At 36.7% G+C, this 72,089-nt stretch overlaps 1 pseudogene; it reads left to right on the top strand.

Annotated features, from left to right (window-relative positions):
• Positions 1 to 59,889: 59,889 nt before the first annotated feature.
• On the top strand, positions 59,890 to 60,473 carry LOC118001135 (annotated as a pseudogene).
• Positions 60,474 to 72,089: the final 11,616 nt, after the last annotated feature.

Here is a 72,089-nt window from a genome sequence, read left to right as displayed (position 1 = left end):
ATGCTGGTACTTCTCCACTGGACTCTCAGACTTCCACAAAGCTACTCTTGTCCATTGTCAAAATCAGTATTCTTTGAGGGTAGGAGTGTAAAGAACTTTTTCTGACATCTTACTGACATCATCCAGGATAACATTATTGTTATTGTTATTGTTATTGGCCTGAAAATGGAGACAACTCAAATGTCCACAAAAATAGAATGGATAAAGAAGATACTATACATCAATGAGAAAAAAACAAACTGTTCCACATGCAAAAACATGAATGACTCCCATAAAAGATACAATGACCAGAAGAAGCCTATCATAAAAGAGTATATACTGTGACGTTAGAAGTTTTAATAGTGACTGGGATGGGGTTTGAGGAAGGCTTCCAGGGAACTGACCATATTTTATTTCCTTATCTGGGTATTTACATAGGATGTTCATTTTGTAAAACCTCTTCAAGATATAAACTTAATATTCATAACTTTCATATATGTATATTTTATTTCAATTAAACATTTACCTCCAAAAAATATTTTTTTCATATTAATTTTCTAAAATTAGCAACAAGAAAATATAACAAAAGGATTAGATACCATTGTGATGATTTAATTAAGTGTGAACATTTGCTTATTCTCTAGCTCAGTGCTTCCCAACTGGGGCCAATCCAGAGGACATTTGACAATGTCTAGAGACATTTCTTTTTTTTTAAGATTTTATTTTTAAGTAATCTCTAAACCCAACGTGGGGCTCAAACACCCTGAGATCAAGAGTCACATGCTCCACTAACTGAGGCAGCCAGGCACCCCTAGAGACATTCCTGATTGCCATGACTGTGGGTGTGCTACTTGCATCTAGTGGGTAAAAGCCAGGAATCCCACAGAATATCCTACAATACACAGGACAGTCCCCACCACAAAGAATTATCTAGCCCAAGATAACATTTGTGCCAAAAGTGTGCTCAAACTCTTCCAAAGCTATAAATTCCACAAAGAGAGTAATCGTATCTCTTTGGTTTATATCTCTAAACCTAGAACTCATCAGTATTCCTGCCACCCAATGGGCTCTCAGTAAAAATTGTTGAATTAATAAATGAATCTCTCTCCCTCTCCTTCTTCTCTTTCTTGCACATGTGTGTAGAAATACATGCATCTTTTGTCTTGCATCTTAGAGTTCTCTGGCTCTACTGTGCCTAGGTATGCCTGCTTGCTTTGGAAGACCTTGCCTAAGAAAAGCAAATCAGATCCCAGGAGGCAGCCCAGGGGAAATGAAGCATGGGGCCAACTATTTACACCCATATGCAGTGTAGGATTAAGCAAAGTGGTAAGAGGTGACAGGATCACACACTTCAGAACAGTCACTAAGAAAAAAAAATTAAATAGGAATTTCAGGTTAAATCCTGAGGTGACATTTAAAAATACGATTTTTCTTGGAGAGTTCTCTATCTTTTATATCCTTCTGGAATTTAGAAGAATCGGTTATAGCTCCAGTATGTTGGTGGCTGCCTAAAGGATCTAGGATCATAGCCGTTTCTCTCCAACTAATGGTCAGTTTCTTACATTTTGAGAAAAGTTGGCTAAAAATGAAACTTGTCTGGTTTTAATTTTAAAACTTTTCCTGAGGTTCCAAATAGAGGTTCTGACCTCTACCATCTCCATTCAAATCTAAATAGATAACATTTAGAAAACATGAACAGTTAGCAAAGAAGCTTAATAAATGCCTCTCAAGTTATTTGTGTGAATTTGGCCAAGTCAGTTAACTCCTCCAGACTTGAGTTGTCTCATCTGTAAATTATGTGAATTATGCTAAACAACCTCAAGTTCCTTTCACGTAAAATTTGATGATTCAATGATTTAAAAGGCAGAAATTATAAGCTCTAATGAGGTGATATTTTGAGCTTTGCCAAGTCACAGGGTTTTTCTAGGTAGTTCCCCTATTACAGCAGAGTGCAACAGTTTTGCTTGATACCACCCACAGGTGTGTAATTAAGCCTGATCTTTCTCCAGCATAGTTCATTTTCCACTGATGGTTCTACAATTAAAACAACTCCCTCCCCAGAGAAGTATACATCAGTGTTATACTTTTCATCTTTAATTACACTGTTTGAAGATGAGTAAATGCGCCCGAGATCCCAACTGGGAGGGAACAGATTCATTAGGTGGTTGTAATATGCCATCCAGTCTGCATTTCAGGTTTCTGTCTTCACATAAGGAAGATGGCCTTCGACAAATATGCTAAAATATTTCAATGATTAAGACCATCTGAAACTGCCTACCTTTGCACTGGTAATTGATGAATACTAAACACCTGGACCTTTCAAAGAGCTAAGTACAGTGTCAAAGCCAAAGGTAATTTACTACTTCAGTGCTTTTTAGTAGAAGGGCCAAAATAGCCTGTTAACACTTTAGAATAAAAAGGAGAGTTTCCAAATTTTCATATTATCACACCCTTTTACAATCTCTATCACAGCTCTCTCTTTTTTTCTTTCTCATAGCACTAATACAATCTGACTTCATCTATTCATTTGTTTGTTTACATTTTTTATTATTTGGCTCTCTTCATTGGAATTTCAGCTCTGCGTGTTTGGGGCCACACAAGGCGGGGTTGGGGATCTGGTTCATTTAAAACCATATGACCACTTGGAACACAATGTCTGGCCCCTGGCACTCATTAAACATTTGTTGACTGAATGAATAAGTACTAGTTCTGAATATTTCCTTTAAACATACTGGTTGGTGGAGATTTGGAGGTTTGAAGTAACTGACATTGAGCTTGTGTGACAGACTTGGTATTTCTTTGGCATTATAATTCTCTTAAATAGTTAGCAGGAGTTTGGTCTTTTGATTCCCAACTAATTCAATAACTTAGTATTCAAAACCCATGGATCTGTTTAGGTCATATTTTTCCAATCTAGAACCCAGCCTGGGAATTTTATTCTTCAGCAACAGGTCTAGATGCTCAGCCCATCCTCTCTTATTCTAATGACTCCATCTTGGCTTCTGCCTGGGAGGAATTTGTCACCACGGTTTTAATTGCCCTGTGCCCTAACCTACCTCACATATATTATGGGAGAAACTGGTCTCTTTTCAGGCAGGGAGGCGTAACAGAGAAGTTCCCTGAAAAGGCCTGGAGAGTCAGATTTTCCCTAAGCCTCACTCTTACTTCCTACTGCTTTATACCTTCTTGCTTGAACACACCATCTTTACTTCATATATCTTTAATTTGGGAATTTGGTTTAGGAGTTTCCAAACCTGTAAAACCAGACTTTTAAACCATCTCGTACTCTGGGCTGCAGGTAAAAGGCTTCTCTTAGCAAGTTATATTTTCTTCCTTCTATCTTCAGACAAGACAGTTTCTACACAAGCTTGTCTCTTTTGGGTAGAACATCACTGTGGCTTCAAAATATAGTCCATAAAGATCCAGTATCCTGCCACTCTGCTATCAAGCCCCTAATTAATGCTTCAGCTTCAGTAAGCACATGGTCTGAGCACCAAGATACCAAAGGTGGCACTTTAATCATCTGCTTTGCTATTGTATAACATAGCTTTCCATTTCCAACAGCTGAGATAATATTTAAAAGTGCAATTTTTAAAAAAAGTATTAGGGAAGTGTCTTCATTCTCCTCCACCAACTTTAAAACAGCCCATTCCACATTATAGGATCATTCATTTGTACCCCCAAATTCTAGAACTCATTTTTGTATCATGGGTTTTCTGTTGTTAGTAAGAGAAAATATGACTTAAGCACACAAACAAAATGTATTTTAATGGCTCACATAACTAAAAAGTCCAGGTTGACTAGCTTGAAGACACAGATGAATTTAGGTGTATCAAAATGCTGGCCAACAGTTCCAGAGCTACATCTGAGATCAAATCTAGTGGAAAAGAACCCACATATGTTTGGCCACTTGATTAAAAAGACTAGCTTTAGGATTAGCTTTAACCCAAGCCAACTGGTTTGATATATCCATTTCTGAATCAACAACTTAGGCAGGGAAATAGCCAGACTTATTGTCCTATGTCCACCATTATTTGAAAAGCAGAGTCAACTCCATCTGAAGCCAGTTAAGTAGAGATTATGAGAGGCAGTTGTTTCCCCAAGGAAAAGTGGAGCATACTTACCAGAATAGCAGAAGAACAACTAAGTCCTGGAAAGCCAAAATCACAAATATCCCTGACAGCAGTGGTTCACAATCAGGGGCTATTTTGCTCCTCAAGAGACACTTGTCAAAATCTAAAGACATTTTTGATTGTTTTAACTTGGGGCAGGGGAGTTGGGGAAGGATCAGGGAGAGTTAGTGCTACTGGAATTCAGTGGTTAAAGGCCAGGGATGCTACTAAACAACCTACAATCACAAGCCAACAACCTACAAAAAAGAATTACACAGCTCAAAATGTCAGTAGTGCCAAGGTTGATAGACCCTGACCTATAGTAACAGAGATGAAATATTTCCACTTGGTTGCACCTAAAGAAATGGAAATATAGGATGGAGCAGGCACAGAATATAAACATACTTAGAAGACATACTACACAGTCCATTTAAAGGATTAAATGGGAAAAGAAAAAGATTTCCCAAACACCAGACAAATAATATTTAAGACCTATATGCATACATTGTTCAGCCATATCTAAACTACATTTCCAAGAAAATGGCTATTACATATTGGTTTTTCAAGCCACCAAATATGTAACTTCATTATGCTAAGAATAACTCTTAAATATAATGAATGACCATCTAACTCTTAAATCGATGGTCCTGTATTTTGTTTTTATTCTCATTGACTTCTCTGTAGCATTTGAAATTTTTGACTACTTACTCATGTCTGGCATGAAATTCTTTTTTCTCTTTTTTAATGTGGCCATGTACTTCCCATTATGTCCTATCTGCCCTCTTAGATAACTCTTTGACTTTTATGATCCCTAATAGTATCTCTAGGTTGGAGACTCACAAATATGTATCACCAGCCCTTATTTCTCTCCCCAGGTCTGGTACCTTATTTCCAGTGGTCTATTACAGACACCTTCCTGAGTATCTCCCTGTCATCTCAGATTAAACATCGATAACAAGCTTTCATTTCCTAAGACCATCTTTCATTTTTGACTTGCACATTTCCTCTTAAAATTTTGAATCACCGAGGCTTTATTCGCAAGACCTCAAGACACCATGGTCTCTGATGTTGCAAATATTGCCCTTCCTTCAAGCCTAAGCTAAAACCACATTCTTCTCTTCCAATCAGGGCATCCCCAACCTAATCTATTTCCTTCTCTTTTTCTACTTGGATAATATGTATGGGCTATACAATTTATTTGATAATCATGCACTTCCTTTTGACATCTCTTCTATTATTTTCAATAACTATTTGAATCTGAGCTCACTCAATTTTTCACATCTGGACTCATCTATTTCAACTGTATGAGAGGCAGCCATTCACAAATATTAAAAGCATGGTTTCTAGAGCCAGATGACCAGATTTAGTACTGCTTCCTATATTAACTGCACGACCTCGGATTGGAGTTTTTCATATTTAAAGTGGTAAAAGAACAGTCCCGATGTCATAAAGATTGAATAAGCTATGCATATAAAGCACTTAGGACATTCCACTCATTTATTTTATAATAGAAAGTATGTGTTACTTTTAAGATGTTCTGGAAAGGGAGTTTTCTTTTACCTCAGATAATTAATATCATATAGTTTCCAGTACATCCTTGGGGGCTCAGTTCCAAAAGTGAAAGTACATAGGTTAACAGTCTGCAATGAAAAAAAGCAAGTAAGCAGGAGGCAGTGAATATGCAGCCACAGAATCCCTACAAATAACATCATAAGACCCTATGTTTTGTACACAATTTGTTTGCTCTTTGTCCTACTTGCCATTGTCCACTGATAAGGAAGGCATTGGAAAACCAACTTTTGATCTAGAAAAAAAAGGTCAGGGGCCTCCAATCCCAGAGCATTAGATTTTGAAATCTTGCCCCTGATTGAATCATGCCTGGAAATGCAAGTATTACTTTACAGAGTTTAGGTTTTTAAAGCTGTCTCTGAGCTGCCAAAAGCAATGCACACAGGGAAATAAGTAGTAATACATTAAAAGGTAAAATAGCTTCCTTTTTTATTAATTTTACTGCTTAAAAAAGTCTACTGTGTGCTCTTGTAATGTCCTTCAACATATTCATTTGTGGTGGAAAGATATAAGGCTAGATCAAAACTACATATGTACCACGTTTAGCATCATTCAAATTTCCACAGAACTTTGCTCACAATTTTAGTTACTTGCCACCAAGTCCACAATAATGATTCAAATATCCCTTCCTCTCTTCTCCATATTTTGAACGTCAGGGTTGGCTCAAAGGGTAAGCTTAAGGAAGAAAGCTGTATGCATCTTCATTTTGTTTTTGAGTACTATAGATGTTGTGATTTCAAGACCTCTCAACATTTGGATGATGATACAGAATTTCCAAACCAATAGGGCAATGAAGCCCATCCAAATTTTTCCCTTTTTTCTTTCCCAGTATGTCTTGCAAAAGCCATGTTCTCTAAAACACCAGTCCAGAAAACACAAAAAGTCAAAAACCCTTCCTAGGACATATTCATGCCTCCAAAACTTACCTTGGAAATATCAGCCAACTTGATACAAAAAGACCTCAGACAATTTGATCTTAAGCCCTTACTCTAAGTTATCAAGAAAGAAAGGTTTAAAGCTTTGATTTCAAGAATGTTTTGTTTTTTACTGGATTGAGGGGTTTTGTTTTCCAGGCAAGAGAGACTCTGTCTATATGCTTCCCAAGCAAACATTCTATGGCTTTTTAAATTTCCATCAGGAACAGGGATTTTCAAAAACTTTCCACTCCAAAAAAGGGAAAGATATGACCTGCTCACATCATTATTAGTGTGATTTCCCAGGGGTAGAGGAATCCCACCACCAGTGTCACCTGCCAGGAAGGAGGTAGGTCTATCAGAATACCTGAGGAGTTGGAGCATGACTGAAAAGATTCAAATGATTCCTGAATAGTCCCCAGTTGTCATGTAGGGGCAGGTGAGGATGGGCCTTCTGTTCCAGTTAATAATCCCTGATGTCTGTTGATTCATTTTCCCTTCTTCAACAAGTTAATGACTACTAGAGAGTTTCAGCTCCAACAGAATTTGTATACACAAGTAGAGTGCTGAGAAAAATGAAGTATACCTTTCCTCATACTAAATGAATTTATTTTCAAGTAAATAGGTAACAACCAATAGATAGTTGGATTTATTCTTATTATTATAAAGTTGTGGCCTGATAAAAATTTGTGGTGACTGGAATGCCAGAAGACTGGACAACATAAAACAACTACATTTTAAGACAGCAGTAGAAATAACCACTCACCTTTTCATCCAAGGTGAAAAACAGTTTATTCAAGGGAATAAAAATGAATGCTGATTTTGTTCATTTTTATCACCAGTGTAATATACATGGTAGAGGGAAGTCACTTTTTTCATAAGGGCTAATAAACTTTTTGTAGTTATTTATCAGGCTATTATAATGAAATCCTGTTATATATTTCAAATTCCATAACTTCTTTATTTCTTAATTCCAGAAGGTCAGCAACATAGTGGAGCTGAGAGATTTCCTCTGCTACTAAATTCCCAGAGTTGAGGTCTCAAACTAGATCATTTTCCCTTTATCTTATGCAAAGTATAAATTACTAATCAATCGGGAAAAAAACCTAATCGACAGTTGTGCAATCTTTTTACATTAATTTCTCTGGCTATATAATGGGTTCAATAGTCTTAATAAGATTTCTCTTAATACTACATTTTTCCTAGAAATTTACATCAGAAGCAAATCCCCACTCAATATTTACAATAATAGATGAAAGAGTCAGAATGAGGGATTATCTAGATCTTCCCATGCTCCCCTTAATCAAAATGTAATTAGTAATAAGCTCTATGTCTGATAAAACATATGCAGTCTGTTTCAGTGAATAAACACAGTGAGGGCAGGGGTTTCTCATAGACGAGGTGGTTTATATGAAAACAATATACACTACAGGTAAGAACATAATAGCTTATATCTATTAAATTCCTATTGTCTGACAGATGTTTCACACTGTACTTTGTTCATTAATTCAAAACCCCAGAACAGCCTGTAAATGGTTATTAGTGTTTCCATTTTTTATTAATGTTATTTTAATTCTAAAAAGTGTGTTAACTAGCCCCACTTCACATAGCTGGTAAGTGTTGGAGCTACTGTTTGAACTCACTATTTCATGGACACATTTGTGAACTAGGATTTTATTTAGAATTTTATTTCCAAAACTAAGTATTTATTGATTTAAGTAAGAGCTTATACCTTGGTTATAAATTTCCTGTACATTTAAATTTCTATGTTTTCTTTTGTTTTGCTTTTCCCTCTCTCAAATTTTTCTTTTCATGAGATTTCCACTTTGTAGGAAGAAGCCAGAACCAGAAAGTACTTTTTTGTGTTTACAATTCTGAAAGCCCACAAATCTTAATTAAATAAAAATAAATAATTTTCTTCAAGAGTAACATAGAAAAGCAAATTAATAATTTGCTTACTTTTCTGCTTCACATAAATGTTGATTGGATCTGAGTTTTTAACAATATACAAACAACTGTGTGGAGGTTGGCACATCTGCTTTGATTTGGAATGTTTATTACATGACGTTTTTACTTGTTAAATTATATCAAGGACTACTGCTAATAAAATAGTAACTTTTATCATCTGTATATCAAATAGATAACTACAAAATCCACCTATGACATGATTAAGTATTAATTAATTATGGACAGTATTTTTCTGTTTGTTAATGGAGGATGGTAATAACAGAGAAGATAAAAAATAGGAAGTTTCAGTTCAAATTATGTTCACATTGATAGCATGAGACACTAAAGGCACTTTAGTCTCCTTTCAATTTAACTTGAATAAGTCATACATGCAGCATAGTTATCTTCTAAAAGGAAACTGCCTAACTTATAAGAATTTCTTATTTTACATAGCACTGAAACTTAACTTTAAAAATAATACAGGACTTGATTGGAGCTAGAAGATGGCAGCTAAGTAGGAGGACCCTAGGCTCGTCTCAACTGACAAATACAACCAGATAACTATCCTAAATATCCCAGAAATTGACAGGAAGGCTGGCAGAACAAACTCCACAACTAAAGGTAGAGAAGAGGTCACATCAAAGAAGGTAGGAAGTGTGGAGATGTGGCTTGGGAGAGAAATGAATTGTGGCTGCTGTGGTAGGAAGGGAGCCACCATCATGGAGAAGGGCAAGAGACAGACTGGCACATAGGAGGGCACACAGAGAAAATGAATCCCTGTGGCAGGTGGCTTGGAAAGCAAAAGAGGCTGACTTTGTGAGTTCTGGCAACCAGTGGTGCTTAAAAGCTGGAGTTTTAAAGATCAGTGGGCTTGGTTGGGATAGAGCCCAGAGGCACTGGGGCTGCTTTTGAAGAAAAGGCAAGTCGTGTAGCCCACAGACATACAGCCTAGAAACAGCGATCTGAAGAGTACCTGGGGCACACAATGGGAAGACTATTTGCTCTTCTCAGAGCATGTCTCAAAGAGGCAGTGTTCATGGAGAGACCCCTCTAGGAATAAAGGAACTACCAGGCACCATTTCCCTTACCCAGCCTTCAGCACAAGCACAGAGTCACCTGCGGGAACAAGGGCAGTGCCAATACTCACTACCTAACTTGCTTACACCAAGCCCTACTGGCCCCTCACTACAGAAGAACTGCTTTTCTGAGTCACACTTGCCTTAGTCCCATTAGCACAGTCCCCTCTCCCAGAAGACCAGCCCAAACCCCTGCCAACACCAAGATTCCCAACCCATGAGTTTTGTGGAGCCTTGGTTCCAGCAGCAATAGAGACAGGTCTCATTTCATGATCAGACCAGAGCATACCTAGTAAAATATGCCACATTCAGGCCAGGGACCAAACACTGTCCACACCAGGCAAAGAGGCCTCTGCAAAAGACTGGCCTGAGGATTGAAGCAGCCAGAACACAACAGCAGAGCATAGGCCTCACACACTGGACACACTCCCAGAAGCTCCAGGTCTAGGGAACAGGGGACACTACATTCAGGGCACTATAGCACCTCTTCTTCATAAAGCCATTACCCTCAAGAACAGGAGTTGTAGCTGACTTTCCTAACACAGAGAAACAGGCACAGAGACTTAGACAAAATGAGAAGACAGAGAAATTTGTCCCAAATGAAGAACATGACAAGGTCACAGCCAGAGATCTAAGCAAAACAGTTATAAGTAACATGTCTGACAGAATTTAAAGTAATGATGATAAAGATATTCACTGGACTTGAGAAAAGAGTAGAAGGCATCAGTGAGATCATTAACACAGAAATAAGGAATAATGTAAGAGAGATAAAGGGCTCGATAAATGAAATCAGAAACATGCTTGATGTAATGAACAGCAGGCTGGAAGAAGCAGAGTAACAAATTAATGACCTAGAAGACAGAGTAATAAAAAGTAATCAAGCTGAACAAAAGAGAGGGAAAAAAAAAGAATAATGTAAAACAACAATAGACTTAAGGAACTCAGTGATTCCATCAAACATATAACATTCATATTATAGGAGTCCCAGAAGAAGAAATGGGAAAAAAGGGGGTGGAACATTTATTTGAAGATATAATAGCAGAAAACTTTCCTAATCAGGGAAAAGAAACAGATATCCAGATCCAGGAGACAAAGAGAAGCCCCAACAAAATCAACAAAAGCAGATCTGCACCAAGACAGATTGCAATTAGAGTGACAAAATATAGTGATAAATAAAAAATATATTAAAAGCAGCAAGACAAAAAAAAACCATTACAGGGCGCCTGGGTGGCTCAGATGGTTGAGCATCTGCCTTCGGCTCAGGACATGATCCCAGGGTCCTGGGATCGAGTCCCGCATTGGGCTCCCTGCTAGGCGGGGAGCCTGCTTCTCCCTCTGCCTCTCTCTCTCTCTTTGACTCTAATGAATAAATAAATAAAACATTTTAAAATAAAAAAAATAAAAAATAAAAATAAACCATCACATACAAGAGAAACCAAATAAAATTATCAGTGGTTTCTTCAGCAGAAACTTTCCATGCCAGAAGGAATTGGCATGATATATTCAAAATGCTGAATGGGAAAAACCTGCAGCCAAGAATACTGTATACAGCAAGGCTGTCATTCAGAATAGGAGAGATAAAGAATTTCCCAGACAAAAACTAGAGGAGTTCATGACCACCACACCAGCCCTTAAGAATATTAAAAGGGACTCCGTGAGTGGAAAGGAAAGATGAAAAGTGACAGTATGAAGGTAGGAAGCACAAAAGCAGTAAAAATGAATATTTCTGTAAACGGTCAAGGAATTCACAAAATAAAAGGATATAAAATATGACACCATATGCCTTAAACATGGGGAGGACAGGAGTAAAGAATGGGTTCAAAATTAAACAACTATCAACTTAAAACAGATACTACATGCAGATGTTATACACAAATCTAATGTCAATCATAAATCAAAAACCATTAATAAATATGCAAAGAATAAAGAGAAAGAAAGCCAAATATATCACTAACGAAAACTAGGAAAGCATAAAAGAGAGAAAGACAAGAAAGAACCAGAGAAAATCTTCAGAAACAACCACAAAACAAGTAATAAAATGACAATAAATACATATATATATCAATAATTAGTTTGAACGTAAATGGACTAAGTGTTCCAATCAAAAGACATAGGGTGACAGACAGGATATTTAAAAAAAAAAAAAACCCTTATCTATATGTTGCCTACAAGAGACTCATTTTAGACCTAAAAACGCCTGCATATTGGAAGTGAGGGAATGGAGAACCATTTATCATGCAAATGGATGTCAAAAGAAAGCCAGAGTATTAATACTTATATTGGATGAAATAGACTTTAAAACAAAGACTGTAATAAGAAGCAAAGAAAGACACTATATAATAATGAAGGGGACAATCCAACAAGAAGATATAACAATTATAAATATTTACACACCACACATGGGACTACCCAAATATATGAAACAGTTAATAACAAACATAAAGGAACTAACTGATAATGATATAATCATAGCAGGGGACTTAACTCCCCCACTGACATCAATGGACAGAACATCTAAAAGAAAATCAACAAGAGAGCAATGACTTTGAATGATACAATGGACCAAATGGATTTACAAGTACATTCCATCCTAAAACAGCAAAATACACATTCTTTTCAAGTGTACATGGAACATTCTCCAGAACAGATCACATATTAGCTCACAAAACAAGCCTCAACAAATTAAGAAAGACTGAAGTCATACCATGCATTTTTTTCTGACCACAACATTATGAAACTTGAAGTTAACTACAAGAAATATTGTGGAAATACTACAATACATGGAGGTTAAGTAACATACTACTGAACAATGAATGGGTCAACCAGAAAATAAAAGAAGAAATTAAAAACTACATGGAAACACATGAAAATGAAAACACAATGGTTCAAAACCCTTGGGATGGTACCTAAAGGAGCTAGAAAATGAACAAACAAAACCCAGAACCAGATAAAGGAAGGAAATAATAAAGATTAGAGCAGAAATAAATGATATCGAAACAAACAAACAAACAAACAAAAACCCACAACAACAACAAACACACACACACACACACACACACATTAGAACAGATCAATGAAACCAGGAGCTGGTTCTTTGAAAAAAATCAATAAAATCGAAAAGCCTCTAGCCAGACTTATCAAGAAAAAAAGAGAAAGGACTCAAATAAATAAAACCACAAATGAGAGAGGAGAAAAACAACAAACACCAAAGAAATACAAGCAATTATAAGAGAATATTATGAAAAACTGTACCAACAACTCGGACAACATAGAAGTGGATAAATTCCTAGAAACATACAACCCACCAAAACTGGAACAAGAAGAAATAGAAACTTTGAACAGACGGCTTACCAGCAAAGAAATGGAATCAATAATCAAAAACTCCCAATAAACAAAAGCACAGGACCACATGGCTTCACAGGTGAATTGTACCAAACATTTAAACAGGAGTTAATACCTACTCTTCTCAAACTATTCCAAAAAAAGAAAAGGAAAGAAAAGGAAGGAAAATTTCCAAACTCATTCTATGAGGCCAGCATTACCCTGATATCAGGAGGAGACAAAGACACCACAAAAGAGAACTACAGGCTTGTATCTCTGGTGAACATAGATGCAAAAACCCTCAACAAAATAGTAGCAAACCAAATTCAACAATACATTAAAAAATCATATACCACAATCAAGTAGGATTTACTCCTGTGTTGCAAGGGTGATTCAATATTCGTGAATCAATCAACATGGTACATCACATCAGTAAGAGAAAGGATAAGAACCATATGGTCATTTCAGTAAGTGCTGAAAAAGCATTTGACAAAGTACAACATCGATTCATGATAAAAAACCATCAACAAAGTAGGTGTAGAGGGAACATACCTCAAGATAATAAAGGCCTTATATGAAAAACCCACAGGTAACATCATCCTTAACAAAGAAAAACTGAGAGCTTTCCCCCTAAGTTAAGTTCAAGAACAAGGCAAGGATGTCCATTCTCACCACTTATTCAACGTAAGCCTAGAAGGCCTAGCCACAACAATCAGACAACAAAAAGAAATAAAAGGCATCAAAATCAGTAAGAAAGAAGTAAATTTTCACTATCTGCAGATGACATGATACTATACACAGAAGACCCAAAAGACTCCACCGAAAAACTGCTAGAACTGATAAACAAATTCAGTAAAGTCACAGGATACAAAGTCAATCCACAAAAATCTCTTGCATTTCTATATACCAATAATGAAGCAGCAGAAAAAGAAATTAAGAAAACAATCCCATTTACAACTGCACCAAAAATAATAAGATACCTAGGAATAAACCTAACCAAAGAGGTGAAAGACCTGTACTCTGACAACTATAAAACACTGATGAAAGCAAATGAAGATGACACAAAGAAATGGAAAGATATTCCATGCTCACAGAGTAGAAGAATAAATATTGTTAAAATGTCTATACTAGCCAAAGCTATCTATACATTTAATGCAATTCTTATCAAAATACCAATAGCATTTTTCACAGAAGTAGGACAAAAAATCCTAAAATTTGTATGGAACCACAAAAGACCCTGAATAGCAAAAGCAATCTTGAAAAAGAAAAGCAAAACTGAAGATATCATAATTCTGGACTTCATGGTATATACAAAGCTGTAGTGATCAAAACAGTATGGTACTGGCACAAAAATAGACACATAGAGGGCGCCTGGGTGGCTCAGTTGGTTAAGCGACTGCCTTCGGCTCAGGTCATGATCCTGGAGTCCCAGAATCGAGTCCTGCATTGGGCTCCCTGCTCAGCAGGGAGTCTGTTTCTCCCTCTGACCCTCCCCACTCTCATGTGCTCTCTCTCTCTCATTCTCTCTCAAATAAATAAATAAAATCTTTAAAAAAAAATAGACACATAGATCAATGGAACAGGATAGAAAACCCAGAAATAAACCCACAATTACAGGTCAACTAATCTTCACAAAGCAGCAAAGAATATCCAATGGGAAGGAGCCAGTCTCTTCGACAAATGGTGTTGGGAAAACTGGACAGCAATATGCAAAAGCATGAAACTGGACCACTTTCTTACACCATACACAAAAATAAATTCAAAATGGATTAAGCACCTAAATGTGAGAGAGGAAACTGTCAAAATCCTAGAAGAGAACACAGGCAGTATCTTTTTTGACATCAGTCATAGCAACTTTTTGCTAGATAGGTCTCCTGAGGCAAAGAAAACAAAAGCAAAAATAAACTACTGGGACTACATCAAAATAAAAAGCTTCTGCACAGGGAAGGAAACAATCAACAAAACTAAAAGGTAACCTATGGAATGGTAGAAGATATTTGCAAATCCAATAAACGGTTAGTATCCAAAATCTATAAAGAACTTATAAAACTCAACATCCAAAAAACTAATAATCCAATTTTTAAAAATGGGCAGAAGATATAAACAGACATTTCCCCAAAGAAGACATACAATTGGCCAACAGACGCATGAAAAGATGCTCAACTTCACTTATCATCAGGGAAATGCAAATTAAAACTACAATGAGATACCACCTCACACCTGTCAGAATGGCTAAAATCATGACACAAGAAACAACAGGTGTTGGTGAGGATGTGGGGGAAGAGGAACCCTCTTACACTTTTGGTGGGAATGCAAACTGGTACAGCCACTCTGGAAAACAGTATGGAGGTTCCTCAAAAAGTTAAAAATAGAATTACCCTATGACCCAGCAATTTTACTACTGGGTATTTACCCAAAGAATACAAAAACACAATTCAAAGGGATACATGCACCTCAATGTTTATAGCAGTATTATCTGCAATAGCCAAGATATGGAAGCAGCCATAGTGTCCATCAATTGATGAAATGGTAAAGAAGACACACACACAAACACATATATATGTATGTGTGTATATATATATATAATGGAATATTACTCAACCATAAAAAAGAATGAAATCTTTCCATTTGCAATGACATGGATGGAGCTAGAGAATACAATGCTAAGTGAAATAAGTCAGAGAAAGATAAATATCATATGATTTCACTCATATGTGGAATTTAAGAAACAAAATAGATGAGCAAAGGGGAAAAAGAGAAAGACAAATCAAGGAACATACTCTTAACTATAGAGAGCATACTGATGGTTACCAGGGGGAGGTTGGTGGGGGGTATGGGTTAACTAGGTGATGGGGATTAACGAGTGCACTTGTCATGATGAGCAGCAAGTGATAGATGGAATTATTGAATCACTATATTGTAAACTGAAACTCACATAACACTGTATGTTAACTAACTGGAATTAAAATAAAAACTTTAAAAATAATAATAATATTATAGGACTTACCAACAAAATGCTTTTTACTATTTCACTTTCCTATAAAGAAGTGTATAAATATTGATGTAAGATAAATTTTAAAGGAATTCTATGTCAGACCACGTCTAACCTACCTTTTGTAAGTACCTTTTTCACAGCATGAAAAACATATAATAGCAATGGTGATAATACCAACAGTAATTACCCATTTAGTTTATACTGCCTAGTCTTGTACCAACAATCCCATAGATAATTACTATTACAATATACAATGTATAGATGAGGAAAAGTAAGGTTTTGAGACAGTAACTAACTTGCCTATGATCACACTACAACAAGTGACAAAGCCAGGATTCAACCCAAATTTGTTTGACTCTAACTTTTATGTTATATCATCTCCAAAGAAATACTGGCTTCTTCTCTGCCTCAAGGAAGATCACATTCTCTACAGAGCCCTGGCCTCCACACATAGAAGTCTTAAGTTCATTTACCAACACAAAATTTATTTGTAAACAAAGAGATGAACTTGATTCAACTTAAAGTGTTTGATCCCTAATTCAATAAATGCTAATTAGAGCGTCTACAACTTGCCTAGGCCATCGGCTACCTGCCCAGAGTGACACAATGGAAAAGGATATGAGCCTGTCATTAAGGGCGTTAAAATCTAATCACAGTGTATGTCACCATCGCTACTAAAACGACAATGAAGCAGCATCTCTGTGTTTCTGAATCTCTCCTCCCCTCTCTTCTGGACAGCTCGTGTGCCTTGAATATGCTCTCCATGACTATACGACTTACATTTAACACTTCCATCTTCTCTCTTTTTTGGCAATTTTCACATTGTTTGGGATTATTTCTGTGTTGTTGTTGCTGTTGTTGTTGTTTCTCTCACCACCACTACCATTTTTATCTGTGGCTGTTGGTATCGATAGCCACCACATAGAATCACCAACAGCACTCTTAGATTTACTGAGCCATGCATGGTCTCCCTTCTTGCTTCCACCTATTGTGTGTCCTCAGCCTCTCACTGAAGAGAGATATTAGCCACCTATCTCACTCCCTGGTAACATAAGCCAGAAAAGCAGGGTAGTTAATGCTCTCCGGAATAGAGTAGAACCAATGAGAGCAAGAGATAGAAAGACTCAACTGATAAATTCCTCATCCTTCCTTCCACCAAGACTGTCCTGAGCTGATTGGTTCTATATGACCCCTATAGAGACACAGTATTATGCTATGTTCCTCCTGAAGGTCAGCAATGCACCCCTTTCCGCCCAGCCTCATTTCTTCTGCCCCCTCATTCTTTCTGCCTTGGTATTTCATCTCTCTCCACAATACTCATTAGCAGTTTCTTTCGCCTTAGATGCTTTGTTTTCTAGGAAAGCTGGGCTAAAATAGTTACATATTTCCCAAAAGTTCTGTGCAGTCAGTCTTCTCTAGATCAGTATCCTCTTCTCAAAAAACGTAATTGTCTTCAATATCTCTTTCTTTGGAGTCTCTTCAGGGATTCCCAATCCAAAGATGAATTTTGGTGTGAAAATTTTACTAACAATTCATTTAAGCACAAACACTTCTACTGTTCATCACATTTAGATTTATCCCTTTGTATAAGCCTTTATTGCTTCAGGATTTCTCTTTAAAATTTTGAATATATTTTTTTAAAGATTTTTTATTTATTTATTTGACAGAGAGGGAGACAGCGAGAGAGGGAACACAAGCAGGGGGAGTGGGAGAGGGAGAAGCAGGCTTCCCGCTGAGCAGGGAGCCCGATGTGGGACTCGATCCCAGGACCCTGGGATCATGACCTGAGCCGAAGGCAGACGCTTAACGACTGAGCCACCCAGGTGCCCCTAAAATTTTGAATATCCTTAAACATTAGAGTATTCAACATGGTTCATGTAAATTAAATTATCTGAATGATTGATTATAGGTGATCGAATCAATGCATTGCAGCCTTGGCCTTTGCTGGACAGTATGTATGCCCGGGTAACATAAGAAACTTGGAAAGCCGAGGTGTCAGGAAAGACGAAAGGGGTTCAGGAAGATGAGATGTGTGAATGGCAGAGGTAAAAACATGTGCTTCAAATTTTACCACAGGACAAAACCTGTATTTACAAAACGGTAGGTAGGTTTCATTTCCTTATTCTCACTAACTAGTTCATTTGAGAGACTTCTGTTAGCTATTTTTAAAACAAGTTCATTACAAAACAAATTGAGATTCACAAAAACGAATTGCTCTGTTGTATCTTCATTGCCATATGGAATACTTCACTGGCCAAGACCTTCTTGTTCTTCACCAGCTGAAATGAAGTACAAAACAGGACTAGAGAGCATTTCTAGAGCAAGGAGAGGGAGAACCTTCTGGAAGAGACATTGGTACTGTGAACAGTCATTAAATACTCTGTCTATAAATTATAAATCATCATGTAAATAGAACCAAATTTTAAGTTCCATAAATAACAGGGTTACGAATAGGGGGCATGGTAGAAATCTGAGAACATGTAGATGGTGATTCACTTGGCTGTTGAATCTCACAAAGCACCCAGGTGGGCATAAAATTTTAAAAAGATAAATCAAAAAGTGCATCCAATTCAAGATTTCATAGCCACTCACTATAAGCATTTAGTTAATCTTCACTGATTTATAACTCCTGTATTCTCCCCAAACTAGTTGTGGTATCCGCATACACGCTAAGAGAAAGCCTTGGTTTTAGCAAGCAATTTTTCTTTAAAAAAGCTGTGGAGTTTCTTTTTCGAAAGAGAATTCTTGAGCCTTTTTCTTTTTGTGTCACTTCTTTATTTCCTCATTCACCTCATTTTAGCTAGTCTATATGCTATCATGCAGACTACTCTTTTTTCTTGGCAAAAGAAGGCTATTTAACCTCTTGGTCATGGAACAGCTTTCAGGTGATCCAATACTGACTCTCCTCCAACATTTCTTCATGACCTTTCCCTAGAAACTGGCCTTCATTAGGTTTAAGGTGTACTTACAGACATAACCTGTTTTGACACTTTGACTGACTTGGCAGCTCATGTGCCTGGTTCATAGCCTTTCTGCCTTCTGGAATTTCCAGAAAGAATTTTGCTGAGTGTCTTGATTAGATAGAAAGTTTCATTGAGCAGATGGAGAATACATCTGTTTCAGACATAATCATAATACTTTATGTTTGATTTCCTTCTAACTTTTCAAAACACTTTCACATCTATCCTCTCATTTAGTGTCTAGTTTGATGTGGGAAAATGAAGGGAGGGCAGAGTAGAAAGAATGAAAGAAGAGAAGCTCAAAGGACCCAGGAGAGGTTTGCTTTACTAGAGTATATGGGAAAAAGAATTTAGAGACCACAAGGGAACATAAGTAGGCCTGCCATGTGAGGAAACTTACTAGATGACAGGAAATACTTCAATTTGTAGATGGAGGACAATGAGGAACAACTTAGCTATATTGGAAAGTGTAATTATTCTTATTTTATATGGTATGTTTCCACAGAAAAGCTCAAAGCCTTTGTTCTATGGTACACAGACTAACACGGGGGTTTGGAGCACCGTCTCTGGTCCCAAACAAACTGGGTTTGAGTGCTAACCTTGCCACTTACAAGTTGTTTGACCTAGCATACATATTAAGTGCTTAAGACATATTAAGTGCTCAAAAAATGGTAACAATTGTTACATAATAAATACAAATGTTTAGCATTGTCTTTTCCAAAAGAACCAGGAAAAAGAATGACTAGATTATAGCCATAACCAAAAAAAATCTCATCATGAAGAGCTTCTCTTTACTGAGTTTCATCAGTTCTCTCTACATCTTCAGCAACTCTCCTTCCTCTTTATGGAAATGAAAATTAAAAAGTGACAAAGTAGCTAAATTAATTAGGTGATTATAACATGTCTATTTATGACCAACTCTGGATGCATGGATATACTAACTCTACAACTAACTCTACCACTGAAGAGCAAGAAGCAGTGATCTATAGACATAGTTGACTCTTCTCATATCAAAAATTGGTGATGAATCCAGAAAGGATTATTTATGTACAGATTAAAAACTTCATCCTATAGGGACTTTCTGCTCTTTCCCCACTCCATCTCACCTCCTCCAAAATATACCCATCCTTTTCATTAGACAAGTTGATGCTTAATTAGCACTGTATTTCCTAAGAACTGTTCTCTCATGTGCTTGAACAGCTTGCCGAGTTCATCAATACCCAGCAGCAGCTACATGGCTCTACAGGCTCCTGCTCAGGCTGTCTCTTGGAAGTTCCCTTTAGCAAATAGGTGGAGTACCACAGGTTTGTATTATACGTATTAGTCATGGTCAAATCATGGTCACTCTTAAAAAAATTGAGCCTTTCTTCATTTAAAAAGACTGCTACTTGGAGGATGGGTGCCTGGGTGGCTCAGTCGTTAAGCGTCTGCCTTCGGCTCAGGTCATGATCCCAGGGCCCTGGGATTGAGTCCCACATCGGGTTCCCTCCTTGGCGGGAAGCCTGCTCTCCCTCTCCCACTCCCGCTGCTTGTGTTCCTGCTCTCGCTATCTCTGTCTTTGTCAAATAAATAAATAAAATCTTTAAAAAAAAAAAAAGACTGCTACTTGGAGGAGATAAACCAATGGAGGGTTCTAGAGGGGAGGGGGGTGGGGAGATGGGTTAGCCTGGTGATGGGTATTAAAGAGGGCACGTACTGAATGGAGCACTGGGTGTTATACGCAAACAATGAGTCATGGAACACTACATCAAAAACTAATGATGTAATGTATGGTGATTAACATAACGTAATTTTAAAAAATCAAATAATTGAGGGGTACGTGGCTGGCTCAGTAGGTGGGGCATGTGACTCTTGATCTCAGAGTTGTGAGTTCGAGCCCCATGTTGGTTGTAGAGATTACTTAAAAAGAAAATTGGAAAAAAAATAAAATTTAAATAAATAAAAATCTGCTACTTGGGAGTCAGAGTGCAGAGAAGAGAATACTATGCCTCTGTGCTTTCTAGACTGGGGTTCTTCTGCAGAATTCAAAGCCTTTTTTTTTTCTCCTTAACTAACTTAGTTACAAATAGAAACAGTCCTGTATTTATCTCATTAAAAGAATCCAGCCTCCAAAGAAACTTTGTTTCCTCATCCTACAAAGACGGGCATGGTGCTTGAGTCTGATTTATAATTAACAGTGCCCAAAGACTACATTGGTCCTCTATTTCCAGATAAAGATTACAAAATACTGTGTAAATGAGGCTTAATGCATACATTTCTCTATGTGAAACAGTACAACCATAAGAAGTGAAGTGCCAGAAGTAGGGTTAGGATTAGCTTTTCAGTTACTAATTTCAAATATGAATAATTCTATTCCGGGGATGAGAAGGTTGGATTTAAGTAAGCTTAGGACCAAATTTTTTAATTGCTTTTGAAACAAAATCTTCCTTATAAATTAACATTTGTAATTTTAGCAGGCACAATGTCAAAAGCTAGACTATAATTTGGTCTGTAATACCAAAAGCTTGGCCTGTACTTTTAAAAACTTCTTATTTATTCTGTATTTCCAGTGATCATTGAAAATGTTAATTCTTTCTAAAATAATAAATAAATAAATACTAATTATTGTCAGATGCCCAAGAAATAGTAGTATGCCCAAGAAACTATTAATTTCTGGATTAAATGGAATGGAAGCAAGAAGTTGTGATTTAAAATGTCAGTGTTAAAGGCCAAACCCAGGATCCACCTGCCTTAAGGAAAATTCCTGTTAAACACAGATGGGACCACCCTAGAGAAGGGCTTGCACTGCCTGTTCCACTGTATCAGTATACGGCTTTTACCAACAAAACTCTTCTTTTTTTTTTTTTTTAAGATTTATTTATTTATTTGAGAGAGAGAGAGAGAGTGGGGGCGGGGAGTCTTAAGCAGACTTCTTGCTGAGCACAGAGCCTGATGCAGGTCTCAATCTCATGATCCTAAGATCACAACCTGAGCCAAAACCAAGAGTGGGACTCTTAACAGACTGTGCCACCCAGGCGTCCCTCAACAAAACCCTTCTAACCATAGATTCCCCTCAACCTCTTCAGCTTGCCTAGTTTTCCAAGCATGGCTTTCTTTCAGACAAAACAACCATCATTTCTCTATGCTATCTTCTGGGAGCTGCCTTTTCTCTCCTACCTCCCCTGACTCTCCCCTCACCTATCTCTGCCCCTACCCCCAATGCTTGCTGGCTGGCTCCATGCAGGTGCTCTCAAACTTGCCCATATTCAAGTTCCTGGGTATCACTGGCTGACTATTCTTACCTTCCTTTCCCTGTCTTGATTCTATGAATACTCACAAGCACTCACTTGGATCATCCTGCTTAGCATCAGTTCTTTTTACCTCACCATCCCAAATCTACATTCACATCACTTGCTTAGCACTAAGGTCTCACCTGTCCTGGTCCAGGTCTGACCCCTTCCTTATTGGCAGTCAGCCTAATACTCCTCAAATTTTCATGTGTATACAAATCCTCAGGATCTTTTTAAAAAGCATATTCTGCCCCAGTATATCTGAGATGGAACCTGAGGCTCTGCATTTCTAACAAGCACTCAGGTGATGCTGATGTTAGTACGGGAACCATACTTTGAGTAGCAAGGATTTAGCATTCAAGGCAACGTTGGCAGGTAGGCCAGATTGCCTCTAATTTTGTCCACTGCTTGAGCCACATACCTCTGGATTTACATGAATCCTTCTCCTTATAAAACAAGTATAACATTGAGCCTTGATGGATTTTCCTTCAGTAATTTCAGTTTTCAAAAAGCACACTCAAAATAGCTCACTGTATGCACAAGCACCCTTCAGTCCCTTAACTTGCTCCAAGACTTGTGGAATCTATCACTGCTGTAGGGGGAAAAGCTTTTGAAATGGAATTGAACATGGGGTTCTGCCTGGCATATCAATGAATCCAGTAAGGGTTTTTTCTTTCTCTTTTGTTAGTCACTGAATTTTTTTGAGAGGTAAAAACAGCCTAGAAATAAAATCAAGTTTCCAGGTGCTCTTGCCTCAGCCATTTGCCTCTCGTGCACACCTTAAAGTTCTGTGTCTGAGCCTCAGTTTCTCCAAACATAAAATAAGAGTATTTTCCATTCAACTCTCTTAGAGTAGGATTTTATAGTCTCTAGAGAAACCTGCTATGGAAAGATGCTATAAAAAATGTAGAGTATTCTTTGATTGTAGATCACATCTGCACTAAGACCAGAGACATTTTTTTTAACAGAAGGACTGAGTGTTCTCCATTCTCCACATTTTTTCCTTCTAATGAGGTATGGAACTATGTAGACCATAATGACTACAGTTTAAAGTTTAGGTTCAGTTACTATGTAATCTCATAAATCTCTCTTAGCTATAAGTAACAGCTAACCTCTACTTCCTCTGATATTTTATTTACCCTGTAAATCAGCTCTGTTCTTTCACTTCACACAAAGGAAGCTGGGAACCCCAGCTCTCCCAGGAATATAGATGCAAACAAGCCACTTGTGTATGCCCCTGATACAGGAACCGCCCTACTCCCCTGCAGGGCATGGGGTCCCATCAATCACTAAGGACAGTTATGCCAGTGGGGTCCTGGAAGGTGAGGAAAATACTGAGCTAAAAACTGCAGCTGCCTGAATTTCAGCAGCACAACAAGCCAGAACAGAGAATGGAATTACAGAAGTGAAAACATTAGTGAAAAACAGTTGTTTGGCATCAAAGTGCGTCTTACTCTCTTTTGCTTTGATTTCAGTTAACTTCGGTCACACTGTGCATGTGTAGACACAATGTGAGGAATCATGTATTTTCCCCTTCTGTGCAGCTTTGCTCCTTCACTGAAGACTAGCTGGAGTGAGTTGCTGTGGCTTCCTCCTTCTCTGGAGCAAGATACCCAGCAGCTAGGACCAACGACTTGTTTGATAAAGCAAGTGAGGTTTGATGCCCCTTCATTTGTCTTTCTTTACCCTCTGCCCTGCTCCAAGCATAAGATATGGAAAGATATGACATATATAGAATTCTAAGAAGAAAGACTTGATATTAACCTATTTGTTAGGAACACACAGACAACTTTGCTTTTAGTCTATTGATGGAAGACAAAATTTCCCCTAATCAGTTTAAAGGAGCATCTTTTGGGCACCAGTATAATGAAATCCAGTACCCTTTAATTTCTTACAGGTCATTTAGTGTTCAATTTCACAGACTTCAAAGGAAGTTTAATCACACAACAAAGAGAAAGGCTTACAATAAAATGATTTACACAACTCCTCCCTGCTACAACTATGGGGAGGTGAACAGAGAAAATAAAAAGCAGGGAAACAAATTAAAGAGGAAAATTAAAGGTGAAGATGATTAGTACTGGCGGTCAAAGGTGATTATGAGGTCAAAGACAAGACAGAATAAGTCTCAAGATCTATGGGATCTGGAGTTGGGTTTTGAATTAGAACCAGAATGAACTTGGAAGTTAGATAAAGGAGCTCAAAATTAAATTTATCAACAGAAAAAGGAAAAAAGTGATTGTTTTTCTTAGAACACTTTCTTCAGATGCTCTAAGTTTTAAGCAAACTTTGCCTATAGTATTAAGGTACCCAGGATATTTATTGTGTTCATGTGTGTGCACATGATGGTTTCAGAGAGATAAAACTCTGATTTTCCCAGAAGTTTAAATCACTGACTTGTGCTATTCCTACATGGATAATTTCCAAACTGAGCATTTTCAAAAGACCAAAACAAATATGACTGTACTCTGCAAAAAGCATCTCATATCACTTGCAGACTACTTATCACCTACCAAGATAAGAAAATTCCACTCTGCCTGTCCATATCACACTGAACCTTGATTCACTAGCTAACTCACAGATGCTAGCTTCTCTCTGCTTCTATGTTCTATACTACATAGTGCACTAGAACAAACTGAGTATACTTTCAAATCTACCATGATGTATCTTTTCAACTGCCTACAAATTGAAGAAAACCCAGCTTTGCGTTATTGAACTGAGATTTGAATCATTGTACCAGACCCTTCTTTTAAAAGTCACAATTCATGTCCCTTTTATAATCCCAACTTCCCTTGTGTACAGGCCAGTTTAAAGAGGGTTTTATGCTTTTCCCACTTTTCCTGTGTTTAAATGAAGTATTTCTGGGGCGCCTGGGTGGCTCAGTTCACTAAGCAGCTGCCTTTGGCTCAGGTCATGATCTCAGAGTTCTGGGATTGAACCCCATGTTGGGCTCTCTGCTCAGTGGGGAGCCTGCTTCTCCCTCTGCCCCTTCCCCTGCTAGTGTGCTCTCTCCCTCTCAAATAAATAAATAAAATCTTTTTAAAATTAAAAAAAATAAATGAAGTATTTCTTTTGTAGTCTTTGCATAATTTTGAAACTTTGGGAACACTTAATCCTCTTTCGTTATGGGAAAGGGGGTAAAAATGCTAGTAAAAATACAGATACGGAACATCTTTTCTGATATCAGTATTCATTCATCCATATATTCATTAATTCAACACACCTTTTTTCTTTGCTGAGTATCTGTAGACACTTGACACTGAGGAGTATACAAAAGTACGGTATGCATTGCAATATAGATATATTAAGTGTCACCATTGGAAGAAGCTGGGGGAGGAGTATATGGGATTCTGTACTATTTTTTGCAACTTCCTGTGAGCCTATAATTATTTCAAAATATATACAGTTAACCCTTGAACAATGTGGGAGTTAGAGGCACCAACCGTGACACAGTTGAAAATTCACTTATAACTTTTGACTCCCCAAAAACATAACTACTTTAACCTACTCTTGACCAGAAGCCTTACTGATAACATAAAGAGTAGATAAACACATATATTGTATATGTATCATACACTGTATTATTATAATAAAGTAAGCTAGGGAAAAGAAAATTTATTAAGAAAATTATAAGGAAGAGAAAATATATTTAGAGTACGGTATTCATTTTTTTAAAAAATCCACATAGAAGTGAACACATGCAGTTCAAACCCGTTTCTCAAGGGTCAGTTATAGTTTTAAAAAATAGCATGACCATTGAATCACTATATTGTACACCCAAAACTAATATTACACTGTATGTTAACTAACTGGAATTTAAATAAAAACTTTAAAATTGTCTTTAAAATAATTTTTTAAAAGAGTATTTAGAGTGCCCCAAATAACAAAAAATAGGGTTACCAACTGCCTAAGACTCTATCCATTTTAGCGCTGAAATTCCCACATCCTGGAAAACCCCTCAAACCCTAACAAACCAGGACAACTGATCACTCTATAAAATAAAGTAAGCATTGTCTCTGTCTCCAGTGATCTCATTATCTAATGAGAACATTATAAGTTAGTAGGGTGAAAAAAAAAAAAACACTAGTCAGGCAAAGGAATGCAAGGCACATGTGTGAGTATGGCCTAATCTTTCACCCACAGTAGACAGTGTTAATAGGTCACAGCCTTCTTTCCTAAGCTTGGACATAGCCTCAGAATCCTTCTCACAGTGCTTTTCCAGAAAGCAACTATTAATGAACTGGAGTTGGCAACAGAATTGAAACCCATTTGTTATCCTTGCAGTATTCCCTCATGCCAAATAATTTTTCAGGCATTTTCACCAACAGACAAGCTTAAAAAGAAAGCTCCAATTTCCAGACAATGCTCTACCCTTGCCTGGAAAAAATAAACATATTAAAAGTTGCTATTCGTGGTTTTGCATTTCTTCTTCAAACTCCTCTCAGTATCGTGCAAGGCAACCCAAAACTAGTATAGTCATTTATTGTCAATCTTGAAATCACAACACTTTTTGGAGATAACATTTAAACTCCAAGGTATTTCTATATGATACATAAATACAGCAGTACTTTTTTTTTTCAATGAAAGGGGTGTTGGAATTTAATGGCACGTGGTTCATGAAACAAATTTACAAAATAAGTACCCCCTCCCCAGCATCTGTGTACTTTTAAGACTAAAACTACATACAGACTCATATAGACATTGTTTCTGTACCTCCTCTCCCTTCTCCTCATCTTTCAGGCAAATGAGTGGGCAAATAACATCTACTCCAACTTATTAAATACACTTGCACTTAATAATAAAAGTGAAAGCTTTCATTCTGATATATGTAGTGCTCCAGACTGGAATCCACCTCTGTAATATCTGCCAACATTTAACACAGGACGGCACTAAAAAGGCTTTAGAGTCATACTGGGTTGAGTTCAAGGCCTGTCCCTGTCTAGTTAAGTGATACTACTCTTTCTAGTACTTGGTTTCATCACCTAAAAAATCATTAGCATCATCTCTAATTCATTGGGTTACTGTGCAATTCAGTGAGACAATGTGCATAAAGTACAACATATAGTAAATAATAGCATTCATTTATTTTATTATATTATTGTTACTGCAGTTAATTTCTTTTTTGTTGTTTTTCGGTAACAATTAAAATCAAAATTACTTACATTACTAGGCCATAAAAAATTATTTTGGGGGGCGCCTGGGTGGCTCAGTCAGTTAAGTGGCTGCCTTCGGCTCAGGTCATGATGCCAGGGTCCTGGGATTAAGCCCCACATCGGGCTCCCTGCTCGGCAGAAAGCCAGCTTCTCCCTCTCCCTCTGTCTGCTGCTCTGCCTACTTATGCTCTCTCTCTGTCTCTGTTAAATAAGTAAATAAAAATCTTTAAAAAAAATTATTTTGGAATTTTAATTTATTTTTATTTATATTATAATTTCATTATACAATACATCTAGGACTAGTGCTTATATGCCACACAAATATAAATCATTATATATATATTTTAAGATTTTATATATTTATTTGAGAGAGAGATAGAGTGTGGAAGCAGAAGGAGGGACAGGGACAAGTAGACTCTATGCTGTGATCATGACCTGAGCTGAAATCAAGAGTTGGACACTTAACCGACTGAGCTATCCAGGCACCCCTAAATCATTATATTTTAATAAATATTTCTAAATGTCCGTTCAACAGTCAGACCATGTATATAGCACTGAAACACTTTTGAGAGGATGTATACCAGTTCCCATAATTGGACCAACTTAGAAATAAGTTCAAATTTTAATAAAAGGTAATATTCTATTCTAAACTACCAAAGATTGAACTGTCTAATATCTTAGCAACACTTAAGTGGTCGGGTGATAGCATTTACTTTATACTTTTAAATCTTTCTGTTAAATAAGCAACAATTATTTCTTAAAAAAAAAAAAATGAAACACTAAAGAATTGGAATCTTTCCCTCTTCATTCTTTACCTTTGTCCAGGACACAGAAGATTTTCCACAATTGCTGTTGCCAACTAGCTGAAAAGCAAATATCATTGTATGAAAACTGTATCACTTACATATATTTGGTAAATGATATAATTTCTAAGTTACTCAATTCATTAAATCACCAAATATTCAGTAGTGTGATGGCAGTACATATTACAAACAGTGCACTATTTGAACCTAGCTTCCTTTGATCTTATAGAGTATTTGAATTTCATGACTAATATACATATATTTTTAAACTGAGTTTATATTCCCATATGCTGTTTGGCCTATTTAAGAATCTTTAAATGTGAACTATAGAGAGGGTCTAAGAATAAGGGTCAGTCATAAGCCTTTATTATTAATTTAAATGTGATCTCAAGTAGCACATACACAAAGGCTACAAGGATAATGTACAAACATACAGACAAACTTTGTCAGTCTGATCGTGTAGGCATTAAAGTTTCCTTCTGACTTGCCCTCCAGTTGAAAAGATCAAAGTGAAGCCTGGAATTATCATTGCATTGGTTTCAGTCATCCCAGTTTCACAGCGCCCAGTCATTCTGTGTGTGCTATATTGAGTGCAGCTGCTGTTGCGGCTCTTGGTATGTTAGACTCGCTAATAAGTTATTTTCCAGTCTTTTGGCAAGAATGGAGCTATAAGAGAAATGGCTTATCTTGATGTCTTCCAGCTGGAAGTAAATATGTTCTCCCACTGAAAAACCTGGAGGTTTCCAAATTTTGCCTAGCTGAGCACTGGATTAGGACTTGCTAAGGAACCCAATGGTTATATGTGATTAAGTAAATAGAGGAATATAGTGACCCAAGCCCCAGGAAGATGCTAAGAACTCTAATTTCAATCCCAGGTTTCCTTGCTAACATGTTTTACAACCTTCAAAACTCCACTTAACCTTTGGCTGTGCTTCCATAGCTATAACCCTAATTACTTAATATTTATTGAATACTCATAAAGAACTAGTTCCTTTAAGAGAACATAAAGGAAAAAAAAAAAAACCTAGCTCTGTTACTCCAGTGTTTATTTTATAAGGACCGCATTAGCATTATTTCACAACCTAGCACTTTGAAAATGCATTCTGCACTAGCTTAGATAATGATCACTCAATATTTAGAGAATATGACAGTCTCCCTACTTAAGATGGTTGAATTCTGATTTTTTTGACTTTATGAAGGTATAAAAGCGACACGCATTCAGCAGAAACCATACTTAGAATTTTGAATTTTGATCTTTTTCCAGGCTAGCAATACGCAGTATTATACTCTCTTGTGATGCTGGGCAGTGGCAGAAAGATGCAGCTCCCAGTCAGCCACATGATCACAAGGGTGAACAACCAATACCCAACTCTTCTGTATCCATACAACTATTTTGTTTTTTCACTTTCAGTACAGTATTCAATAAATTACATTTATTATTTAATACTTTATTGATATTCAATACTTTGTTGATATTCAGTACTTTATTGAAAGTATCCAATACTTTATTATGTTCAATACTTTATTATAAAATAGGCTTTGTGTTAGATGATTTTGTCTAACTGTAGGCTAAATGTTCTGAGCATGTTTAAGGCAGGCTGGACTAAGGTAGTTTAAGTGTATTAAAAGCATTTTTGACGTAAAATATTTTCAACTTACAATCGGTTTATCAGGATGTAACCCCATCGTAAGTCAATGAAGATCGGTATTCCATAGCAATTTTCAACAAGATGAAAGACAGCAGGTGGGATTAGCTTACATTTTTGACCCAGTGCACAGTTCCAAGCCCTTGGTTCAGAACAAAGGAAGGCTTTCATTCTGATAATAGAATCAAGGCTATGAAGATGGACCAAGGAAATAGCCAAAATATGGGGGCAGTAGTGAGGTTTTATTTCTTTGGCTTTGACTTAGTTGGGATTTGAAGTTCTTTTGGTTGCTTTGTTAAAGACAAGTTTTTGCTAAAGCCAAACCTGATCGTCTAGAGAAGGCTCCCTTGTGTTAGAATGCACACCCCGTTTCCCTTGACCCATGTCACCAACACACTTTGTCCTAATCTAAGAAACTATTTGCATAGATAGCACAAGAGTTACTAAGAGCTATCTGGAATTGCCACTGTGAATGGTCACTAATGATCATTTGCTATATTCAACATGATACCATGGTGCTGCAGCTTATTCAGGGATGTGTATGACTTTGGTTTTCCCTGAAGTGAGGAACTGCTTTCGACAGCAAATCATACAGGCCAGGTTCTTGAAAATAGTTATGCTAGAGTGGGTTTTTTCCTTCCTATTTTGCTTGGAATCCTGTTTTAAAATGAAGTGCCAAGATTATTTATCTTAGCCTCAAAAACCTTGGAAAATTTCACATTTGAAGGAGATGACAGAAGTTGGAAATCACTTAACCACCCAGGAGAATCATTTTTAACCTATTTTTTAATTCAACATGTAAGTACTATATACAAGAAGATATTTTTTCTCTCATTTTCTGTGCATGCTTTAAATTTTTAAAAGAAATCTACCATGTAAAAATGGAAGAGATAAAGGTAGGAAACAGTTAAAATATCTAAAGCCATCTACCTACTTTTGCTTTCAAAATTATCAATTTAGTCCCTACTACTTTAAGACTATTTGTGTAAGAGCTAACCTGAAGTTTACTGCAGTGTTATATGTGAAAAAATAATAGTAATAATAGACTGCAAAGTCAGTAAATACATCCAGTGTCATTAGAGAATAAGAAATTCTACACAGATACTCTCTTAAGAGCCTAAACTTTTACTGAACATTATTTCACATTTTCCTGATGACTCTGTGTTAGCACTGTCAAAATAATTAATTATTGTGCTATGCTTTAATATAGTTGTAACCTCATGACTATTAGATGTGCAGGCCATTTGCCCCTACACTAAATGGCCCCAGACTGCTTCATAATGGGAGATTCTATAGCATCAGACTTCTCTACCTTTCACCATGCTGTCATTTTACAATATTTGGATTCTCACAGCCCTACCTCAAAACCACCTTTGCTTGGTAGAGATGGGGAAATAAGCAAATTCCTTATAAGTTTGGACTACCATCTGGCTCGATTTCCATTGGAAGAAGGCTTACCAGACAGTATGTTACATTATGAAATGATGGGACAAAAGAACAGAAAAAATAATTAGACAAATTGTTTTCTGCTGACAATGTATACCAGCTGTTATTTCCTATCTGATCTTTGTACAAATTGTTTTCTCTACAGATTTAATACTATGATCTTGTGTTTACCAGACCTCTTCTGCTTCATTCTACTTCTACAGTTTACCAATAAGATTTTAAATCCTAACCCTATACCCTCAAAGTTCTGCCCAGTATCCAATGGACATGTGGTAGTGGTATGGATTGGGTTTTCTATTCCAGTCCTACAGGTCTTAGACGAAATTGTAACAGTTGCACTGGGTTCAAGCCTAGTTCATTTTGAACACCAGTTATAACTACTAGCTATAGCTGCTAATGTTAAAACTGATCCTTTGCAAACATCATTAGAGAAAATCATATGATTTATCTATAAGACCCTGCCATGGCAGATAATTCAATTCTTAGTCTCTCTTTTAGTCAAATGAGCCAAGACAGGCTACCCCTGATGAACATTACCACCACCTCAGTACACAGTATAACAGAGCCAAGGAAATTCCAAACTGCTATTCATCACTCATGTGAGAGAAATACTTTATGACCTTTAAAGTGGGCTCTTTGACATGTAAATTAATTAATACCTTAATAATAGTAATAATGTATCCTATTATTACATCTCTCTGACAATGTTCAACACATTTACTCATGGTGAACTTTACTCCTAGCTCAATGAGATCTAAAGGAAGTTACCTAAAAACACAGAAGGGCAAATTTTATCACTTATTTCTTTGAGAGTCTAGAGAATTTGTTTAGGAATACAAGTCCTATGGCCTAAAGTACTCAAACTGTCACTAATACACATAGTAAGTTCAGAGACTGGCAGAGACTGCATAGACCTCTCAGTTTCCCCCTGGGGGGATCAAATCTGTTTGCCCTACAACTGTGCAGAGATATATTTTAATAGCAGCACTATTCTTTAAAATTTGTGTCTGTTTCATGACTAATTTTACAAAATTATGTATGACCATTAAATCAATACACTCGTTTGCAGCATGTGGTATTCGCTTCACTTTCAAAAGTTAAAGTTCTTTAAAACTGTATTATTTTTCTCTTACAGAATAACCAGTCAGTTAGAATTGTTAGAATCACTCTCAAACAATTATATTTTATAATGTGTTTTCACAGTGAGCAAAGGCAGAAGTGGAGAAATGAGCCAAAACTCTCTATCCATATAAAACATAAAGAAACCTAATTGAAGAGGTCATATATCCAGAAGCCAAGGTTGCTTCTGAGGGCTTAGATCAGAGCCCTTCCTTTGGTCAACTATAGAGTAGTCTCTGTCTTCACCTGGGGTCAGTGTGTGCGAGGGGTCAAACCTGAAACTGAAAAGTAGAATAATTATCCACTCAGTACCCGACTTCACATGGTGAAATGTCCCACTAAATGATGCCTGGGTAAACTGAAACCATATCCAGGTGCCCGAGGTGCTGCTCTGCTCGATACCTTCTTATCCACCTGCCTCTCTCCGAAGCCCTGGGCTGACAATGGAATGGACTAGCTCGGCTCCATCTCTTCACTTACCTGTCAGTTACTCTGTCTCTAAAGAATGGAAAATGTTGCTTTCAACTCTAACACCCACTCCCTGCTTCCCTGTCCTTTTTCTCCCGATGTAATTTGAGCTGAAATACAAATAGAGTTGCTCACTCTTTTTTTGCCCCTGTTGCATAAAAACTGAAAGGGGGAAACAAAGACTCACGTGAACTTTGGAGATTAATACTTCTTCTGGTCCCAGCTGTCAGATTTATTCCTTCTTTGTAGCTAAATCGGGTCATTATGCTATAAATCTTTATTCTAGAAGAAAGATTTAAATCTCCACAGAATTTGAGGAGTTGGGGGGGCTGTGCATAATAAACCATACATATAATTGGCCGTAGTTTTATCTGGATGTTTGTATGAAGGCTGCTATCAAATTCTGATAAACTTTTACTGAGCCCTTTCACTTTTTAGAGTCCCTGGGAATCCCAGCAACCAACTTCATTGTCCTGGCATTCAGACTTTTGTGCTCAATTATAAACTCTCTTCACATCTAAAACGTCATGTTTCTACAGAGCTACTTTAAGCAATCAAAGAAATTAAAAGATCTTTTAGGTTGCTTTGAATAATAATAGTAATAAAAAGAAGTTTCCATAACTCAAGCACTTGTCCTTGACATGTTCTGAATTATTTCTTCAGAATTAAAAAAAAAAAAAAAAAGGCAGACATAATGGAAGGCTTAGAGATTCCACTCAGCTGCTTTAAAATCAAAACCAAAGAACAGCAGTGGTAGCAGAAGTCTGAAAAGGCATTAAGTCATCAAAATTGCTATTCAGGAGAACAGCTTTGAAACAGATGTCTCTCCCATCATCTTTATCCAAAGAACCAGGGAGGGGACATTGAATATATTAATAAAGATAATAAAATAACCAGCCTGAAGTCAGTGGCCCTTTCATACAGGTATTCTTTAGGCAAATTTGTTAAATGGTCCCAAAGCACCCCTTGTATTTTTTTATTTCATGTAGCAATCCCTTATTTTCTCAGTATTTCAAAGGGTAAAAGGATGATGGTGAGCACTGAGCCCTAAATCAGGATACTTATATTGCACTTACAGAAAATGGGAGAGTAAAAACGTATCTGTAGTCCTGCTTAGGCTGAGTAGAACCCACTTCTGTTCAGGAGCCCCAAGCACAAATCAGGATTTCTGCAGAGACTTTCACATTCCAATCCTCCAGGAGACAGTGATCATTGTGATTCTATGTGGATAGCACCCTGGAGCTATGCCATGCAGAGGCCCTGCATTTAGGGCCTTTTGAAAATGTCCATTTGCCACATTTTTACTCACGTTTCCTTCCCAAATTCTAGAGAGGTTTTATTTTTAATTGTTTCAAGAACAGTAAACTCCTCTGAAGGAGGAAAGATGGAGCCTGTCAAGGAGCAGGGGGAAATGTTTTCGGGTCAAAGTACTTATGTCAAAAGTCCTATGAAAGCTGTTGGGATCCTGCCATAAATGTTTGAAATCCTGACTGAGAGAAAGCCTAGAAACTAGGGCTGCCCCTGCTCATAACCTCAAGGCCCCATCTGACAAAATTATCTTTGACCTGGTCTTGTCATAATGTCTGAAATTGCTCCCTCTGAAGACCTCTTCCCTGTTAAGTGCATCTCCTCCAGAAGGTCCCTATTTAAATGCTAATGTTTTGCTCACCCAATATCAGTCATTACTTTATCACATTAGCCTCAATCACCCTGGGAAAATGGAACTCAGTCAGGTAAACACTAATGAAAGACAAGGTGAAAGGGATGTTCCAGAACATGTGCGAGGAGCAAAGATGTGAGTGGTGGTGGTTAAACAGAGTATACTGGGGTCATCAGCTAGCATGACAGGCAATAAACCAGTATTCCTCTTCAGAAGTGGGGTACACAACAAGCTTCCCAGAAGAGGATGCCAAAAGAAGATTAGGGGTACTTTAAACAAGCCTTATCTCCTTCATAGTTTTATCTAAATTTGTCCTAGTTGAGTTACAAATAAATCCAATAAACAAGACAGAAAATACTACATAATCTTACCTAAAGAGATGGTCAAACAGTCCATATGCCTCCAGAAGAAACAACTCAACTGGGAATTCGAACATACATTTGGCCCTTGCCATTTAAGATGATCCACTGCAAACTAGGCCAACTCTATTTGACAGAATGACAGCTATTCCCACAGTGGCTTTGGGATGTTATTTGAAAATCAGATTATTTATTTTTTAAAGGCAACATTCATTGTTAGGCTTGTTTTTCTTTCAGTTAATCTAAATGGGAACATCCTTATCTGCAAGGACACAGATACCTTTTTGTGGAGCTTTCTGCAGTATACAAATGTGTTGCATGGTAATGATCTTTCTGGTTAAATTAAGATGTTCTGTACTACAAAAGCCTATATGTATAAACAGCATGGGTTGGATGTAGGAAAGAACTATTCATTGGGTGTCTAAAAGAATAAGACAAATAGTACAAGATGGCACATTTGTGCAAATCTATTTTTTGAAACCTATTTAAAATCCAACTTGTTTTATTAATTTTTTTAAATGATGCTTATTCTTAACATGCTCAAATGTCTCCCAGAGGGAAAAGTGGTCTGCAAAAAAGCTTTTGATCTTCATTTATTTTCAAGCATCTGCAAATTAAAAGACCTGTTGGGGAGATATTTCACTCATTTGTTGGCTGGGAGGCACTTTTGTTTTCAAAGGGAAGAAAGATGTTCATTTAAATTTGAAAGAATCTCTTTAAGTTTAGGAAATAGCAATGTCTCCATGTAAGTAAGAATATGTGACTTTCCAGGTATTTTCAGTGACTCTCTACTATTCTCTACTGGGAGGGAAATTTCAGAATACTCAATTAATAGGGCAGAAATACTTGTCCTTCAAAGTATATCTGTGTTAAAGAAATCATCTTTGCACTTATGGCACCACCTGCTAAAGGTGAGGGAATTTGTTTCCGGGCAGAAGAAAGATGACCTGGTGAGATAAAATTGTATAGTGTTGGTGAAGACAAAGTTTTTTGGTCAGCCTGACATGGACTTGAGTTCTAGTTCTAACACTTCTTAATTAGGTTGAGGCTGGAGAAGTCATGTAATCCCTCGGAGCCTCAGCTACATTATCTGCAAAATGGACAAAATGACAGTCCCTCCTTCATAAGACTATTGTTAAACATTAAAATAAGATAATGCCTACAAATGGTAATGAACAGAATGCACAGTGCCTGGCATGCAACAAGTATCCAATAAATAACAACAATCTGTCACATCATTATTCATCCTTGAAACTTTAACCTTAGGCTATATCTATATCAAGGTCATTTTTGTGTAGCGAAGAAGGTTTAAGGTAGAGAATCATTTACTTAGCAACAACACCAGCATTCTCAGATGCTAGTGTATACTTTTATAGGTGAGTTCTTGTAGCCAAACATAAAATATTTGAGCTGGTCATTGCCCTAAACTCTGGAAAAGAGCTGGGGATATGTACCATTCCACATGAGATCTAGAAAAGAGTCATCAAGTCTTTTTACTAATAGTTGCTCCAGAGCCTCTGAGATACCTGTGAACTACCTGTGAAATGAAATCACTTTGTCACCAAAAGAGACAAAGACAGTTTGAAAAGGTTATGTTGTGTATGGCTAGCATGCTGGAAACATCTCAACAAATAAGGAAATCACTGATTCAGTCATTCCTCTTCCTACCAGAAGAGACATAATTTCAACACAGTTTGTTGAGAATCGACAAAGATATGATATGAAAAATCTTTAGTGTTCTTGTTATTCTTTCACAAAGTAAGTCAATGAACAATGCCAAACATACAGAAATCCAGTAGTGTATATTGTTCAGATCTTATGGATTTTCAGGCATAACTAAATCATAAAGAAAGATCATAAATTCCATCCTCTATAATTGTACATATAAAAAAAAAAAAAAACAGGTTGCTGAAAGGTTAAGTACTCCACCCGAGGTCAGAAGGTTCATTATGGGCAAAGCTATATGAGAAGGCATGGCTCATTATAGTCCATCCAGGCCTCTTTTCACTACCCACTTATGGCTTATAAGGAAGACAAGAGGTTTGCATCTCTCCTAACTCCAAAGTACATGAGTCAAAAGGAAGATTTTCATGGGGAATTGCAAATTAGACCACACTAGCGAAACTAGCGATTTTATCCAATGTTTATTAAAACAAATCAGGGGTGCTTTGGTGGCTCAGTTGGTTAAGTGTCTGTCTTCAGCTCAGGTCATGATCCTATGGTCCTGGGATAGAGCCCCACATTGGGCTCTCTGCTCAGTGGGGAATCTGCTTCTCCCTCTCCCTTTGCCCCTCCCTCGCACTTGTGTTCTCTCTCTCTCTCAAATAAAAAAAAATCAAGTCATGTTACCCGATTAAATTCGCCTAGAATTCTCAATATACTATGAGCTAATAATAACATAAAGACTAGGAAACTATTTAAGCAATGAGATAAGCCAGACCATGCAGCATCAGTGATTAATGTACAACCGTGATTAATACAGGTAGGGGGACCTGAGTTGAATTCCATCAATGCACTCAATGTAGGCATTAACTGGTACACTACAATGTTAACAGTCCTGTTGAAGATATAAAAGTTTTCCCTTAATAAATTGATAGGCCCAGAATGAGTTTGATTTTAAACTATAAAGCTCTTTAACTTTATGTTTAAAAAAATTATTTATTTAAGGTTTTCTACAGTTAGCCTAGTTCCTTCCTCAACCACTTTTGTGAGGTCTACACACACAAACACACACATATATACACACATTCCCATTCCCCCATCCCACCCTCATTTCTGCCAGGAATTGTATACTGCACTAATTACAATAACAATTCTGCAACAAGGGTGGTTGTTTGTTTACAATTCTAATTTGTAGTAAAGAAGGGAGAAGTCAGCAGCTTCTCTAGGTAAAGTGAAGAGCTACTCAGCTACTTCTCAGAGCTGGAAATGTGTGTCTGTAAGAAGCTGAAAAGAATTGAAACATCAAGCGAGTATTTCCCTGTTCTCATTCAGTCTGAAACCAATATAGAATTGGAAACCTTGCTTCACGCTTCCTTACCCCAGTACCTGCAAAACTCACATAGCACCCTATAATTCAAACAGAGAATGAGATGGCCTGGGGGCGTTGTGTGAACGAGTCAGGAGCCAGGCAAGGCAGACTGAATTCAAGCTTCTCTGATCCTGATGACAACCGTTAGCTTCCACTATTTCTGACTTTTCTATGCTTGCTATCTAATTATGTCACATCTTGAAAATGCAGCAAGAGAAAATTCCATTTCAGCTCTAATAATAGAAATGGGTAATATTTACCACTTTAACAGATTGCGCTGTGTTGTGAATGAAGGCTGACTCTTCAGTCACATTATATAGATGAAGTTGCTTCGGCAATAGTGGAACATATGGGAATTAGAAAACTAAGTAGACTATGGGAGTGACGTGATTTTAAGAAAGTAATTTAATCTAAATCATGGAGTTAAATGGAAATCTTATCCATAAAAATTGTATGTTGGTAAAGCAACTAAATGTCTAAGTAGGGGGGGGAAGGCAATTTTAAAATGTTATTTTAAAGTATATTAGTGGCACTGAATCCTACTCTATTGAAAAATCAGATCATTTTCCAAAACAAAAGTTTAGACTATAAACTTAGTAATAGCAATATGCAGCATTAGGGGAAAATAGAAGGAAATGCCAAGATGTCCTTGAACCACCAATGAAAACAAAATGACTGAATAAACCATCTATATAAACTATAACCAATATAGGAGAGAACAAGGAACTCTTGATGAAGATTCAAATAATGATGTCTAAAGAAAAATAGTGCATATTCTCTATATGAGGTTTCTCCTTATTTTAATTCCACCAATCCTGCAATTTCAGATTTCCACCATGGTCAGCAATGACCGTCACTGGCAAACCCCACCACTGTTCCCCTAGGAAGCCACATGTAGATACTCACCTGGAGAAAATGAGGAATGCTTTCAGCACATTGAAAACCATCCACTTTTTCCTGGGTCACAGTTAAAGACAGACAAACAAAATAACAAAATAACAAAATCAACTAGAGCAAAATGTAACAGTCTTTGCTGAGGGGAATGGGGGTGGGAATGAGCCTAAGTGTTTTAAGATGTAGCCAATTTGCAGCAAATAAACTTCTTGTGATACCAGTAGACCTTAAGAATTGAGGGAATATTCTCTGGGAAAAAAAGCAATACATTATGTTCTGTGTTAATTAATACCTGACAAACACTTATGGTGCCATTATATACCTTAACAATTGGGTGGGGGCTAGCTAGGTAACACTTGCTTTCCCTGCATTTCTGGGGTATAATACAGGCAATACCTTATTATACTGTACTTCAATTTATTGAACTTTGCAGATATTGTGCTTTTTACAAATTGAAGGTTTGTGGCAAACCTGCATCAAGCAAGTCTATTGGCACCATTTGTCTAGGAGTATTTGCTCACTGTGTAGATAAGTCACATTTTGGTAATGCTCACAATATTTCAAACTTTTTCACTATTATATTTGTTATGGCTATCTGTGATTAGTAATCTTCAATGTTATTATTGTCATTATTTTAGAGTGCCATGAACCATGCCATGTAAGAAGGCAAACTTAATCTGTATAGGTATGTGTTCTAACTGTTCCACTGGCCATTCCCCTGTCTCTCTCCCTCTCCTCAGGCCTCCCTATACCCTGAGACACAATAACATTAAAATCGGGACAGTTAATAACCCTACAATGGACTCTAAGTGTTCAAGTGAAAAGAAAGAGTCCCATGTCTCTCACTTGAAATCAAAACTAGAAATGATTAAGCTGACTAAGGAAGGCATGTTAGAAAACCAAGATAGGATAAAAGCTAAGCCTTTTGTACCAAACAGCCAAGTTGCGAATGCAAAGCAAAAGTTCTTGAAGGAAATTAAAAGTGCTACTGTATTAAACACACAAATGTAAGAAAGCAAAACAGCCTTATTGCTGACAGGGAGAAAAATTTAGTGGTCTGGGTAACAGATCAAATCAGCCACAACATTCCCTTCAACCAAAGCCCAATCCAGAGCAAGGCCCTAAGTCTCTTCACTTCTATGAAGGCTGAGAGAGGTGAGGAAGCTGCACAAGAAAAGTCTGAAGCCAGAAGAGGGTGGTTCATGAGGTTTGAGGAAAGAAGCCACCTCCATAATATAAAAAGTGTAAGATGAAGAAGCAGAAAGTGCTGGTGTGGAAGCTGCAACAACTTATCCAGAAGATCTAGCCAAGATAATGAATGAAGGTGGCTACACTAAACAACAGATTTTCAATGTAGGTGAAAAGACAGAAGATGCCTTCTAGGACTTTCATAGCTAGAGAGGAGAAGTCAATGCCTAGCTTCAAAGCTTCAAAGAACAGGCTGATGCTCTTGTCAGGGGTTAATGCAGCTGGTAATTTGAAGTTAATGCCAATACTCATTTATTATTCCAAAAATCTTAGGGGGCCCTTAAGAGTGATGCTAAATCTACTCTGCCTGTACTCTAGAAATAGAACAACAAAGCCTGGATAACATCACATCTGTTTACGACACAGTTTCCTGAATATTTAAAACCCACTGTTGAGACCTACTGTTCAGGAAAAAAAAAAAATTTCTTTCAAAATATTACTCCTTTACAATGCACCAGGTCACCCAAGAGCTCTGATAGAGAATGACAACAGATTAAGGTTGTTTTCTTGTCTCCTAATACAATATCCATTCTGCAGCACATGGATAAAGAATAATCCTGACTTTCAAGTCTTATTATTTGAGAAATAAATTTTGTAAGGCTATAGCTGCCATGGATAGTGATTCCTCTGACAGATTTGGGCAAAGTCAAGTGAAAACTTTCTGGAAAGGATCAACCATTCTAGATGCCACTAAGAACATTCATGATTCATGGGAAAAAGTAAAGTATCAACATGAGCAAGAGTGTGGAAGAAATTCATTCCAACCCTCATGGATGACTTTGAGGCATTCAAGACTTCAGTGGAGGAAGTAACTGAAGATGTGGTGGAAATAGCAAGAGAACTAGAATTAGAACTGGAGCCTGGAGTTGTGACTAAATTACGGCAATCTCATGATAAAACTTGAAAGGATGAGGAGTTGCTTTTTATGGATGAACAAAGAAAGTAGTTTTTTGAGATGGAATCTACTCCAGGTGAAGATGCTGTGAAGATTGTTGAAATGACATCAAAGGATTTAGAATATTACATAAATTTAGTTGATAAAGCAATGGCAGGGTTTGAGAGGGTTGACTTCAATTTGAAAGATGTTCTACTATAGGTAAAATGCTGTCAAATAGCATCACATGCTACAGAGAATTGATTCATGAAAATAAGAGTCCATCAATGTGGCAAACTTTACTGTTGTCTTATCTTAGGAAATTGCACAGCCACTTCAACCTTCAGCAACCACTACCCTGACTGGCTAGACCTTTCACCAGCAAAAAGATAATGGATGACTCACTGAAAACTCAGATGATGGTTAGCATTTCTTAGCAACAAAGTATTTTTTAGTTAAGGTATGCACATTTTTTAGACATAATACAATTGCACACTTAATAGACTACAATATAGTGTAAATATGACTTTTATATGCACTGGGAAGTCAAAAAATTCATTTCACATGCTTCACTGCTGTATTCACTTTATTGCAGTGCTCTGGAACCAAACTCATAATATCTCCAAGTTATGCCTGTATAGTGAACAATAAAACTGCCTTATTATGAAATCTTAGGAGCGTTGGCCACCATGATACCCAGAGGCATTTCAGGAGAAAATTTATAAATGTCTAAATCAAAATTTGTGAATGTATACATAATTTTGAAAACTTGCATATTTTATTTTTTTGTTATTGTTGTAGCACAGCTCACACACAATGTTACATTAGTTTCAGGTGTACAACATAGTGATTTGACAACCCTATGTTATGCTACACTCACAAGTATAGCTACCATCTCTTACCATTCAACACTATCACAACCATTGACTATATCCCCTATGCTATACCTTTCATCCTCATGACTTATTCATTCCATAACTGGAAGCTTGTATCTCCCACTCAGTTCACCTATTTTGCCCAACCCACCAACCACCACCACCTGCCTGACAACCACCAGTTTGTTCCCTGTATTTATGGGTCTGTTTTGGCTTTTTGTTTATCTATTTGTTCATTTGTTTTATTAGTTTCCACATATAAGTAAAATCATATGGTATTTGTCTTTCTCTGACTTATTTCACTTAGCATAATTCCCTCTTGGTCCATCAACATTGTCACAAATGGCAAATGGCATGATCTCATTCTTTTTTATGGCTGAGTAATATTCCTGTGTGTGTGTGTGCATGTGTGTGTGTGTGTGTGTGTATACATCTCACATATTCTTTAGCCATTCATCTATTGACAGATAAATTTAAGTTGCCTCTAATGTTGGCCATTGCAAATAATGCTGCAATAAACATATAGATGCATATATCTTTTTGAATTAGTCTCTTCATTTTCTTTGTGTAAATACTCAGTAGAGGAAATACTGTGTCATATGGTATTTCTATTTTTAATTTTTTGAGGAACCTCCATACTGTTTTCCACAGTGGCTATACCAATATATATTTCCCCCAAAGGTGCACAAGGGTTCCTTTTGCTCCACAGCCTTCCCAACACTTGTTATTTCTTGTCTTTTCAATGGTAGTCATTCTGATAGATGTAAGGTGATACCTCCTTATGGTTTTAATTTGCATTTCCCTGATAATTAGTGATTTTCAGCATCTTTTTATATGTCTGTTGGCCATCTGTATATCTTCTTTGAAAAAATATTTATTCAGATAATCTGCCTATTTTTAATCAGATTATTTGTTTTGGTGTCAAGTTGTATAAGTTCTTTATAGATTTGAATATTAACTCCTTATTATATATATATATCATTTACAGCTATCTTCTCCCATTTGGTAGGTTGCTTTTTCATTTTGCTGAATATTTCCTTCACTGTGCAAAAGCTTTTTATTGTGGTGTAGTCCTGATAGTTTATTTTTGCTTTTGTTTCTCTTGCCTGATGAAACATATCTAGAAAAATGTTGCTAAGGGCAATGTCCAAAAATTACTTGCCTATATTTTCTTCTAGGAGTTTTGTGGTTTCAGGTCTCATATGTAGATCTTTAATCTATTTTGAGTTTATTTTTGTGCATGGTGTAAGAAAGTAGTCCAGTTTCATCCTTTTACATGTTGCTCTCCAGTTTTCCTAGCACCATTTATTGAAGAGACTCTCTTTTCCCCCACTGTATACTCTTCCTTCGTTTGTTGCAGATTAATTGACCATATAAGCATGGGTTTATTTCTAGGTTCTCTATTCTGTTCCATTGATTTACATGGCTATTTTTGTGCCAATAATATAGTTTTGTCTACTATAGTTCTGCAATGTATCTTGAAATCTGCGATAGTGAAATTCCAGCTTTGTTCTTCTTTCTCAAGATTGCTTTGGCTATCCACGTTCCTTTATGGTTCCATACAAATTTTAGGATTGTTTGTTCCAGTTCTGCAAGAAATACTATTGTATTCTGACAGGGATTGCACTTTAGCTCTAGATTGAGTAGTATGGATTTTTTTTAATTTTTTATTTAAATTAAACTTAGTTAACATATAGTGTATTATTAGTTTCAGGGGTAGAATTTAGTGATTCATTAGTTGCATATAACACCCAGTGCTCATTACATCAAGTGCCCTCCTTAATGCCTGTCACTCAATTACCCCATTCCCCACACACCTCCCCTTCATCCACCCTCATTTTTTCTCTATAGTTAAGAAGAGTCTTTTAAGGTTTGCCTCCCTTTCTGTTTTCATCTTATTTTATTTTTCTTTCCCTCCCGTATGTTCATCTGTTTTGTTTCTTAAACTCCACATATGAATGAAATCATACAGTATTTGTCTTTCTCTGACTGACTTCTTTTGCTTGGCATCATACCCTCTAGTTCCATCCACTTCATTACAAATGGCAAGATTTCATTCTTTTTGATGGCTGAGTAACAAAACTAAACCTTCTAATCCATGAGCATGAGATATCTTTCCATTTGTGTCATCTTTAATTTCTTTCATCAAAGTTTTATGGTTTTCAGAGTACAGGTCTTTTATCTCCTTGGTTAAATTTATTCCTAGGTTTTTTATTGTTTTCAGTGTAATTGTAAATGGAATTGTTTTCTTAATTTCTCTTTCTGCTACTTCATTATTAGTGTTTAGAAGCACAACAGATTTCTGTGTATTAATTTTGTATCTTGCAACTTTACTGAATTCATTTATTACTTCTAATAGTTTTTTTGGTGGAGTCTTTAGCTTTTCTATATACAGTATGACGTCATCTGCAAATAGCAACAGTTTTACTACTTCCTTCCTAATTCAAATACATTTTACTTATTTTTCTTTCCTGATTCCTATAGCTAGGACTTCCAGTACTATGTTGAATAAAAGTGTAAGAGTGGACATCTTTTTCTTAAAGCTCTCAGTTTTTCACTATTGAGTATAATGTTAGCTGTGGGTTTGTCATTTATGGCCTTTCTCATGTTGAGGTATGTTCCCACTAAACCTACTTTGTTTTTATCATGAACAGATGTTGAATTTTGTCAATGCTTTCTCCGCATCTATTAAGATAATCATGGCATTTTTATCCTTCATTCTGTTAATGTGGTGTATCACAATGATTGATTTGGAAATATTGAACCATCCTCATATCCTTGGAATAAACCCCACCTGATCGTGGTGAATGATCCTTTTAATGTGTTGTTGAATGAGGTTTGTTAACATTTTATTAAGGATTTCTGCATCTATATTCATCAGGGATATTGGCCTGTGACACTACACCTTTTTTGTAGTGTCTTGTCTGGTTTTGGTATCAGGGTAATGATGGCCTTGTAGAATATGTTTTGAAACTTTCCTTCCTCTTCTACTTTTTGGAATAGTTTGAGGAAAGTAGATTTTAATGTTTGGTAGAATTCACCAGTGAATCCATCTGGTTCAGAGTTTTTTGATTACCAATTCAATTTCATTACTAATAAATGATTTGTTCAGATTTTCTATTTCTTCCTCATTGTGTTTTAAAAGATTGCATGTTTCTAGGAATTTATCCATTTCTTCTACGTTGTCCAATTTGTTGGCATATAATTTTTGTAGTACTCTCTTATGATCTTTTGTACCTCTGTGGCGCTAATTGTTATTTCTCTTCTCCTCTTTCATTTCTGATTTTATTTATTTGGGTCCTCTCTTTTACTTCATGAGTCTGGCTAAAGGCTTATCAATTTAATTGATTTTTTCAAAGAACCAGCTCTTGGTTTTATTGAATTTTTCTACTGTTCTCTTTTTAGTCTCTATTTCATTTATTTCCACTCTGATCTTTTTTGTTTTAAGATTTTATTTATTTGACAGAGAGAGACACAAGAGAAAGAACACAAGCAGGGGGAGTGGGAGGGTGAGAAGCAGACTCCTGGCTGAGCAGGGAACCCGATGCGGGGCTCGATCCCAGGACCCTGGGATCATGACCTGAGCTGAAGGCAGATGCTTAATGACTGAGCCACCCAGGCGCCCCTCCACTCTGATCTTTATTATTTCCTTCCTGCGACTAACTCCAGGCTTTGTTTGTTGTCCTTTTTCTAGTTCCGTTAGGTGTAAGTTTAGATTGTTTATTTGAAATTTTTGTCATTTCTTGAGGTAGGCCTGTATCACTATAAATTTCCCTCTTAGAAATGTTTTCATTCCATCTCAGAGATTTTGGACCATTGTGTTTTCATCTTCATTTGTTTCCATGTATTTTTTTATTTCCTCTTTCATTTCTTCATTGATTTACTTGTTGTTTAGTAAAATGTTATTTAGCCTCCAAGTGTTGAGTATTTTCTAATTTTTTTCCTGTGGTTGATTTTTTTTTTTGGTTTCATATCATGGTTGGAAATGATGCTTGATATGATCTCAATCTTCTTAAAATTATTGAGACTTGTTTTGTGACCTAATATGTGATGTGGAGAATATTTCATGTGCACTTGAAAAGAATGTGTTGTTGTTTTTGGAGGGAATATTCTGCATACATCTGTTAAGTCCATCTGGTCTAATGTGCCATTCAATGACGCTGTTTCCTTATCGATTGTCTGCCTGGATGATCTATCCATTGATGTAAAGTGTTAAAGTCCCCTAATATTATTGTATTACTGTCAATTTCTCCCTTTATGTCTGTTAATATTTTTTTATGGATTTAGGTGCTCCAATGTTGGATGCATAGATATTTATAATTGTTACATCCTCTTGTTGGATTGATCCCTCTATCATTATGTAATGCCCTTGTCTCTTGTTGCAGTCTTTGTTTTAAAGTGTATTTTGTTTGAGCAGAATAGAGAACCTAGAAATGGACTCACAGCTATTTGGTTAATTAATCTTCGACAAAGCAGGAAAGCATTTCCAATGGAAAAAAGAGGGTCTCTTCAAAAAATGGTGTTGGGAAAACTGGACAGCCACATGCAGAATGAAACTGGACCACTTTCTTACACCATACACACACACACACAAAAATTCAACATGGATGAAAGACCTAAATATAAGACAGGAAACCATAAAAATCCTAGAGGAGAACACAGGCAGCAACCTCTGTGACTTCAACTGCAGCAACTTCTTGCCAGACACGTCTCCAAAGGTAAGGGAAACAAAGGCAAAAAGAAACTATTGGGACTTCATCAAGATAAAAGGCTTTTGCACAGCAAAGGAAACAGTCAACAAAACCAAAAGACAACTGACAGAATGGAAGAAGATACTTGCAAATGTCTTATCAGATAAAGGGCTAGTATCCAAAATTTCTAAAGAACTTATTAAACTCAACACCCAAAGAACAAATAATCCAATCAAGAACTGGGCAGAACACAAGAACAGACATTTCTCCAAAAAAAAGACATACAAATGGCTAACAGACACGAAAAATGCTCAATATCACTCATCATTAGGGAAATACAAATCAAAACCACAATGAGATGCCACTTCACTTCTGTCAAAATGGATAAAATTAACAACTCAGGAAACAACAGGTGTTGGCAAGGATGTGGAGATGGGAGGACCCTCTTATACCATTGGTGGGAATGCAAGCTGGTACAGCCACTCTGGAAAACAGTATGGAGGTTCCTCAAAGAGTTCAAAATAAAACTATCCTGTGATCCAGCAATTGCACTCCTAGGTATTTATCCAAAGGATACAAAAATACTGTTTCAAAGGGGCACATGCACCCTAATGTTTATAGCAGCACTATTAACAATAGCAAAATTATGAAATTATGGAAAGAGCCCACATGTCCATCAACTGATGAATGGATAAAGAAGATATGGTGTATATTATATACATATATATATAGGAAGGAAAAATAAAATAGGATAAAAACAGAGAGGGAGGCAAACCATAACAGACTCTTAAGTGTAGAGAACAAACTGAGGGTGGATGGAGGGGAGGTGGGTAAGGGGATGGGTTAAATGGGTGATGGGCGTTAAAGAGGGCACTCATTGTGATGAGCACCAGGTGTTACATGTAAGTGATTCATCATACATGTAACCTGAAACCAGGTTTATATTTTACATCTTTTTATTTTGTGAGTTCCCTTAACTAATTTTTTTATATAATCAATTTTGTCCTTTAACCTTCATGCTAACATTATAAGCAATTGCTCTACCACTTTTACTGTATGTTTGCTTTTACTCGTGAAATTTTTCCTTTTATAAATTTTCTTGCTTTAATTATGGCCTCTTCTTTTCCATTTAAAGAAATCCCTTCAGCATTAGTGGTGGTGAAGTCCTTTATCTTTTATCTGGGAAACTCTTTATCTCTCCTTCAATTCTGAATGATAACCTTGCCAGGTAGAATATTCACGGTTGCAGGTTTTTTTCCTCTCAGCCCCTTGAATATATCATGCCACTCCCCACTGACCTGTAAAGTTGCTGCTGAAAAATCAGCCGATAGCCTTATGGGATTTCCCTTGTACATAACTAGTTACTTCTCTCTGGCTGCTTTTAAAATTCTCTTTTTTAATCTTTGACATTTTATTTACTCAGTGTAGACCTCCGTGGTTTCATCTTGTTTGGAACTCTGTTCTTCCTGAACATGGATGTCTGTTTTCTTCTGCAGGTTAGGAAAGTTTTCAGCTATTATATCTTCAAATAAGTTTTCTGTTCCTTTCTCTCTCTCCTCTCCTTTCCAGACCCTTATAATACCAATGTTTGTTTGCTTGATGTTGTCCAAGAGATCCCTTAAACTATACTCATTATTTTTTCCTTTTTTTTCTTTTTGCTGTTCAACTTGGGTACTTTTCATTACCCTATCTTCCTGATAGCTTTCAGATTGATCCATTCTTCTGCATCCTCTAATCTACTGCTGATTCCCTCTAGTATATTTTTCATTTCAGTTATTGTAGCCTTCAACTCTGATGGATTCTTTTTATATTTTCTATCTCTTTGTTGAAGTTCTCACTGAGTTCATCCATTCTTCTCTTCAGTCCAACCAGCATCTTTATGGTAGAAACCAGGAAAGAAAGAAAGGCGGAGATAATACAGATTAAACTGTTAAACTGTTTCATTATTTTGCCTATAATTTTGGTTTGATGTAGCAGCCATGAGAATTCATGATGCAGACATTCCTATTAGTGAAATTGATCCAGGGCCCCAGCTGCTGTTCTATGAAATCCTTCTGAGCCTTTGCCCCATGGCTGTACCTCCCACGTGCAGCAGGGCTACTCAGGCAGATGAGTTCCTGGTTCAGGTTGATTGGTTATCTCTGTTTTATTTAGTTCTTTTTCTGAGGTTTTGTCTTGTTCTTTTGTTCAGAGCATATTCTTCTGTCTCATTTTGCTTGACTTTCTGTGATTATTTCTATGAATCAGATGGATCAGCTATTTCTCCTAAACTTGAAGGAATGGTCTCATGTGTCATCCCCTGTGTAGACTGTGTGTGCCTGTGACTTTGGCTGACTGGCTAGACCTGTGGCTGGCATGGGCTGGGGATTCCAGAGCACTCCATGCTGGAGCTGCCCTGGTGAGATGGTTGGAACTGAAGTGGGCAGGGGCCAGGGTGGTCCTAAGGCTCTCCACACAGAAGGCACCCACCCTAGCAAGACAGCTGAAACTGAAATGGATGCAAGTCAGGGTGTCTCAGGGTGTTACTATTGTGAATATCAGATCTTTTCTAGGAACAAATCATTTTCCAGGAGTAGAAGGTATTTCAAAGGCTTTAATTGAATGTCTAAGAGGAGTAGGGAAGAAACAACACTCTATAATGAAATAGAGATGTGGTGAAGAAAGAAAGGTGGTGATAATACAGATTAAACTGTTTCATAATTTTGCCCATAATTTTGGTTTGATGTAGCAGCCACGAGAATTCATGATGCAGACATGCTATTGGTGAAATTGATCTAGCGCCCCAGCTGCTCTTCTATGAAATCCTTCTGAGCCTTTGCCCCATGGCTGTACCTCCTACATGTGCATCAGGGCTACTCAGGCAGATGAGTTCCTGGTTCCTGGGACGTGTAAGACTCCTTTGTCTTCCAACTTGGGCTCAAGGCCTTGATGAACCTTCCTCAGACTGCACAGCAGGTTAGGATGCTTCTGCCAACCTTTTCGCTCTCTTTCACTCAAAGTCAGGTTTGCTTCATGATCTAATGATTCTCTCAGCCTTTTCAAACACCCTCTCTGGTTTCCTTTCATAGCCATCTCCCCTAATAAAATTCTTGGATATTAAATTCCATCTTGCTCTCTGCCAGAAAAAAAGTGCATGGTGACCTAAAAGGCTGAAAGGATTTCTGTGCTTCCTATAAGTCCTATTTTACCTCATACACATGTCCTCCAGAGGTTCTCTCTATCTTTCTCCAGAAAAACTGCATGGACTTTTAAAAATTTATGTTGGTGAATTTCACCACCTTGTGAACTACTCACACTTACTTGAAGACAATTTTTTAGAACACTTTGAAAAAACGTTTTAACCAGAATGAGACAGTTCATGCAGAGAGATAGTTTATGCAGTCAAATAAATACTCATCAAATGTTGGAAGCCAGGTCTTGGTTTGGGGTTCCTTATTTTTAATATTTTAAAGCATATAAATCAAGTGAAACTCTCTCTTTCATCCTAGCTTCCACACTTTAAACTTAGGAAAATGAGGTTTATCATGGTATTCTGTAGGTTATAAATAGCATAGTACTTGTCTATTTAAGGCATATTTGGCAGTATGTGATATCTAGACAATTTGGCATTTAAATTTCAACTATGGTGCATTTAAAATATGCAAGATGACATAAGCCATAAGCTGGGCTTCTAAACTCTGGCTTTTTTATGATTGATATTTAAAATAATGTATCAAGAGGTTAATACCCCATTGAAAATGTCTCTGTGTCTCTTTTACACACAATTGGCTTGATTGTTATGACTGTCAAAATAAATTAGAAAAGAATTCAGCCAATGGTGCCTTTAGATACAGCTTTAAATATCTCTACAATAGATGAAAAATGAAAAGGTTAAACTAGAAAACTTCTAAGGTTTCTTCCAGCTTTAATAACTTAGGATTCTATAATTTTGTGGTTTAATGCAGTCAGGTATATTTAGAGTTCTCCCTCCCTGATGATAAGTTCCTTTTACTTTATGTTCCTTTACATAGTTTAGGGAATTTCCTTCTCTAAACATTTTCAGCAACCATGACAATTCCAGGTCTAATACATGAGCATTGTTGGGTCACTTCTGTAACTAACATCACTGAGTCAGATGATCAAGAACCATAGCACTGTCTCTGAGAAGGAACAGATCTCTTTTGCCCTTATTCTCCTTTCTGTTGCTGCTTTAGGGGGATAATGATGGAAAAATTACTCTAAAAACATCCAACTTTAGCATTTTAGCATACTCTAAAAGCAATCCAACACAACCTTCCCTAAAGATCATACTTTCTACAACCAAACGTTACTTGCAAAAAGTGTCTTCTGAATGGTTCTAAACCATTGAACAGGGTCAATTAGCCATGCTTAGCCATCAAAATCCCTCAAAGCCATGAAAGCACAACTAGATTCAAACTTGAACTTGAATGATGAGAGAGTAAAGAACCATGGTTTGAGTAGGAAAAGCCAACACCATCCCTTTTCCAAACAAAAATAAAGGAGAACCAATTAGATATTTGCTGTTATTACTCAAAGAAACTATGAATAATATCATTAATATTCTTGTTATCTAGGGTGCCTACATTTTATATTTTAGTATCATTTAAATTATACATATATATTTTTATGCATAAATACATGCACACATGCATATTCATATATAAACTTTGACACATCTATTCTCTAACTGTTGTTCTTCCTGTCCTGTATTTTAGTCCCATAACAACAACAAAAAAAAAAACTTCAGGAAACTCTTACCATGAGAATTTTAGAAACCTAACCCTTACAGATGAAACGGGATTTCTGAATTGTAAATACCTATAAATGCAGAAAAAGATTTTTTCTTCTTGTCAGAGTCCTCAAATTCTATTCAAGGTTACTGGTTTCAACTCTATACACATAGTTGTTTTATAAAAATTGAATTAAAACAAACCACTGCTCACTATTCTCTCAATAAAAAATTGCAACTTAAAAATTAATTCAATTAAATTTGATAGCAAGATGTTAATAGTCCAAATATTCTATAATATGTAACATTTTTTGCATTTGTCCAAGATGGCGGAGGAGTAGGAGACTTTAGTTTTGTCTGGTCCCAGGAATTCAGCTAGATAGCTATCAAACCATTCTGAATATCTATGAACTCAACCGGAGATCAAAGAAAAGAGCTGCAATTCTACAAATAGAAAAGCAACCACTTTCTGCAAGGTTGGAGGTATGGAGAAGTGAATCCAAGGTGATATATTGGAAAATAAACCTCGGGGGGAGGGAGCTTCCCTAAGCTGGCTACCTGAAAGTGATATAGCAGTGGAGCACAAAATCAGAACTTTTAGAAACCTGCTCTGGTGAAGGTTGTCCCTGCCTGAAAGATGCTCAGGTGGCAAAGCAAGGTGGAATACTAGGTGCATACAGTGAGCCCTCAGGATCCCCAGGTCACAGAAAGAACAGGGGTGCCTGAGTGTGGCAGAGTTCTCAGGCATCAGAGCCAGGAAACTGGCTGCAATTCAGGGAGCCAGGAATGGGCTTTCAGCTCCATGTTGCCATAAACCAAAAGCTGAGGCATGGTCCAGCGACCGCTCCCCAAGCAGCGGCCCAGCAAGCTGCAGCACCATGGAGAGACACCCCCCCTTCCTCCCCCTGAAGGCGCAGCATGGGTGTGCACTGCAGGAGTCTGAATGGTTTGGAGACTTGAAGCCGGGTCACATGTCTGAGATAGAAATGCTCAGTCACAAGCTGAGTGAGCACAGTGTGGTGGGAGACCAAGGAGACAGTAGTGATTGACTGTTATTCCCTGAGGGCACACTGAGAAGTGGGGGGGCATAAGCTTTCGACTTCAGGGCTGGAGATTTGGAGACCACCATTTTCATTCTCATCCCCTAAAGTGGCTGGGAAAGCCTTCAGAGAACAAAAGCCATGTAAAGCAATCCAGAGTGGATCCTCTCACTTAGCCTGGCCCCCTGGCAAGGACGGTGCAGTTCTGTCCGGGACAAAGACACCTGTGAATCAGTGCAAGAGGACCCTCCCCCAGAAGATCAGCAAGAACATCCGGCTAAGACCAAATTTACTGATCACATAGAATGGCAAAACTCCAGCACTAGGGGAAAATAGTATATAGAATTAATGGTTTTTTCTCATGATTCTTTAGTCTTTCAATTTTAATTTTTTTCTCTTTCCTTTTCAACCAATTTCTTATTTTCTCAACTCTTTAAGCCTTTTTTAAGCCTTTTTTAATTTTCATTTTTACACTTATATTCTATCCTTTCATTATATTTAATTTTATATAAATTTTATATATAGATATTTTATTATATTATATATATATATATAGGTTTTGGGTCTCTTCTGATTTCTTTAGTGTATATTTCTCTGGGGTTGTTGTTGCCATTTTAGTATTTTGTTCTCTCATTCATCTATTCTTCTCTGGACAGAATGACAAGACAGAAAAACTCACCTCAAAAAAGAGAACAAGAGGCAGTACTGACTACCAGGGACCTAATCAGTATGGATATAAGTAACATGTCAGAACTAGAGTTCAGAATAATGATTATAAATATACTAGCTGGACTTGAAAAGAGCATAGAAGACACTAGAGAATCCCTCTCTGGAGAAATAAAAGAACTAAAATCTAATCAAGTCAAAATCAAAAAGGCTATTAATGAGATGCAATAAAAAATGGAGGCTCAAACTGCTAGGAGAAATGAAGCAAAAGAGAGAATCAGTGATAATAGAAGACAAAATTATGGAGAATAAAGAAGCTGAGAAAAAGAGAGATAAACAACTACTGGGTAATGAGGGGAGAATTAGAGAGATAATTAATATCATAAAGCAAAACAATACTAGAATAATTGGGATCCCAGAAGAAGAGGAAAGAGAATGGGGGGAGGGGGGTATATTGGAGCAAATTATAGCTGAGAACTTCCCTAATCTGGGGAAGGGAACAGCCATTCAACTCCAGGAGGCACAGAGAACACCCCTCAAAAATCAATAAAAACAGGTCAACACCTTGACATATAATAGTGAAGCTTGCAAATCTCAGAGACAGAGAAAATCCTGAAAGCAGTTTGGGACAAGAGGTCTGTAACATACAAGGGTAGCAATATTAGAAACATTAGAAACATATAAGGTAGAAACATACAAGGGTAGCAGGCTATCCACAGAGATCTGGCAGGGCAGAAAGGACTAGCATGATATATTCAGAGTGCTACATGAGAAAAATATGCAGCCAAGAATACTTTATACAGCAAGGCTATCATTCAAAATAGATGGAGAGATATAAAGTTGCCAGGACAAACAGAAACTAAAAGAATTTGTGATCACTAAACCATCCCTGCAAGAAATATTAAATATTAAAGCGAAGAGAGAGCCCAAAAGTAACATAGAGCAGAAAGGAACAGACACAATATACAGAAACAGTCACTTTACAGGTAATACAATGGCACTAAATTCATATCTTTCATTAGTTACTCTGAATATAAATGGGCTAAATGCCCCAATCAAGAGACACAGGGATCAGATTGGATAAACAGGCAAGACCCATTGATATGTTGTCTGCAAGAGTCTCATTTTAACCCAAAAATACCTCCAGATTGAAAGTAAGGGGGTGCAAAACAATTTATCATCCTGATGGACATCAAAAGAAAGCTGGAGTACCAATCCTTCTATCAGACAAATTAGATTTTATTTATTTATTTTTATTTTTTTTAATTATTATGTTATGTTAATCACCATACATTACACCATTAGTTGGTTTTTTTTTTTAAAGATTTTATTTATTTGTTTGAGAGAGAGAATGAGATAGAGAGAGCATGAGAGGGGGGAGGGTCAGAGGGAGAAGCAGACTCCCTGCCGAGCAGGGAGCCCGATGCGGGACTCGATCCTGGGACTCCAGGATCATGACCTGAGCCGAAGGCAGTCGCTTAACCAACTGAGCCACCCAGGTGCCCTACACCATTAGTTTTTGATGTAGTGTTCTATGATTCATTGTTCGCATATAACACCCAGTGCTCCATGCAGAACATGCCCTCTTTAATACCCATCACCAGGCTAACCCATTCCCCCACCCCCTCCCCTCTAGAACTCTCAGTTTGTTTCTCAGAGTCCATAGTCTCTCATGGTTCTTCTCTCCCTCCGATTTCCCCCCCTTCATTCTTCCCCTCCTGCTATCTTCTTTTTCTTTTTCTTTTTTTTAACATATAATGTATTATTTGTTTCAGAGGTACAGGTCTGTGATTCAACAGTCTTACACAATTCACTGTGCTCACCATAGCACATACCCTCCCCAATGTCTTTCACCCAGCCACCTCATCCCTCCCACCCCTCACCACTCCAGCAACCCTCAGTTTGTTTCCTGAGATTAAGAATTCCTCATATCAGTGAGGTCATATGATACAGATCTTTCTCTGCTACCAATCCTTCTATCAGACAAATTAGATTTTTAACCAAAGACTGTGATAAGAGATGAGGAAGGACACTATGTCATAATTAAAGGGTCTATCCAACAAGAAGATCTAACAATTGTAAATATTTATGTCCCTAACATGGGAGCAGCCAATTATATAAACCAATTAAAAACAAAATTAAAGAAACACATTGATAATAATACAATAATAGTAGGGGGTTTTAACACTCCACTCACTGCAATGGACAGATCACCTAAGCAGAAGATAAACAAGAAAATAAGGGCTTTGAATGACACACTGGACCAGATGGACTTCACAGATATGTTCAGAACATTCCATCCCAAAGCAACAGAATACATAGTCTTCTCAGGTGAACATGGAACATTCTCCAAAATGGATCACATACTGGGTCACAAATCAGGTCTCAACTAATACCAAAAGATTGGGATCATTCCCTATGTATTTTCAAACCACAAAGCTTTGAAACTTGAATTCAATCCCAGAAATTTGGAAAGAAGTCAAATACATGGAGGTTAAAGAGCATCCTACTAAAGAATGAATGGGTCAACCAGGAAATTAAAAAGAATTTTAAAAATTCATGGAAACAAATGAAAATGAAAACACAACTGTTCAAAACCTTTGGGATTCAGCAAAGGTTCCTAAGAGGGAAGTATATAACAATACAAGCCTTTCTCAAGAAACAAGAAAGATCTCAAATACACAACCTAACCTTACACCTAAAGGAGCTGGAGAAAGAACAATAAATAAAGCCTAAACCCAGCAAGAGAAGATAATTAATAAATATTAGAGTAGAAAGCAATGAAATAGAAACAAAAGAACAGTAGAACAGATCAATGAAACTAGAAGCTGGTTCTTTGAAAGAATAAATAAGATCAATATACCCCTGGCTAGACTTATCAAAAAGAAAAGAGAAAAGACCCAAATAAATAAAATCATGAATGAAAGAGGAGAGATCACAACCAACACCAAAGAAATACAAACAATTATAAGAACATATTATCAGCAATTACATGCCAACAAATTAGGCAATCTGGAAGAAATGATGCATTCCTAGAAACATATAAACTACCAAAACTGAAACAGGAAGAAATAGAAAACCTGAACAGACCCATAACCAGCAAGGAAATTGAAGCAGTAATCAAAAATCTCCCAGGGTGCCTGGGTGGCTCAGTTGGTTGAGCGACTGCCTTCGGCTCAGGTCATGGTCCTGGAGTCCTGGGATCGAGTCCCACATCGGGCTCCCGGCTCAGCGGGGAGCCTGCTTCTCCCTGGGGCCCTCTCCCCTCTCATGCTGTTTCTCTCTCTCAAATAAATAAATAAATAAAATCTTTAAAAAAAAAATCTCCCAACAAACAAGAGTCCAGGGCAGGATGGCTTCCCAGGGGAATTCTACCAAACATTTAAAGAAGAACTAATACCTATTCTTCTGAAACTGTTTCAAAAAATAGCAACGGAAGGAAAACTTCCAAACTCTATGAGGCCAGCATTACCTTGATCCTAAAACCAGACAAAGACCCAACCAAAAAGGAGAATATCCCTGAGGAACATGGATGCAAAAATTCTCACCAAAATACTAGTCAATAGGATCCAACAGTACATTAAAAGGATTATTTACCCTGACCAAGTGGGATTTTATTCCTGGACTGTAAGGGTGTTTCAACATGTGCAAATCAATCAATGTGATACACCACATTAATAAAAGAAAGGACAAGAACCATATGATCCTCTCAAAAGATGCAGAAAAAGCAGTTGACAAAGTACAGCATCCTTTCTTGATTAAAACTCTTCACAGTGTAGGGATAGAGGGAACATACCTCAGTATCATAAAAGCCATCTATGAAAAGCCCACAGCGAATATCATTCTCAATGGGGAAAAACTGAGAGCTTTTTCCCTAAGGTCAGGAACATGACAGGAATGTCCACTCTCACCACTGTTGTTCATCATAGTACTACAAGTCTTAGCCTCAGCAATCAGACAATAAAAAGAAATAAAAGGCGTCCAAATTGGCAAAGACTAAGTCAAACTCACTCTTCAGAGATGACATGATACTCTATGTGGAAAACCCAAAGACTCCACCCCAAAATTGCTAGAACTTATACAAGAATTCAGTAAAGTGGCAGGATATAAAATCAATGCACAGAAATCAGTTGCATTTCTATACACTAACAATGAGACAAAAGAAAGAGAAATTAAAGAGTCAATCCCACTTACAATTGCCCCCAAAACCATAAGATACCTAGGAATAAAACTAACCAAAGAGGCAAAGGATCTGTACTTACAAAACTATAGAACACGCATGAAAAAAATTGAGGAAGACATGAAGAAGTGGAAAAACGTTCTGTGCTCATGGATTGGAAGAATAAATATTGTTAAAATATCTATGCTACCTAGAGCAATCTATATATTCACTGCAATACCTATCAAAATACCATCAACTTTTTTCACAGAGCTGGAACAAACAATCCTAAAATTTGTATGGAACCAGAAAAGACTCCAAATAGCCAAAGGAAGGTTGAAAAAGAAAACCAAAGCTGGTAGCATCACAATCCCAGACTTGAAGTTCTGTTACAAAGCTGTAATCATCAAGACAGTATGGTACTGGCATAAAAACAGACACATAGATCAATGGCACAGAACAGAGAACCCAGAAATGGACCCTCAATTCTATGGTCAACTAATCTTCGACAAAGCAGGAAAGAATATCCAATGGAAAAAAGACATTCTCTTCAACAAATGGTGTTGGGAAAATTGGACAGCCACATGCAGAAGAATGAAACTGGACCATTTTCTTACACCATGCACAAAAATAGACTCAAAATGGATGAAAGACCTCAATGTGAGACAGGAATCCATCAAAATCCTAGAGGAGAAAACAGGAAGTAACCTCTTCGATCTCGGCCACAGCAACTTCTTGCTTGACATGTCTCCAAAGGCAAGGGAAATAAAGGCAAAAATGAACTATTGGGACTTCATCAAGATAAAAAGCTTTTGCACAGCAAAGGAAAGAGTCAACCAAACCAAGACAACTGACAGAATGGGAGAAGATATTTGCAAATGACATATCAGATAAAGGGCTAGTATCCAAAATCTATAAAGAAGTTATCAAACTCAATACCCAAAGAACAAATAATCCAATCAAGAACTCGGCAGAAGACATGAACAGACATTTCTCCAAAGAAGACATCCAAATGGCCAACATGAAAAAGTGCTCAACATCACTCATCATCAGGGAAATATAAATCGAAACTACAATGAGATACCACCTCTTACCAGTCAGAATGGCTAAAATGAACAAGTCAGAAAACAAGAGATGTTGGCTGGCGAGCATGCAGAGAAAAAGGAACCCTCTTACACTGCTGGTGGAAATGCAAGCTGATGCAGCCATTCGGAAAATAGCATGGAGGTTTCTTGGGGAGTTAAAAATAGAGCTACCCTATTACCCAGCAATTGCACTACAGGGTATTTACCCCAAAGATACAAATGTAGTGAACGGAAGGGGCAGCTGTTTATAGCCGCAGTGTCCACAGTAGCCATACTATGGAAGGTGCACAGATATCTGTTGACAGATGAATGGATAAAGAAGATGTGGTATTTATATACAATGGAATACTACTCGGCCATCAAAAATAAAAAAAGGAAATCTTGCCATTTGCAATAATGAGGATGGAACTAGAGGGTATGATGCTAAGTGAAATAAGTCAATAAGAGAAAGACAATTATCATATGATCTCAATCATATGTGGAATTTAAGAAACAAAATAGAGAATCATATAGGAAGGGAGGGAAAAAGATAGGGAGGAAGACTAGGAAGATATGCAATGGGTCAAAACAAGGAATAGGTAAACACCTTAACATTTTTACTATTGCCTTCATTTAAATAAATATGTTAGTTTTAACTATGAAGTATTTCAAACATATAGAAAAGTACAGATTATAATACAGTTAACCCTTGAAACTTGGTAAAGAGTAACAACCCCTGCACAGTCAAAAATCCATGTATAACTTTTGACTCCCCCAAAACTTAACTACTTTAGCCTACTCTTGACCGGAAGCTTTACTGATAACATAAATAGTTGATTAACACATATTTTGCATGTTATATGTTTTATACACTGTATTCTTACAATAAAGTAAGCTAGAGAAAAGAAAATGTTATTAAGAAAATCATAAGGAAGAGAAAATACACACAGTGCTATACTATATTTACTGAAAAAAAAATCTGCATAAAGGTGGACCCACACAGTTCAAACTTGTGCTGTTCAAGGGTATAACAAAACACAAAACCCTTCCCCCACAATTTAACAAATGTTGATATTTGGCAATATTTGAATTTTTAATTTTTTTTTAAATTTTATTTGACAGAGAGAGAACTCAAGCATAAGCAGGGGGAGTGGCAGAGGGAGAGGGAGAAGCAGGCTCCCCACCAAGCAGGGAGCCCAATGCAGGGCTCGATCCCAGGACCCCCAGGATCATGATCTGAGCCAAAGGGATGCTTAACCAACTGAGCCACCCAGGCATGCCGATATATGGCAATATTTGCCTCAGATATTTACAAAATAAAATGTAGGAAATACAAATAAATAAAGACACAAATAAGATGTTAGAGATACCATTCCTTATCTCACTAGGAGAATCACAGATGCTGACATGTACCCTTCCAGTCCATTTTTTTTAACTGTTAGAGTTTACTAAATTCTGTTTAATTTATTCATTTCCTTATTCTTGAACAATTATGTTGCTTCCAATTTTTGCTAATACAACAAGGCTGCACTGACAGTTTTGAGAATGCCTTTTCATTTCAGAGTTCAACCACAATATGTAAATTAAAAGTAGAATTGCTATCTTGTAGTGTATACATATTTTCTTTCTTTTTTATTATTATGTTATGTTAGTCATGTGTATACACTTTTTCAAGTCCATCCACCTTATTAAAGTACTCTCCAAAGTAGATGGACCCAGACACAGCCATTGCAGTACACTGAGCTCTATAGAGACAGCACCAGCCTAAGTGAGACCCAGACAGGCACTGGGCGACTCTGTGCCTCACTGAGGAAAATAATTAAACATGGGCAGAGGAGATCTGAAGAAGTCAAGAGGCAAAATGTCATCATGTGCAAATTTGCCGAGAGGAGAACAAGAAGAAGCATCCAGATGCTTCAGTCAACTTCTCAGAGTTTTCTATTAAGTGCTCAGAGAGGTGGAAGACCATGTCTGCTAAAGAGAAAGGAAAATTTGAAGACATGGCAAAGGTGGACAAGGAGAGAAAGAGAAAGAGAAAACTTATATCCCCCCTAGAGGGGAAACAAAAAAGTTGTTCAAGCATCCCAGTGCACCAGAGGCCCTCGTCGGCCTTTTTCTTGTTTTGTGCTGAGTATCACCCAAAAATCAGAGAACATCCTGGCCTATCCATTGGTGACATTGCAAAGAAATTGGGAGATATGTGGGATAACACTGCTGCAGATGGCAAGCAGCCTTATGAAAAGAAGGCTGCCAAGCTGAAGGGAAAATATGCAAAGGATATTGTTGCATATCGAGCTAAAGTAAAGTCTGATGTGGCAAAAAAGGGAGTTGTCAAGGCTGAAAAAAAGCAAGAAAAAGAAGGAAGAGGAGAAAGACAAGGAAGATGAAGATGAAGAAGATGATGAATAAGTTGGTTCTAGCAGTTTTTTCTTCTCTATAAAGCATTTAACCCCCTTACACAACTCACTCATTTTAAAGAAAAAAATTGAAATGTAAAAACAAAATAAAACAAAAACAAAGTAGCTGCACCAATGTATCATAAGACCAGCAGTTTTTGGAAGTTCTTATGTTCTCATATTATTGCCAAGATATCATATGATCAGAGTTTTTAAGTTTTAGCAATCTACTTTTTATGAAATGTTGTCCCATTTCAAGTTTCATCACCTCTAATGATCAGTGAGAATTTGCAACTTTTTATATATTTAATGGTCTTAAAATTTTCTTCTGTTAATTAACTCTCCATATCCTTTGTCACTTTCTATGGAAATAGTTCCCTTTTATTGCTTTTAGGGTTTTATTTAATATATATTTTGCTTATTAATCCTTTATTGGTTGCTTGGATTACAGATATTTTCACCCAGTAAGGGGCTTATCTTTTTTATTTTATGGCCTTTTCTGTACAGAACTTTTTTATTTTAAATAGCTAAAGTTATCAATCTTTTTAAGCTTTGTGCTTCTCGAGTCTTGTGGAAGAGTTCTTTTCCTAACTTCCAACATGATAGTTATTTTTGTTACTTTTTTACATTTTTCAATTTGTTTTTAATACATTTAGGATTTATTTTTGTGTATGGTGGGAGGTAGTCTTAAAAATTTATTTTTCCTATATGATTAGTCAATTGTCTCACCACCATCTATTATTTTATCTTTCACCATTGAATTCCACTGTTAATTTTTCATATACACATATGGCTGTTTCTAGGCTCCCTGTTCTGTTTACACTGATATATTTTTGTATTCTTCTGCCAGTACAACACATTTTAATTACTGTATCTTTATAACAACTCTTAATAAATGATAGAGTAACTTCATTCTCTTTAATCTTCTTCTAATATTTTCTTTTAGTTATTCTTGGACCTTTAATTCATCCATAGAAATGTTTGAAACAGCTTTGCAAGTTCTAAGAAGATTTAAGATTTAGGCTGAACTAGCTTTGCTTTACTAGATTATTTTGGGGAGAATCAAAATTTTAAAATATTGAGAGTTCCTGTCCAAAAACATGGTATTATTCTCTATTTATTTAGATCTTCATATATATTCCTCAATTATATTTTATAAATTTTTCTACAAGTCATATGTATATTATGTTAAATTTAATCTCACATATTTATAGTTTTGTGGCTAAGACAATGGAGTATTTTATTATTTATTTATTTATTTATTTATTTATTTATTTATTTATTTACTTTTAAGTAGGCTCCAAGCCCAGCCTAGAGCCCAATGCAGGGCTTGAACTTCAACCCTAATATCAAGACCTGAGCTGAAATCAAGAGTCAGATGCTTAACTGACTGAACCACCCAGGCACCACATAGGATGTTCAAAATTACATTTCTAAACCAGTGTTTATAAACAGTTTTGTAGACAATATCCTTGATGAACTCTCTGATTACTTCTACTAATTTGTAAGTAGAATCTCTTAAATTTCTTATGTATATAATCACATCATCTGTGACACTGGCAATTTGGTTTCTTATTTTTCCTTTCCCCATATCTCTTATTTATTTTCCATGTCATATTGAGCTCGCTAGGACCTCCAGTACAATGCTAAATACAAGTGCTGAGAGCAGGCATCCTAAATTATTTCTGACTTTAAGAGAATGCTTTTAAATCATTCACCATTAAGTGTGAACTTCACATTAACTTTTACATAGACATCCATTTTTTTATTCAGTTTTTTAAGATTTGTTAACCTGAGATGAGCATATTTTTTCTCTGTTGATATATTAATGTGGTAAATTACATTAGATTTTATAAAGTTAAAACATCTCTGTAATCCTAGAATAAACCTTACTGGTATTTATTGAATTCTGAAAAGTTTTCAGTTGGTCTCTATTCAAATATTGTCTCTTTTCCCATTCTTTCTATTTTCTTTCTGGAAATATATAAAATCTCTATATTTATAGATGATATATTTATAGCTATATAGATATACATGTAGATGACATAGAAAGAAAAAGAAAGAGAATTGCTATTAGATGTATGTTGGATCACATAATTTGATTGCAGCTATTCTTTTGTACTTTCTTTTTAATATTTCATTTCCTATCTCTTTACTACATCCTAGACAATTTCCTCAGGGCTATCTTTAAAGTCTTTTTTTTTTCTTTTTTTTTTTTTCTTCTCTTCTTTCATTATCTCTTAATCAGAACCTAACCAGATATTTGATCCACCCACTTAAGTCTTAATTAATGACTACATTTTGTAATTTCTAAACATTTTATTTTTTTCAATCTACATCTAATATTCTTTTTTCATAGAGCCCTACTATTTCTTTATGGTTTTTATTACTTCCTTTAATACTTTGTTCATTTTAATCATTTTCAAATTATTTCTTTCTCTCATATTCTTGGGATGCTTATTTTTCTCTGTTAATATATTATTCAGGATCTACTCTGGAGACAGAAACCATATCAGTAATTTGAATAGAGACAATTTAATATAAATAATTATTAATTAGTAAAGGCAGTTAACAGCAAACCAGGATAAAAGAAGACTCTAAAGAATACACAAACAGCAAAAATAGGGAAGAGCTATTACCTTTAGAGTTGAGGTAGCTACCTAAGGAAGAAGCAACTTTGGGAAAGGACCCCAACCACCCCTACCCCCACCCCATCAAAGCTGAGATCCACACCTGGCCTTGGAGAGTGTGTAATTAGAGCCTACTGGGTGGCAGGGATTTCTGGGATCATATTGATCAGAGCTCTTTCACACAAAAGATGCCAGATGTCCACTGAGATGCCAGCAACATTTGCTCTGGGATACCATAGACCAGAGCTGCTCTAATGGAAGCTGCCTGCTAGGGTATGGGCAGGTCTCAGATGGTATGTAGAAAACTGCACATTGGGGTGCAAAAGAAACTCAATGGAGAGTTAACTCTACTGGGTCTTCCACATACCATTGATAGCTGGGCCTTAGGAGGGAAAAAAAAGAGTCCAAAACTGGGAAGAAAAGCCTCATCCTCCACTATGCCTTGCAGGACCCCTCCAGCATTGCATCAGCTGACAAAGGGTCCAGTTCCATTATCAAAAATCAAGACGAGGTAGATTTGGGTCTGAGAATCAATAAGTTCACAACTAGCTGTCTTAGTCAAGTTCATTAACTCCTAATTTAATATAAACCCCATAACAGTTCTATGAAATCAACAATATCCCCATTGTACAGGAAAGAAAACTGAGGTTTACAGAAGTGAGGTAATTGTCTACAGCCATCCATCTAGTAAATAGTCAAAATAAGACTGGATTCTGACAATGTGATTCCAGAACCCTCTCTTAACCCACTGCACTTTGCCTTCAGATTCACCTGAGTAATGCCAATTGGGAAACTGTTACAGATGTCCTGCCCTGGGCTGAAAAGGCAGCAATGAGAATAACTAGGAGACATTTCAGAATAAGATTTGACACTTCTTAGACCAACTAAATGTAATAGTTACTCTAGGATTCCAGGATAATCTCAACTTCAAACGTTCTATCCTATGACCCATAAGGGCATTTGCATTTTACAGACATACGTTCAGAAAATAAGGCCCTTGTTGGGCGCCTGGGTGGCTCAGTTGGTTAAGCGACTGCCTTCGGCTCAGGTCATGATCCTGGAGTCCCTGGATCGAGTCCCGCATCGGGCTCCCTGCTCGGCAGGGAGTCTGCTTCTCCCTCTGACCCTCCCCCCTCTCATGTGCTTGCTCTCTCTCATTCTTTCTCTCTCAAATAAATAAATAAAATCTTAAAAAAAAATAAAAAATAAAAAATAAAATAAAATAAAATAAAGAAAATAAGGCCCTTGTAAATCTAAGGTATACATAAAAGTCAAAAAATAAATCCTGAGAGTAGCATAAAACAAACTCTAGTATTCATCTAATATGATTTTACATAAGATTTATAGCCAATAATTAAGTTTATATGGAACAGTAACACAAATACACATACACACACATGTATACACCCTCCAGTACAATATTCTTAGGTCTCAGTTTGTTTTTACATATGCTATAAATATTCTTAAGTTAGCTGAAAATAGAACATGTGCACAACTTTATATAAATGTGGACTCTTGTTCAAGTTGTTCTTTGCTTAGCTTTTCTCAGTCTTTTTTGGCTTTTAGTGTCAAAAGATCAATATACAATAATAAAGGCATTTGAGAGGATGTCTAATTGGAGTTTATTTATACTCTAGACACCCTCTCAATCACTTTTATTATTGTATATTGATCTTTTGACAGTAAAAGAAAGAACAAACTCAAGACATCACCTCTTCCGAGGTATCCACATCCTAATCCCAAGAATTTGTGAGTATATCATGTTACATGGCAAGGGGGAATTAGGGTTCCAGATAGAATTAAGATGAGTAATCATCTACCTTGAGATGGGGAGATTATTCTGGATTACTCAGGTGAGCTCAATGTAATTACAAGGGCCCTTATAAGTAAAAGAGGGAGACAAGAGAGTCAGAGTCAGAGAGTTAACAATGTGAGAAAGACAAATTCTCCCCTGGAGCTTCTAAAAAGGAACACAGCCTTGCACACACCTTGATTTTAGCTTGAGACTCATTTTAAATTTCTGACCTCCAGATCTGTAAATAATAAATTGTTGTTATTGTAGCCACTAACTTTGTAGTCATTTGTTATAGCAACCATAGGAAACTAACACATCCTGCCCCATCATCTGAATCAAAGGAATTTTAGATTTAAAATCCTGAAATCTCTGTTCAAATAATAATCATAGAAATGAATTAATTGATCTTACTTATTGGGTCACACATCCATAGCCTGCTCACATTCTAAGGCCTCCTTTTTGATTTTCTCTTGTCTGTATGCAAATTGTCCCCCCACCCCGGTCTAAGCCCTGCAGTTTCACATTTGAATTGCTATTTTAAGATAATAATGTCTTATTCACTCATTCAATTATTCGGTCAACAAGCATTTATACCTCTAGCTGGACCTCAGACACCTATATATAACTCATGCCCAACAGATGTTTCAACTTACTATGTCCAAAACCAAATTCCTGATTTTCCTACCCAATCCACAACTTCTAGTCTTCTTCACTTCAGTTGATGCAAAATCCATTCTTCTACTTGTTCAGGCCAAAATGCTTGGAGTCATCCTTGACTCCTCTCTTTCCCTCACATTTCCCATCCAATCCATCAGCATATCCTGCCTGCTGTACATTCAAAATGTGTACACTACTCACCACCTTCATGATCACCACCCATTCAAGCTACTATTTTCTCTTGCCTTAGAGCCTCTAACTGGTCTCTGGCTTTACTCCCTTCAGTCTATTTTCCACACAGCAGCCAGGCCAATCACACTAAAAACATAAGTCTGACCCCTTCTCTCCTCTGCTCAAAAATTCCCATCTTTCCCATCTCACTTGGAGTAACAAAAACCCTGCTCCCTCCTCTGCTGTCCATTATCATTTCTATGATACTTTGCAGTAGTCACTCAGCTCTAGGAACAAGTCACACTGCTGCCTCAGGGACACTGTTTGCTGCTCCCTCCACATGACTCATTCCCTCAGTGAGGCCTTTCTTGCCCACTTTATGTATAAAAGCAAACCATTCACCCCTCAACCCTTGTCCTGCTGCTTGATATGCAACTGTACCCATTTTATTTTTCTCCATAGTACTCATCACTATCTGACAGATTATATATTTACTTGATTTGTTTATTGTCCAATTCCCCTCAACCCCACTAAAATATAAACTCCACGAAAGCAGAAACCATTTTTTCACTGTTTACCCTCAGCACCTGGAATTGTACCTAGCACATAATAAGCACATATACAAATATTTTTTGAATAAGTAAATGAATCAATCAATCAACCAATACTGAGCTTCTGCTATATAAATAACTGTTCCCGGTCCTAGGGATATGAAGATGAATGAAACACAATATTTGACGTTGAGGAATTCAGTCTAGAGCAGCACTGTTCAACAGAACTTTCTGTGATGATGCACTGTTGAATATGGCAGCCACTAGCAAATGTGGCTACTATGACTGAGGAAATGAATTTTTATTGTATTTTATTTTAATTACTTTAAATTTAAAAGGTCACATGGGGCTAGTGGCTACCATATTGGACAATACAGGTGTAGAGGAGAGAGATACATTAGCATAATACTGGTAAGAATGCAATGTAACTAGTGTCACAGTAGAGACATGCAATAAAATGCCGTCTGAACCCAGAGAAGAGAGCCGCTAATTCTGCCTGAGTTTAGTTTTCTCCAATAGACACTCCAAGAGCACTTACTGCTTTTCTCTTACATCATTTTGCATCGTAATTATTATTTATTTATAATTATTTACTTGATGTCAATCTTCCTTACTAAAGTATGAGAGCTAGGGCTGTGATCATCCTTAGCTACTGACAGAATTCTTTGTACATAGTAGGTAAACAATAAGAACTGGTTTGACTGACCAGCGAGATAGTTATGGGAGCCTTCTTGAGGAGGTGACATTTGAGTTGGATCTTAAAGGATGAGTAGGAGTTTGCTAGGCCAGAGCCAAGATAAGGTAGAAGGGATGGTAGGCAGGGAAAACAACATGTGCAAAGGCCAATAATGGGAGTTCTAGCACTTTCATTAGTGCGATAAGGAGCTCAGTGTGGTTGTAATGCATATATAATGATAGATGTACTCACTTCTTACTGCTTGACAGTTCAAGTCAACAATTTCGTTAGTAAGAAAATCCCAAATCCAGTATGAAATTAAGAGTTGGGCAATTGTTTAATGAATTGTTAAAGTAGACTTAGAGTTTTTCAAATCTTTAGCCCATAATAGCCCTGTATAAGTATAGACTAAAAATTCTCTAACTTTTTCATGATTTAGAATATTATGATATTTCAGTTTATGGGGACCTTAGAGATTATTTAACTGATGCCTTCTTTGCTCAGATGAGGAAATTAAGACTCAGAACACAGTTAATTAATGCAGAGGTGGGACCATAATCCAGATGTTTTAGCTTCCAATCCAGAGTCATTACCAACACATGGCAATTACACAACCACTTTTCATCCTCTCACTCTGACACAAAGCAAGATACTGGTCCCACAATATGTCCATTAATAACCTCTGATCAACTTTTAAAACATACAAGGAAAAGACTCAGTCATAAATTCTCTGTCTATGTATGAGAAGAACCATCAAGGCTGCCCAATACAAACAAACAACAATTTTAAGTCTCAAGAAATAGTAACAAACTTCGAGTTACTTTAGTAATGAAGTGTGAAATGAATTACTATTTTTGCAAGCACAACAGGATGAAAGTTCTTTGTAATATGTTAAAATGAATATTGCACTACAAGTCTGGTTTCCCATCCTGATTCAACCATTCTCTAGCTGGATTACCGAGAGCAACTTATTTAACCTCTGTGAGCCCCCCATTTCTTAATTTCTAAAATGTGGGTGTTTGATTTCCAAGGTCCTTTCCAACTCTGGTTTTCATGTGATTTTGCTGAGTTGGAAAGAGAGAAAAAGCAACAGAACAAATTCCCACTTGGATAGATGTTCATTTATGCTGTTTCTGGGCAGCCAAACCAACAATCTTAACAAAATTTGATATCATTGGTATCTGTCAATCTGTACATCTATCAGACTATATATAAGTCACATGACCCAAAACGAGCACCAGTATTACATCCTTTTCAGTATTCTGCACTTGATGTGTGATCCAGAAATGTTGTTGACTTTGTTGTCCCAACATCTTACCCACTTGGTACCAGCACTCCAAGGTTCAAGATTCATTCTGAGCATTTCCCAGGAGTCTTACTTTGCAAGCTTCATTACTAAGCTACCACCAATTTTTTACATTAAAAATATATTGGGGCGCCTGGGTGGCTCAGTCGCTTAAGCAACTACCTTCGGCTCGGGCCCTGGTCTCAGGGTCCTGGGATCGAGCCCCGCATCGGGCTCCCTGCTCCGCGGGAAGCCTGCTTCTCCCTCTCCCACTCCCCCTGCTTGCGTTCCCTCTCTCTCTGTCAAATAAATAAATAAAATCTTTAAAAAAAAAAAAAATATATATATATATAGACTTCCCCAGGTACAGGTTGAATAGAGGATGTGCTTTATTTATTTTTGTATTATCTTCCTTTAAAATCTCTGAAGGTCCTGAAAAACAAGGACTAATTTATAACAAACAAGAAAAAATAGAAATAGTTTATTGCTATGGAAGCAGTTTTGTCTTACTTGTGATATGCATATATGTGGGTCCCCAAACAGAATCACGATGTTTACCTTTGTTTCCACCACTGAAATATAAAATTTATGTATTTTTCATTTCAGTTCCACCTTTCATGAGCAAATACAAATAAAATTTTTCTTTTGTCTATTTCTTTTAACACACATGATGTTGATCCCTATTTTCTTGAGCTCTCTTAGATACATACCTAAGAATTCACAGTGTGTCTCTTAGAATATGAGAAAAATCTCCTGCAAGAACAATTAAGAACAGATGGTTAAAAACTTTAAAGTAGTGTTTGCATAAAAAGATCATCTTACTTTGACACTGTTGAGTTTTATATTACTTTTAATTGTTTTCCCTGAAAAGAGTACCCCTCCCTTAACCAAAAGATAACAAGAAAAGGCATATTTTTTTACTGAAAATGAAACAATTCCTAGCAAAGGCACTATGGGGAAGAAAGTAACACAAAAAGGAATATGGTACACTGTAAATAAAGGTGTCCATCCGCTCAAATGTATAAGAAACTTACACTAAATCTAAAAGACTTTAGCCACCTCATTTTCCCAGAGCCCAGAACAAACCTGAAGTAACCCAAAAGCCTCTGCACCAATATCATGGGCTTATTAAAAAATAATAATAATAATACAAAGCAGAGTTCATTGACTTATTCTCTTCTATAAATCAAGTTTGTTAGTTTGGTTATCTTATGTTCCCACTGCACTTCTGTCCTGTTCTGATTTATAGATGGGAAGTTGGATAACAGATTAGCAGCTTGTGAACAAGGTGATGGAAACAGGGAGAAACTATTTAAAGCAGACATAAATACTAAAGGAGGAATCAATCTTCAACTAGAAAAAATCAACAATCTGGTCATTACAAAAGTGATTGATAAAAAACAAATTCAAAAAATACAAATGGCCCCTTCAGTAGAGGCAGCCCTGCGTGATCCTGTTTCATTTCACGCAGAAATCTGTCACTCAGACCACAGTTGATTGGACTATGGCTGATCATGTGATATAAATGCAACCAAAAGTCAGCTGAGCAGTGAGCTTCAGGATGACCTGGTATGAAAAGATTTGCCAGACACAAAGAAAGGTCCAATAAGATTCTTAACATAAACAAAGTTCCAATCAGATTCTATTTCTAATAATTTGATTTGGAAATGAAGCTTTAAAATGTTCTAAGATCCATAAGCAGCTAAAAGCAAACTGGAGTCATAAAGAAATCAAAGATATTAGGAAGCACAAACCAAGAGTGAGCGAAAGCTGTGATGTTGATAAAATGGATAAAAGAGTGAAGCAATGATTTATTAGATGAGAAGAAATGAGACATAGATTAAACAAGAGAAGATAAATGGAGAATCTACTTTCAGAATCCCTAGAACTACCTTAGATCTACTTCTAATCTTGTGCTATTTTCCTGTTCTTGGATTTCTGTGACCCTCTCTCTCTTTTATTTATTCTTCAAAAAGTCCTTAATCACTTAAGATAGCCTGGAAATGTCTTTATTCCTTGAAATCAGAAATGCCTAATATGTCCTTTGTCCATAAACTTGGGGGTTTTATTTTCTCATTGATATGTTAAAAATTCTTTACATATCAAGTCTATAAATCTATAATATATGTTTATCATTTGGCTTTTAACAAAATAGTAGGCAGCAGCCAGTTTCTGAGCAGTTACTATGTTCCATGCACTTAAAAACCACTTTATGGGAATTATCTCATTGAGTCCTCAAAATAACCATATGATGAAAAAAGTTTGACACCAACAGTTTGACAGATTTGCTTAAAGTCACTGAGCTAATGAAAGAAGAGTAGAAATAAAATTCAGGCAAGCATCACCATTCCTTATTATTATTATTAATTTTGGTAACATACGCATAACATAAAATTTACCATATTAACCATTTTTAAGGGTACAATTTGGTGACATTAAGTACAGTCATACTGTTGTGCAACGATCAGCACCATGATCTCCAGAATTCTTTCATCTTACAAAACTGAAACTGTGCCCCTTAAACAGTAACTCCCCATTCCCCTCATTCCCACCCAGCCCCTGGCAACCATTCTATTTTCTATCCCTCTGAATCTGACTACTCTGGCTATCTCATAATATACACAGTATTGTGCTTTTGTAACTGGCTTATTTCACCTACATACATAGTGTCCTCAGTGTTCATCCATGTTGTAGCATGTGTCAGAATTTCCTTCCATTTTAAGGATTAATAATATTCCAAAGTATACACCACACTTTATCTGTTCATCTGTCGATGGATACTTGGGTTGCTTCCACCCCTTGGATATTGTGAATAATGCTGCTATGTATAGATATATCTCTATAAGTCCTTGCTTTCAATTCTTTTGGATATATGCCAGAAGTAAAATTGCAGGATCATATGGTAATTCTATTTTTAATTGGGGGGGGTAACTGCCATACTGTTTTTCATAGCAGCTGCAACATTTTACACTTCCACCAATAGTCAACCCACAAAGGTTCTAATTTCTTCACATACTTACCAACATTTGTTATTTTCTGTGTTTGTTTGTTTTTTTATAGTAACCATCCATTCTTCTTTTAATTTATGTGTTTGGAGTGTGTCTAAAATTCAGAAGTTCTAAAATTTTTATGTAGATAAATCATCAATCTTTAAGGTTTAAATATCTTGCTTCAAAACCTTTCCCCATCCCAAGATTATATAAATATTAATTTCTATTACATTTTCTAGGACTTTTTTAATCCATCTGGGATTAATCATGTGAAGTAGAAGCTAAACATTAATTCTTTGGTCTTAATGATTAGATAATTGTCCCAACGTCATTTTTAATAATCTATTCTTTCTCAACTCGTTTGAAATTCTGCATTTATTATGGGTTAAGTAATTATATGTAGAAATAAATTTCTAAACTACTTATTCTGTTTCAATACCATATTTTTTATTTTATTTTGTTATGTTAATCACCAAATCACCATGCATTACATCATTAGTTTTTGATGTAGTGTTCCATGATTCATTGTTTTCGTATAATACCCAGTGCTCCATTCAATAGTGCCCTCTTTAATACCCATCACCAGGCTAACCCATCCCCCCACCCCCCTCAACATTGTTGATTATTATAGCTTTATAATGCATTAAAGTACCTGGTCGGACCAGTCTCTCTTCATTACTCTTGTTTATCTAAAATATTCTAGGCTATCCTCACATGAGAGGTTTATACAGGTGTAAAACAGTACCACCTAACTTAATTTCATATCAAAGATATCACCACATTACAGAATAATACAATATAAATAATGTTCACAATGATGACTCCAAAAATTATCACAAAAACTAAGTGTGCTTAACAGCATTGCCAGAATTAA

The sequence above is a fragment of the Mirounga leonina genome, unplaced genomic scaffold (assembly GCF_011800145.1).
Source record: "Mirounga leonina isolate KUSES-001 unplaced genomic scaffold, KU_Mleo_1.0 Mir_53, whole genome shotgun sequence".
Lineage (NCBI taxonomy): Eukaryota > Metazoa > Chordata > Mammalia > Carnivora > Phocidae > Mirounga > Mirounga leonina.
The sequence above is the reverse complement of the archived record's forward strand: the minus strand, read 5'-3'. Positions and strand labels throughout refer to the sequence as shown.